Below are 72,089 nucleotides of genomic sequence, written 5' to 3'. Positions count from 1 at the left end.
AGGTGTATGAATGTATGAAATTTCTGTGGCACAGGTATCATGTCCAGATGTACCATAAAGCCTCTTGGAGTAATGCCCTAAACCCAACAGGAAGTTGGCCATTTTTAATTTTACAGTCATTTTTGGATGATTTACACACTCCGTACTTTAACTCCTCCTCCTAGGGATTAAGTCCGATCGTCTTCAAATTACTGCTGTGCCTTCTAAAGGCATTGACGATAAAAAGTTGTGCTGTCTGTGAGTTTTCGTCAATGGGCGTGTCCGTGGCGTGGCATCCAAAATCGATGATTCGCCCTGAAACAGGAAGTTGTTATAACTTCAGTGTGCATGCTCAGATCAGCACCAAACTGTACATGTAGGATGAGAGTCCCACCCTGAACACATCCATATGCCAACAAACACACAATGTCATAGCACCTCCTGCTGGCAACAGGAAGTATCAAGTTTTACGCTGTAATGTACTACTCCCAACATATTTGCCTCACCTGCTTCAAAACAGTCTCAGAAGAGCCTTAAGACATTGATGATGCTATGTTTTGAATCTTGTGAGTTTTCGGATAATGGCGTGTCCTTGGCGTGGTATCAAAATTAGATACTTCGCCATGACACAGGAAGTTGTTGTAACTTTGCTGTACATGCTCATATCTCTACCAAATTTCACACATTTGATAACGGTCACGCCCTCAACACATCTACAGGTCAAAATTCACTCAACCTCATAGCGCCACCTGCTGGAATCAGGAAGTGTGTCTTCAAAGATGCAGCCCCTGCTCACTGAATCACCAAGATGCACAAAAAAGCCTCTTGGAGCCATACCTGAAATCAGACAGGAGGTCAGCCATTTTGATTTGAATGTGCAATTACAGCCCATTTAAGACCTTTTACAAGGTCCGCACTTTAACAAAGTCCTCCTAGGGAATTAATCAGATCGACTCTGATCTACTGTGCATTCTAAAGGCACTGACTATGAAAAGTTGTGCTATCTGTGAGTGTTCATCAATGGGCGTGTCTGTGGTGTGGCTTCAAAGATCAACGGTTCGAAGTTATTATAACTTTAGTATACATGCTCCGATCTGTACCAAACTTTACATTATCGATAACAGTCCCGTCCTGAACACATCTAAATAAAAATATCCACTCAACGTCATAGTGCCACCCACCGGTAACAGGAAGTAAGCCGTTTCTGACAAAACGTGGCCGCCTCACCCCTCGACAAGCTACACGTGCGAGGGCCCGCCCAACACTGCTTGCAGCTTTAATTATCTTTTCTTTTACTGGACACAAAGTTACAGCCTAATGTCAAAGCAGCACTACATTTAAATTCTTCACTATAGAGTACCACTATATTGTACCCACTATGTACTAAAAGTTAGTAGCCTATAGAAAAAGTGCAACTTTGGAACAGTGCCAATTCCAAATTGAACAGATAAGTGTTGAACAAATAAGTAATAAAGTGTTTTATTTACAGTGAGCTTTTCAAAATACTTTGTATGACAAATGCTAAAATCGCAGATTAATTAGTTAATTGACAGAAAATAAGCCAACACTAATAATGGATTAGTTGTTTAAATCATTTATCAAGCAAACATACCAAACTTTCTAGTTCCACCATCTCAAATCTGAGAATGTTTCTCGTTTTAGACTTTTGGTTGAACAAAACAAGTAATTTAAATAAGTCACATTTTGTTCTGGGAAATTGAGATGGGCATTTTTCATTTTGTTTTGACATTTTATAGACCGAATGATTAATCAAATTACACTGAACAAAATTATAAACGCAACACTTTTGTTTTTTCCCCCATTCATAATGAGCTGAACTAATCTATGTACACAAAAGGCCTATATCTCTCAAATATTGTTCACAAATCTGTCAAAATCTGTGTTAGTCAGCACTCCTTAATAATCTGTCCACCTCATATGTGTGGCATATCAAGATGCTGATCAGACAGCATGTGTATTGCACATGTGTGCCTTAAGTGCAATTTATACTTCTGCGTCAAATCGACGGCGTAGCCTCTGCGTAGCCCCCTACCCTACGCCGTCACCTACGCCCTAGCCTGAGGTGCACCTCCTCAAAAATGTAACGACACGTTGAGTTGACGCGGACCGTAAGATCTGTGATTAGTCTGCTGGGAAACCTAGCAATGCCTCTGAGCCAACAGGAAGTGCCCGTGCTTAGAAGTAACTTTTACTAGCGGCCAAAACGACGGCTGTAACACAGTGGATGAATATACTTGACCATCACAACCCAGGCGAAATGACTCGTTTCATTATCAGAATGTGGTCCACTCGGTCAATAACATTTGAAAAGGCTACACCAGCCGCACGTTTACAATTTTACCTCCATTCACCTTAGCGAAGGGCTAAACCGGAAGTTAGCTCAGCCGGCAAAAGTCAAAACAGTGGACGCTGTAGCGCTACCACCAATTAGCGTTTGGGGGTGTCATTTCAGATTGGTGGACACACGGACGCACAAGTATAAATGCCTGGCCACGGCGTAGCTACGCACGTAGACCCTATGCAGGAGTATAAATCAAGCTTTAGGCTGGCCACAATAAAAGGCCATTTAAAAATGTGCAGTTTCAGTTTACTGGGGCGGTCCAGGGGGTCCGGAAACCAGTCAGCGTGACCACCATTTGCGTCACACAGTGCAACACGTCTCCTTCGCATAGAGTTGATCAGGTTGTTGATTGTGGTCTGTGGAATTTTGGTCCACTACTCTTCAAGGCTGTGCAAAGTTGCAGTCAGGTTGAGACCCCGATGAAGACAACGAGCATGCAGATGAGCTTCCCTGAGACAGTTCCTGTGCAGAAATTCTTTGGTTATGCAAACCGATTGTAGCAGCAGCTGTCCGGGTGGCTGGTCTCAGATGATCTTGGAGGTGAAGATGCTTGATGATGGAGGTCCTGGGCTGGTGTGGTATCACGTGGTCTGTGGTTGTGAGGCCGGTTGGATGTACTGCCAAATTCTCTGAAACGCCTTTGGAGATGGCTTGTGGTAGAGAAATGAACATTCAATTCATGGGCAATAGCTCTGGTGGACATTCCTGCCGTCAGCATGCCAATTGCACGCTCCTTCAAAACTTGCAACATCTGTGGCATTGTGCTGTGTGATGGAACTTCACATTTTCAGGTGGCCTTTTATTGTGGCCAGCCTATGTTGTCTAATCAGCATGTTGATATGCCACACCTGCATGGTTGATGTGTGCTCACTAACACAGATTTTGACAGATTTGTGACTTTTGAGTACATAAATAGGGTCTTACATCTTTGAGTTCAGCTCATGATGGATGGGGGCAAAAACAATAGTGTTGCGTCTATAATTTTGCTCAGTGTACATCTAGACAGGTTAATTGATAATGAAAGTAATCATTAGTTGTAATGCTAGAATAATTATATTGAGTAAAGGCTGTCATGCTTTATTTGTTTTTGAAATTGAAATGTAATAAAGAAGCAATTTTAACAATTGCAAATGACAGTGTCCGTGTCCTTTGGGAGATCTAATTGTTTAATTAGATTTCAAGTCTTTGAATATGCCACAAAAGTGCAACATTCAGCTGTAAAAATGCTGTTGAAGTCAACACTGACTGTTTCTGCATGAGTGTAAATAACTAAACTCACTTGCAAATGTAAGCAACTCACAAATGATGTACTGACACGAAACAGGCAGCTATGCCAAACCTAAAATTAGTTTAAAATTGATTGGATGTTATAATTACTTTAGGTTCAGGACTTTAGAGAGACTTCAGATGCTTGAGTAAAACTGAGTGGAGGAGCACAGCTACCATAATTTGTACCATATGCGGAATAGTGGCCTCTTTGAAAACTACAGTGTAAATTATGCACAATCCTCTGCTCATCTTTCAAGTTCATGGAGGAATATGCTCAACTACACACACACACACACACACACACACACACACACACACACCCCTTTCCTCTTTCCCAGAGCTTCTCTTCCTTTATCTAATCTGTGTTTTATTGAATATGGTAATTATAATGAAAGGCCTATCTTGCACTTGGTTTAATTTGTTTTTGTGCCTTTTTTCTGCTCTCTTGCTCTCTCCCTCTGGTGTGAGTGTGAGTGTGTGTGTGTGTGTGTGTGTGTGTGTGTGTGTGTGTGTTTGTGTGCGTGTGTGCGTGCGTGAGAGAGTCACGGCATGTGTGCTAATGAGTGTGTGTGTGTTCTTGTTTGAGACAGTAGTCCCTGCTCTGACACACTGCGTTACAGTGGGACCTTTGTATTAGGGAAATAAGACATGGCTGCCGATGTCACCAGGGTTTAACTGTGGCTCAAGGGAAGAAGATGCACACATACACATACACGCACACACAGCATGCAGACAACCCAAGACATCAACAAAATTCTTCCAGCATCAGGCCTATAGGGTGTTCAGAGGATTAAATACAACATGTAACCTTGGAGACCCGCCTCTGGTTGGCTGAAACATTTTCACTCTCAGTGCTCCTGTGGGGTTGTTTGTAGTTTGTGCTCTCGTGTTTTGTCGATAAAACCTAGAAACCTTGATTATGCTTAAAAGGCTGAACCAGGCAGCTCCAATTCTGCCACCCAGGTAAGGACACATTTGACGTACCTTGTCCTTTTATTCTCTCCTCCTCCTTATTCACTCATCAGGACCTTTTAAAGGTGGAGTGAAATTAAATACAGAGATGGAAAAGGTTATTTATTCATTTATTGTAAACTCGATAAAAAAAACAGTGGTGAGCTCAGAAAATAAAAACATAGACAAAGTCACAGAAATATGCTCTTTTAGGCCATTTTCCCTCACTTTTACAGGGATACCAAGAGAATCAATTCCTTCTTTCTGGCCCTTATTTTTGTACCAACCAATGATTCTAATAAAAACCTATCGTTAAAGAGCTTCTCGGGGATCCAGACTTTCAAGATGGTAGCCTTCCCACCCTATTCCTGGTTGCTATATATTTGAAGTGGCAATACAGTTAGAGGACACAGCGGGAGATGTGTAGTTACTGCATTGGGGAGTCTTTTGATTTAATGACTCCATTTGACTGGGGTCTGGGGAGCCTTGTTTGAAAGCATTACATTTAATGTTGAGCTGCTTCCACTCAGTCACCTCTGATTCTAGTCAGTTTTAAGTTGTAGAAAGTTATCATTTTTCACAATGTTCACTGTTACTGCAAGTCCAGACCGTCCTCCCCTAAAATACTTCCATGTACAGGTCGTCTGTGCAAGCAGATTATTATGATCCATTACATTTATTGTTAGGCAGCAACTAGGGCTGGACCATATCTCCATGTAACTATACAGTGCACTTATTCACCCGGACAATTATTATTGTCACACAGCCGCTTACACTGTGGGCAAGTGAAGACATCATGATTTGATGGCGCTGTTTGCAAAGTGGAGGAAGGGAGAGAAAATAGTGAGGGACGATGAAGAGACAGGCTAGAGAAAAAGACTGAATGTCCAAAGTATGGGATCATTTCAAGCTAAAAGAAAACAACAGCCCTGCACAGTGTGTCTACTGTCAAACGGAACTAGCCTACCACAACAGCACAACGGCAGTGCTTCATGATCTGAGCAGAAAGCACCCAGTCTATACATGGAGTCCATGGAGCGGAACCAAAACAAGGTAACTGTAACATTAATGTCAAGGATTTTTTTGGAGTACATTACATTTATTCATTTAGCTGACACTTCTTTCCAAAGCGACTTACAATTGCTATACATGTCAGAGGTTGCAACCCTCTGGTGCAACTAGGGGTTAAGTGTCTTGCTCAGGGACACATTAGTAAATGTGTCACAGTGGGCAGTTGAACCCGGGTCTCTCCCACCAAAGGTGGTAAATTTATCCACCTTATCACCACCTCAATACGTAATAAAACAATAAATCATGATTGTTAGCTGAGATGAAGGCTAGCAAAGGTAAGGTACAATTCTTAGTTAATAAAAAAAAGTAAATGTATACACATGCGTTGTTATTATTCTCCAACTGGGTAGTCCATGAGTTTGGGTTGTAACTTTACAGTGGCACCAAGCAAAAGTATTTATTTTACGATACCTCAATGAATTGATGAAATAATCTCCAGGTTACTCGATTACTAAAATAATCATTAGCTGCAGCCCTAGCAACAACCTTTAGTGGCCATAGTAATTATGACGGGAAAGCAAAGGAGTTAGGTTAAGTGGTATAAAGAGTGACAAAATCTGTGTAGGAGGCAGGGGTGGATGGATGGATCAAACACAGACTTTCACCCAGGAGATCATTTATGTCAGCACTGATTTATTTTACCTCAAATAACAGCATGTGACATAACTTAACATACATACAGTCACTTATGTATCTTTTCCTAAATCTAACAAAGTAATAGTTGACCAAACTGCAAAAGTCATGGATGTAACTTAACTTAGCCATGATGATGAAGGTCTGGTACACCTGTCCCTGCTGCTCTCCAAAGGTCAAATATGTTGTGTTGGGAGTCATGGGCAAATGTGTTGTGGAAGCCACACTGTATGGCTGTGTATGTGAAACCTGTGAACTGTGTAATTTTGTGTTTGTGTGTGAAAGAGAGAAGGTTTAAGAGAGGGTGAGGCAATGTAATAAAGCAGTAAATGGCTGTAGCCTTCTGTATGAAATGACTGGTTCTGCACTGTAGATGAAATACTGCACAATGCACTCTTTGTGTTCCTCTGTAAATTCATTTTTTTAAATTTCTCTCTTGCAGGTCATGGTAGATGTCAACCCATGAGTGAATGGGGCCTGGCCTTGCAGACCGTTCTCATCTCAGAGTGTCCGATACCAACGCTTTCAGAAAAATTGACAAAGCATAGTTATTTGATGGGGACGCTCCAGGTGCGTCTCTATGAACGCTCCCGGACAAGTCTCCATGAGATGCTCTGGGGCGTCTCCTACAGACTGGAAGTCCTAGCTAGCTACGTTCATGTTAAAGGTGTTGACAGCCCCCCGAAGCCCCCTACCCTTACCTAACCATCAGAAATGTTAGTGCCTAAACCTAAGTTACTGACTTTATGCATAGCTGCTGCGATGTAGCAGATGGTGGTGTTTCATACAGACGCTGAAGGGTTCCTTTAGTGTAAAATAATTACGCTTTGTCATGCTGTCTGAAAGCATTGGTAATGACGCTCTGAGATGAGAACGCATTGGGCCTTGCGTGTATGTGTGTGTATGAGGTAAAAAGAGTATTTTGAAAATGAAGTCATAAAATTATGAGGAAAAATGTTGTAATATTTGGAGAATAAAGTATAGAGTGGTGTCTTTCCTCTGACCAGTAGCTCTGTGTCGCTGCTGTCTCTACATCCCCCTCGCTCGAGACACCTTTGCTCTGTTTGGGACTGTCTCTCTTCTACAGGATGCTTCCCACCGGCTGTGAGCTTGACTTTGTCGGAGGTGGTAAAATTAATATTTGTGCAAATATGTGGTGAGATTTAGGCCTTTAGATCAGAAGTGTTTTCAGTTAGTTTTCGTTTTACACCTTCAATGAAGAGAAGCACACTTGTCTGATCCTGTACAGTCTGGATGAGACAAGTGCATAGGGTTCTGTGTCTGTCAGACGGTCTGAAGGGGATACTACCATAGCAACAGAGCAAAAACGTAGGCCTATGCACATCAGAAGAATGTAAAGAAGAAGAAGAATAGATTTTGAATGTGCAGAAAGTTTTGAACATGAGCAGAAAACTTTATTATTAAACATTATTAATGTCCAGGAGTTATTTAAAGAATTAAAATTAATTCATGTAGCATTGATGCTAAGAGGTGCCACATGCACATTTAAAGTGGTAGGGACACAAGACAGAAAAGGGGGGGAAGACAAGATAATGCCTACGTGTGTTCATGGGGATGATATTAATTGAGAAAAGTTCATCTGCAGGAGAATACATATTTGAAAGCTATACAGAATGCCTGAGAGCCTAAATACATTATATTCCATTATATTTTGAATTGACAACTGTCGCATGAATTTTGTGTTTCCCTTTATATAGATAAAGACATTTCCACAACAAATTGATGCAGAAAAGGCAGAAATTGGTATAGAAAATTTCCCCAGAATGCAGAAAATTAAGTGACACCTAGACCCCTGCAGAGTATGTGCCTTCACCAATGTTGAAATGAAACGCCCTTGATGCCAGAACTTGCCCGACACTACTTCAGCAGCAGTGCTGTTCTAAGTTTTGTCTTTGCAAATGGATTACAGATTATAGACAATGATGTATTGGCATACAATAGATCAGTTTGTGCACTCTTAATGTTGAAGAAATATTGTGAGCCAGATTCAGGTGTAATGAAGAAGTTTCGAAGGCTGATGAAGACTAATGAGGCCCTGCTGCCATGCATGCCCACACCAAATCTGAAGAATATTTCCTGTCTGGGGATATTTGTACTTCGTAGACCTACAGAGATTCACTGAGTGTCCATTGAAGGTTATTGTTCACCCCTCTACACATGTGTGAAGAGTGTGTCCTTAAAGTCACATGCAAACTTTCTACATAGTGCCAGTTAGTCTGTCTGATGTTTAGATTCCACTGCTACGTCATATTGGAATCTATTGCTATCCATGAGTTGCACTCTAATCTGTGGAGCCAGTAAGTTCTTGTAAGATTCAACCTTGTAAGATTCCCAGAGAATACCGATATCTGCTAGCCTGACACCTGAGCTACTGTCTCAACCTTATCAGTATAACTGTCGTCTCCCTAACGAGGACAGTTACAGAAGAGCTAGAACTAGAACTGGAAGGTCAGTGAACACACATTTGTGTGGGGTTAGCTAATGACTCCAAGCTAGACCTGTCTTACCTTTCAATGTTACATCAATTAAGCCCCCTGAGAAATACTTAACACTTAACCTACAAGCATGTTTACTATGTGTTTTCAAATGTTTGTTTCCTGTGTAATTTTCCGTTCATACATGCAGCATTACTTGCCTGCTACAGACAGGCCCTGCCCTTTTTTTCTCTGGGGGCAGATCTGGCTTTTTTGTCTTCACATGCAACATTGGATGAAAGTGCCACAGGGATGTCACACAAGGGATTTCCCATTATGACTTGTGACTTATGGCTTTAGATTTCAATTCCTCCCTCTTCCATGTATATATTTTCAGTATGTACCTCTGTATACAAACATCCCATTTTACTTTCAAAGACTGTTGTTTAATCCAAATGTATTTCCTCACCAACATAAATGCTCAGTAAATAAGACCTAAACAAACATTTCACTGAGCAAAGACCCAGCTTTGATCTCCCATTGGCATTAGTTAACATTACATTGCTAGTCAGAAATAAAAAAGAACTGCTTCTTTGGTCTGATGACATCTCAGGAAGGAAAGAAAGAGCCCTGAGCCAAAAGGCTAGGAGTCCATGAGGAATTGCACATTACTGTCTGTCATTGTCATTGCCCTGTCTGGATTAACAGTATTTAAAGAGTGGGATGCTATCCACAAAAGCGAATGACTGCAAGATAAGAAAGAAACAATTTCCTAATACCACAGTCGAAGATTATGCAGAAAGCATCTCAAAAAATCAAATGTCATTACAAGGAAGCCTTTCTGACTTAAAAAAATATTGAACTGAATTACAATACATACACTATTTCCTGAAACCACTCTGAGCTTTTGTAGAGCTGTTGAGGTGGCGCACAGAGTTTAATGGAACAGTTCAATGTTTTGGGAGATACGCTTATTGGCAGTAGGTAGCGTGTAGACAGTGAAAGAGAGGTGCTCCTGCGCCTACTGCAAGGCCTCAAGAAGTCAATGCGCAAGAATGTTGCTTGCCAAAAAAGTTGTTACCAGCTGTAACTCCCCATGAAACCACTGCTTGTTGTGTTTAGTGAGGTGTTGGTGGGGATATTTTTGAGCCAGGCTAGCTGTTCCCCCAGCTTCATATCTTTATGCTAAGCTACGCTAATTGCCTCCTGCCTCCAGCTCCATTACTGATGCACAGTCATAAGAGTGGTAAAGATCTGCACTCATCTGACTTGGCAAGAAGTAGTCTGGCTAACTCACACTGATGCATAACTTTCAACATACTGAGTAAAACAGCATGGCAAGAGCTCTCCAAGCTAAGTAAATATTAAGAATATAAATATACCTGGACTTAGATTTCCTGAGAAGAAAGAAGACAAGGAAGAAGAATTTAAGATTCAGCCCCTCTTAAGTAGAAAGCAGCCTGCAAAGTATGTTTTTTATATCCGGTTTTCTGCGATATATTTCAAGTGCATAGCTTGTGTTAACTAGTGTGTAGCAAACTGTGAATTCAAGCCATACATACATGCATTTTATTTATTGTATCCTTTTATTTTTCTCTCTTTCCACCCAGTTCTCACGGGTTGATATGATATGCTATAGAAATAAAACCCCATTTTTTAAACAAGACCTTATGCTTCGTGTTGACTACTGGAGGGAGCTACATATAATAACCCACAACAAGCAGCAATTGTGTAAAGTAATATGCCTGCTCTGTGCCTTTCAAAATAAATGTAAAGTCAGTTTTGACAGTTTGCAAGAGATGGAGATGGCCTCATGTTACTATGGACAGACTAACAGCTAGTAAAAGTGAGCATTGAATGACTCAGCCTTTTATTGCAATGCTCACAGGTAAGCAGCTTGAGTGATATTGTGTTAGGTGTGCACACAAATACTTTGATCAGCTGTGAGGCATATATTTTGGTCTTGGGTTGGATTAGTTTTGACAGGGCCATATCATCAATAGTGCAGTTATGTTTTTGATGATTGAGTTACAAGTAAGTAGTCTGGCTAATGCACACTGACACTGAACTTTAAATACACTGAGCATGAAAAAAGTTGCAGAACCAAGTTCAGAGTCAGTGCATACGTTCTCTTTGATCTTGTCAGCATATCACGCTGATAATGAAGGGGCTGTGTGCCCGCTGGTTAGACATTAGAACCCAAGTCTATCACTTATAAGACAAACATCAGAGGCACGGATAGTTCATATGTCATATACAGTATGAGCATTTTTGGTAGAAAATTCAAGGAATACTTAATCCATTTTTGCGTTACATCAATACAACTCAAGTAAGCAGGTGATTAGCCTAGCTTAGCAAAGTATAAGAAAATACGGGAGACATACTGGAAGTAATTAACAACCTGCGGTTAGCTGCAGTGACTTCCTGACTATAACCTATAACCTCAATTATCTCACAGTGGAGATCTAGGAAGTCACTGCACCCAGCCAGATAATAGTTCCTGCATGTAAGTCCTTGTGAAACCACTCTTTGTCATATACTGCTTATTTTCTCTCATTTTGCCATCCTGAGAAGGGGCTCTGCACTGCAGCATAATTAAGAAACTCGCAAACTTTCCTCTGATGTTACAACCTCATCACAGAATTTTGATTGCAATCAACATAAAACATAACATTTGTTTTTCTTCTCATATACATGGAAATGTGGGGCCACTAGTGTCAGGAGGGAAGGAGCAGACATACACAAAAATCAAGAGTGCTAATTGGCTGTAAAATCTCATTTTTGGCCACATGGAAGTGGCATCATCTGGGAACCTGAAGATTAATTTGATGAATGCAGCTCAGCAAAGTGTGTCAAGTTTTTGTAGTTCTCTAAATCTGTATTAAACAGTGTGTTTTTGTTAAGTGCCTATTATCATTTTGAAAGTTTAGATTGTATGAGGGCTTAGAGCATTATGATGAATGTATCTGATGGCCATTGCAGTATTTGGGTTGATACCATTTGTTATCAGATGTGGTGCAACATTTAACCATTTTTGACCACTTGAGAATGGATAAAAAAGGTTTTAAAAAATCCCTTCATAATACCACATTAAGACACCAAGAGGAAGGATACCATAAACCCATGCTGTGATTTGGTATCAAAAGCATTTGTAGATTTTGATAAGAATTAAATCTTTCAGCAATTGCATGGCCAGCACTTCTGATCTGGAAATTGCACTAGGTCTCTAGTTTGTGGCTGTAAAGTTTCATGAGGCTGTGATAATCCTCATGTGTCTGTGAAGGGAAGACTTGTGGGTACCCACAGAACCCATTTTTATTCAAATATCTTGAGTTCAAGGCACCCCTTTGATGGCCAATTCCAGTTTTTCAACATTGGAGCATATTTCCATTCCTGACAAGCTAGCATGATTGGTTGGATGCCTTAGGTTATCTAGTTTTATATGATACCACTATATATTCACTTTAACTTTAAACCTGAGCCTGCTACAGCGTCTGATATAGTAGTGTATAGTATTATAGTAATGTTGGCCGAGGACGTATAGGCGTCTGCTTGGAGTTTAAGAAAGGTGACAACTCATGCCATCATGTGTAATGTCAAACTTTGAAGGTGTTACACAACATGTGCACAGGTTGCATACTGGTATGTGTGTATGTGTGTGTGTATATCAGCACATGTGTGTCTGGAGGCCTCTGTCCTCGCTTGCCCATCTCCCCAGGCAGAAGACCCCTGTCTCGCCTGCCATTTCTCAGTTTGACAGCTTAGAGCTAGACAGTGGAACGAGAGAGGAGGGAGGAAGGGGAGAGGCAAGGCCTGAATTTGAGGAAGGTGGAAAGAAAAGAGAGAGAGGGCAACAAGATAGACATACAGAGGGAGTGGCTATCACTAGATCGCCCCCACTCCATCTCCCCCTCTTTGGGGACCAGGTGTTCTCCTTCTGAGGGGGCATGACTGGAAAGAGAAAAAAAAAGCCTAGCCTCATGTTTCACTTGGCATCTCTGCTGCACCTGCATCTGCAGGGTTGGAAGGTGGGGAGGAGGGCAGACACAAGGCACCAGATAAGGCTGGTCTCTAGAGGCTACTAGTTTTGTTGTTACACCACCCCACAGCAGACCTCTATACCCCCACCGACAGTCTCTCCCTCTGCCTGACACATTTCCTTGAAATGAATGCTAGGTTTTGAGTCAGCATCTCGCGCTTCTCTTTCCTCACACTGAATTCTTTCACTTTTTTTCTAGCTGGTCATGTATTTTCTGTTTTCAGCTTTTACTGTTACTGTTTTTAGCTGTTATTGTGACAGCTGGGAAAGAGGCAAACATTCTCTGTTTTTTTGTGGCCTGTATTTACTTTAAGCTTGCACACTTTTTTTCCCTTTTTCTTATTATGCAGCGGTGTGTTCCGTCATGTAGCTAACCTCACTGTTTTCATGTTATTGATTTTGAATTCAGTTTTAACAACCTTTAAAGTTGTTGTCCAATGCAGCCATGAAGGCTGATTTCTTGTTCCAACAGTGTACCTGCACTAACCCAGACCTCTATATTGCTCTGCATGCAGGCAGCTATTGCTCTCAGTGATGTTTGTTCTTTTATAGTAGTCATTTGCAGTTAGCCTGTTTGTCTCTGTCAGCCATGCTGCGTTAGCCTAGCGCTGGAGGCTGAGGTCTGTCCTCCATTGGGTTGTTCCCCCCTTGAGGTCAGGTTGTGAGTCAGAGGCCTGATTCCGTCTCCCCAGGTTATCAACTCACTACTTCCTGTCCAGAATATAGAATGAGAGGGGATGGTGGCTGAGGGCAATACCTTTGGGGCCCTATGACTGTGTGTGCATGAGCATGTGTGTGTGTGTGTGTGTGTGTGTGTGTGTGTGTGTGTGTGGTGTTACTGGAAAAGCAGAGTAACTGTGATGAAGATCTTTTGTTTTTGCCCTGGTTTGACGGAGCCCAGATGACTGACATATCCTGTGTTTGTATTTAGACTTGTCATTTTACATATAGTTTGTGATTGTACTCTCCACTGGCATTTGTCTTCGGATCAAAACAAAACTTACTTTTTGTTGTGGCAGCACATTATCTTCAGTTACAAAGAAAATGTGTATTGCCTTGGACAGGGAAACCAGGAACTAGTCTTAAAGCAGTAATACTTGCATCAAAGGACTTGTCTCTGTACTGGTTTTATTAGATCTTAGCGCTGCACATGATACCATTGACCATCATATCCTATTACAGAGACTGGAATATTTAATTGGCATTAAAGGAACCGCTCTAAGCTGGTTTAAGTCCTATTTATCAGATCAATCTCAGTTTGCACATGTTAACGTTGAAACCTCTATGCATGCCAAAGTTAGTCATGGCGTTCCACAAGGATCTGTGCACGGACCAATCCTGTTCACTTTCTATATGCTTCCTTTAGGCAATATTATCATGAAATACTCCATAAACTTTCATTTTTATGCAGATGATACTCAATTACATCTATCAATCAAGCTAGATGAAACTAATCAGTTAGCTAATCTCCAAATATGCCTTCAGGATGTTAAAACCTGGATGACCTGTAATTCTCTAATGTTAAACTCTAAAAACTGAAGTTATTGTACTGGAGCCCAAGCACCTCCGTGGCACATTATCTAAAGATATAGTTACTCTGGATGGCATCTCCTTGTCCTCCAGTACCACTGTGAGGAGTCTTGGAGTTATCTTTGATTAGGACATGTCGTTTAAGTCTCAAATTAAGCAAATTTCAAGGACCAGCTTTTTTCACCTAGGTAATATTACAAAAATCAGGAACATCCTGTCTAAAAATGATGCAGAAAAACTAGTCCATGCATTTATTACTTCAAGGCTGGATTACTGCAATTCCTTATTATCAGGCTGCTCAAAAAAGTCCATTACAACGCTTCAGCTGAACCAGAATGCTGCAGCACACGTCCTGACATGAACCAGGAAGAGAGACCATATTTCTCCTGTTTTAGCTTCTCTGCATTGACTTCCTATAAAATCCAGAATTTAATTTAAAATACTTCTTTTCATCTACAAAGCTCTTAATGGTCAGACACCATCTTATCTTAAAGAGCTCATAGTACCTTACTACCCCACCAGAGCACTGCGCTTCCAGAATGCAGGGTTACTTGTGGTTCCTAGAGTCTCCAAAAGTAGAATGGGAGCCAGAGCATTCAGCTATCAAGCTCCTCTCCTGTGGAACCAGATTCGAGTTTGGGTTCAGGAGGCAGACACCGTCTCCACATTTAAGAGTAGGCTTAAGACTTTCCTCTTTAATAAAGCTTATAGTTAGTGCTGGCTCAGATGCTGCTATAGGCCTAGACTGCCGGGGGACTTCCCATGATGCACCATGCTCCTTTATTCTCCTCTTTCTCTCCCTCTGTATGCAACATCATCCCATTAATGCATGTTACTAACTCGACTTCTTCCCTTTCCCGTAGTCTTGTGCTTTCTCGTCCCTCTCCTGTCTCCTCCTATCACTTTCTTCAGGTGCTTCTGGCTCTGAAGCTGTGGAGTCTGGATCTGTGGTTGCGAGTCACCTGCTGCCTACATGTTCCTGCTTGACACCCTCTCATTTATTGTTATTATTAATGTTATTGTTATTATTATCATTATCATTACCTTTAAGATTATTATCATTAACATTACTATAAATAACTGTACCTAATAACTGTATTACTCATACTGTCTGTACTTCTGTGTGGATATTGTGTAGGCTGCGACCGCCTACCCCACCCACCCTTCCCTCTTTATGGCTATCTCTCTCTATCTCTTGCGCTTTTTGGTCTCTCTCTCTCTTTACCTCACCCCCAACCGGATGAGGCAGATGGCTGCCCACCCTGAGTCATGGCTCTGCTTGAGGTTTTCCTTGCCTGTGTCGCCTAATGCTTGCTCTTGGTTTAAATTGTTGGGTTTCTGTAAATAATATCACAGAGTTCAGTCTAGACCTGTGGCCTGTACTACGAAGGGAGTTCAACCTACTCAGAGTTAACTCTGGGTTATCAGGCAAACTCAGGGTTGACAAACTCTGACCGCCTACACTGGAGTTAAACAGTACTGCGAAGGTGGATAAGATGTTGGTTAGTTGAGTCCGTGTTAACCCAGTCTTAACTTATTGGAGTTGGTGCGCGTTCGCATAAAAGGGGTGTGTTCGGCCGTGCAGGCAGAGTTTTTTCGCAACGGCGCATGCTCCATATTTCTCCAGAGGAATGCACATTGGTAGTGTCAGGAAATTATGAATGTAAAGACATATTAACGGCTAAATCTAATATCATGGCTGACGACAAAGCCAGGGCGGCTTGTTGGCATCGCAATGAGTAAATTTGTAGCCTAATTATCTTCACAGTGTCCTTATTGTAGTTGAAATCTCTATTATGTATTTTATGGGCTCTTCTTTTATGTGTAATATGATTAAGATGTAAAGGTACAACTGCACATAAGGTCCACTGTAATAGAAAAATTTGAGCCAGCGGAGGGGGGTAATAATCCAAGACAGAATTTAATTTCCCAGATTAATCTACAAGTAAAAAACTTATAACTTAATATTCTCTAACATTATAGTCACACATTTATGAGAGAAACTTCACTTTGCAAGGCTGCAACATCACACACACTCGTCTGCTGTGTATTATGCATGTATTGGAAAGTTATATTAAACTTTGCAATTGGATTTAGCAGTGAGGAAATACTCCTGAGTTTAGCCCACAATCACTATCATGGACTAGAGACTTTGCCTTGGATTGGGCCTATTCAGAAGAAAACAGAGTGATTTCTTATGACATTAATTTCAGGGAATTTCTGATTTACCCCTTAATTAATTAAGATTCCTCTCTAAAATCACAGAGGCTGCAGGGCTCGCTGTCGGAACGTAATGCTGTTGTGTTCAGAACTTCATTGCAACCGCAGTGGAGCAAATCAGCATGAAATCTAAACATATTTTATGAAGCGGTGTGTATTAATATCCTACTTCTCATCATTAACACCAAGTACAGATGTGGTGTGAAGTTCGCGTATACAGGGTAACCTCGAGTTAACCTCGAACAAAACCTGCTCGGAGCAGTTTAGAGATGCAGCGTAAATTGCCATGCCAACAGACCTCGGATAACACCTATCCACCTTTCGTAGTACGGGTTAACCGGGAAGTTACACCCGATGTCACGAAATTAATTCTTAAGTTACCTGGATAAGCCAGTTACCCCGCTTCGTAGTACAGGCCACTGCTCTATATGAAAAGCGCTATGGGATGTGTGTTTTGGCGCTATATAAATAAAATTGAATTGAAAATTGAATTGAATTATTTGATATTTCTGGCCACCTGAGAGGCAGTCACACATCTTTTCACTTTACAAAGTAATGTTAGCAGTGTATATTTACTTATCTAGTAGAGATGAAGAAACGTTAATTTGGTGTTGCTTTTGTTTACACCTGATGAATGTAAGTGCAAGCTCTGGATTGGTCTCCGCCAACTATTCAGTAAAAAGCTCCATTGTTCACAAGCTGGTGGCTAACTTTGCCTGCTGTTGGTGCTGGGCAGGTGCTGTGAAGTGTATTTTACAGATGGAATTTGTTTCTGCCTGCTGCAGCTGGATACGAGGTTGATGATAGCTGTGAGAGTGAACCAAAGAAGTACAGTTGCGTGGCGTAAAACCACAACAATTATTAATGATAATTATCTGATCTACGAGGAACAGCATTCACAGTGCATAGTTCCCCTTCGAGGGAACTCAAACTGCGTCGGTGACGCAGGGCTGAAATCATGAATGAAACTACTCCAATCCTATTGCTACTCTGGCATGTGGTAGCTTTCTACTCAGATCAAAGCTACCACAAGAGAGAGAGGGGCCATAGAACTCATTTCCCTGCCAGTCAGGGAGTCCGGGTTCTACAGCCGGTACTTCATAGTTCCCAAGAAGGACGGAGGATTGCGTCCGATTTTAGATCTGCGGTCCCTGAACCAATCTCTGAGGAGATTCAGGTTCAGGATGCTCACCATCCCCGCCATCATCAGTCACATCCAATCCGAGGATTGGTTTGTCACGATAGATCTACGAGACGCATATTTCCACATCTCCATCCGTCCCTCTCACAGGAAGTTCCTGAGGTTCGCCTTCGGGGGCGCGGTGGGCTAAAATCTCTGCTGTCCCTCAGAGCGACATACGTCCCTGGAACCCAGAATCAGGGAGCAGACCTGCTGTCGAGACAGGAGCTGAGGCCCAGGGAATGGAGACTCCACCCCCAGGTGGTGGAGTTATTATGCGAAAGGTTTGGCCCCATAGACGTCGACTTGTTTGCGTCTCGAGAGACTACACACTGTCCCCTGTGGTTCTCCCTCTCGCCCCCAGCCCCACTAGGGCTGGATGCCATGGTGCAGACGTGGCCGAGGCTGCGCCTGTATGCTTTTCCCCCAGTCGCTCTGCTCCTGGGGGTTCTGGAGCAGGTCCGTCAGGACGGTGTCAGTCTAATGCTGGTAGCCCCGTTTTGGCTGGCCCGAGTGTGGTTCTCGGACATAATATCGCTCCTCGAGGGCCCGCCATGGCAGGTCCCCCTGAGGAGGGACTTGCTGTCTCAGGCGGAGGGCCAGGTCTTTCACCCCTGCCCCGCCCTGTGGAGACTGTGGGTTTGGCCCCTGAGGGGGCCCAGTTCCTGGAGGCAGGCCTGACGGCGGGGACAGTTGAGACGCTGCTCAGCTCCAGAGCCCCGTCCACGAGAAGGACGTACGGCCTGAAGTGGAATGTGTTTGCCACCTGGTGTAGAAAACGGGCGGTGGACCCAGTTACCTGCCCGGTGACTATGGTACTGGAATTCCTCCAGGACCGTTTCTCTGCTGGCCTTTCCCCATCCACACTCAAGGTGTATGTGGCTGCCGTGGCGGCGTTCCACACCCCTCTGAGGGATGGGCCTCTGGGGAGGCTTCCACTGGTCGTGCGCTTCCTCCGTGGAGCCCGGAGGATGAGACCCGTGACTCGTTCCAGGGTTCCCACTTGGGACCTGGCGGTGGTTCTCGAAGCGCTGGCTGAGGCCCCCTTCGAACCCCTGGAGTCAGCTGAGGCCAAGCACCTGACCCTTAAGATGGCCTTTCTCCTCGCTATCACCTCTCTGAGGAGGGTGGGGGATCTCCAGGCACTTTCGGTTTCTCCTCAATGCCTGGAGTTTGCCCCGGGGAGGGTCAGAGCCATCCTGCACCCCTGTCCGGGCTATGTCCCTAAGGTTCCGTCCAGGTTGGCACAATACTCTCCAGTATTTACACTCTGAGGTCCTCCCGGTGGAGGAAAGCAGACCAGTTGCTGGTGTGTTTCGGGTCCCCCAAGGCTGGGCTCCCCACTTCTAAACACACGATCAGCAACTGGATTGTTCAGACTATTTCCCTGGCCTATCACAGGCGCGGGTTACCTTCACCTATGGCCGTAAGGGCGCACTCTACTCGAGGCATGGCGGCCTCTAGGGCCCTCCTCGTAGGGGCTTCGCTCCAGGATTTGTGTGAGGCAGCTGGCTGGGCCACTCCTCACACTTTCATCTGGTTTTACAGTCTGGACCTTCCTTCTGCACCTGGCACCCATACGCGAGACACTGCGTCGGTCGGCCACACCTCGCCCCGCCTGGAGTGCCTTGCTTCATAACAAAGAACTAATGTGTCCGGTGTGCCGGCGTGCTTATATACGCCTCCAGTTACGCCGTCACAGCAACGCCAATAGGATAGGAGTAGTTTCATTCATGATTTCAGCCCTGCCACGCCCAGAGGCGTTCCCATAGTGTCGTCACCGACGCAGTGTCTCGTTCCCCTTCTCGGGGAACAAGGGTTACATACGTAACCCGAGACGTTTTATCCATTGGTAATATGCAGTTAAGACATGGATTTGTTTAGCTTTAACATCAACATATAATCAATGCAAAATATATCATTCTAGACTTAATTCAGTTAGACTAATAGAGCAAATATGTGACGGAAGTAACTGTACACTCAGTAGTTTGGAGGTCATCATAGGAAATTGAAAAAAATACCCTTAACTGTCAAAATCATCTTAATAAGACTTGAGAAAAAAAACACTAGACAACATGAATGAAAATAGAGTGTGTCTGATTTTGACACTCTTCACTTTCTATCAAGTCAAACCACAGATTAATTAACCATGGTGTAGTAAATCAAAAATGTAATTAAAAATGTTTTGTTCTGGAAACATTCACGTTCAGAGGAGTTAATTTCCGGAAGTGATAAAACTGAAAAACAATCTTTCAACTTATGATGCCACATGGTGCATTAAAATGACTAAACCAATACCTTTTTAGAAGGTAGGTTTATTTATCACTTTACAACACAGGGTTGGATAACTAGATTAAGTTGTAGTTCCCTTTATGTTACTCACAAAAACAAATGTTACAAGGTTTGGATCGCTTCTACCGCTGTTTGGAGAGAAGCGATTTCAGCAAAGTGAACTAAAAATGATTCATGCTGACATGTCATTGCTCTTTTATAACGGCTTGACATTGTGACATCATCCAGACAACCATTTGGCCCAGGTGACAAACACAATGTCAAACTTACCATACCTGAGGTGAAATGAATAAAATGAACGGTTGTTGGATGGAGTTTGGCGGGTGGAAAGATAGCAGGTATTCCGTTAAATGCACACAGAGTACGTCCAGGTCAACAGGGCAGCGAGGCTATGTCTCGGGTCAATAGGTTGTTGCAAATCTAGCCGGCCAGCAGATAAGGAAAGAGATGGGAGGAAAAATGGGCATCGAAGCGCACACTTTAATAGCTGTCTGCTCTGGCCTGATGAGGTGGCTGGGGAATAGAGCCCAAGGATGCCTGTGTGTGTAAAAGTGTATGTGTGTGCATGTTGACTGATGGGGTGGCGAGGGATAAGAAGGCAAAGGAGGAAAGAGAACAGTATGTGAGTCCAGTTTGTACACGTGTGTCTGCATGGGCGTGCCATGTAGTGCATGTGGGAATGGCGGAGTGCGTATGTCTGATGAGGTGGCCATGGTGAAAGGTGATAGGGCCGGGCTGTGTAAATAATGGCTGATGGAGTCTCTTGAAAGTCTATTTAGCCAGAGTAATGAAGTGCGTCTGCCAGGGGAAGAATATGAGGGACAGGCTCAGAGGCTCGGACAGACAGTTTAGGTCACCTCACTCAACCTTGTATGGAGAGAAGAGGAGAGATGGACAAGATGATTCAGTTGTAATGACTCGTATTCTCTCTGTCTGCCTTGGCGGCGCCTTTAAGGACAACTAGATCAGGAGAACTCACAGCCATTGCTAGAATGTCAGTCTCCACCTGTCTGGCTTGCCCTTGGTGTCAAGATGTTTGTCTATTTTTTCTTTCTAAGTAGCACTAGAGCTGTCAGTCAAACCTCAAATTTTTTAATATTTCAACTGTGGAGTTTTGTTCTTAATCCTTCAAACATATCCCATGGTATATGACCATATCTTGCTCCATATAAAGCATTTTATCATCACAGAGTGTGGAGTGAAATGTGTGTTCGTAAACTGTGAATTTGACACTGAATGCTTGTGCAAATTCTTAGACTTTTGACGGCTGTAGCGAAGGATTAGCGCAGGTCGTAAGGTCGGTGGTTTGCCTCTACTGCCAGTGATGCATGTAGTCGTCGGGAGAGAGTGACGTTAAGCAACGGTTTTATGTTTTATAAATTTATCAGTGATGCATTGTGCTATTTGCATTATTGTGTTAAATTTAAAAAATGGGTTCAAACATACTTATACCGTATTGTATATACGAAACCGTCAGGTCACTGTATCCTCTCTTTGCTCCTCTTTTAAAAGGCAGACTTTTTACCCTGCCTTTAAGTGCAGCTGTAAAGACGTTGTCTTGTTAACTTACTTGTTGATGAGACAATTCCTCATTGAAACAAGAGCTCTTTTAAGCAAAGTTCTTTTACGTTGAGGCCCTTACCAGTTTTCCATGCTCTGTAAAATGTTGGTATCGGTACCGAAAGTCACATATCAACATTCACAGCTCGTAGTAAAGTTAACAAGAGTGTAGTCGTAATAGTGGGGTAATGTCATTGTAATTATACATGTAATCATAGGGCAGAAACACCAGTGTCATACTTGGAGAGGTAAGGACACATACAATAATAACACGGAAATAGCGGGGTAACAATGAAATAATTGTCTCACAGCAATCAGGTCATGTCAGTGTAATTCTGTCAAAAATAATGGTATCATATCACTGTAAAATCATATTAGAGTAATACCACAGTATTACCATATTGTTACCAAGCTGAACCAATAGGTGACCTCTTTCTTTTTTATTTTTTTCCCTTCCCCCATTTTCCAGTCTCATACATAAACATATGCTGGATTGTTTCCAGGCGAGATTTTAATCAGGACCCCAAAGACCATTCATTCATGGAGGGAACCACCGGATCACACATGCGCCGGTCACATGAATCCCTGCTCATAAAAGAAGACTATCTTGTGATAGACATAAACAGACCATCTCTGTTTTTAGGCTGTCAAGTGATAGACTGCCCTGTCTCCCCTATGACCCCAGCATTTGCAGCAGTACAGCTTTCTTCTTCTTCTTCTTCTTGTGTCTGTGATCATATGCCAGACCAAGTACAGATCACACTGGAGTGTAGAGGTGGGACTGGGATGTGGTGGGATGGCATCAGTGATTTTTTAAGGAAACGGACAGAAGGCTGGAGTTACAGCCACCAGAATTTATTTTGATGAGCTATTGAGGTCAGGGAATGAGGAAAGTAGAGCAAAACCATGGTGATTACATCTTGAAAGTCCATGAGATTCTTTTGGGATAGCTGGATGTCTTTTCATGAATATTCATGTGCTAATGTACTGGATTTTAAGCAATAAACAGGTTCCTGTTTGTACTTAATGTTTCCACTGACTGTAACTAAGGAGCTGCTTTAATACAAGTTTACCAAATATTTTTTGCATGGCTTTAGGAATGGCAATGTCAGTGAGTGATTAATTTGTCCATCGCTTTGATCCAGACAGAAATATCTCAACAGTAACTGGATAGATGCCATAATATTAGTGTAGACTTTCATGAATCCTACTGACTTCAGTGATAGCAACCTTTCCTTTGGTTCTACCAGCAAGCTGAAATTTTGAATAGATTGCCATCAAATTTGGTGGACGCATTCCTGTTGAGAAATCATAGTGGTTTGGTAATTATTTGACGTGTCCTTTAGCACCAGCTGGTCAAAGCTTTCACTTATCCTGTGAACTTTTTGAGACATTCATGGGTCCCAGATGATGAATGCGCTGACTGATTTTTTTTTATGTCTCAGCTACTGTATGGATTGCCATACCATTTGGTACAAACAATTGTGACTTTTATCTAGCGTCACCATCAGGTCACCATATTAATTTGTTCACTACTTTGGTTTATTTTTCATGCTAATTAGAAAATGTTAGCATGCTAACAGGCTAAACTAAGATGGTAAACATGGTAAACTTATCTTTGTAATGTACCTACTTAGCATTAACATTGTACTTGTTAGCATGTTAGCATGCTGACATCCGTATTTAGCTCAAAGCACACCTGCACAATGAAGGTACAGCATCACAGAGCTGATATTATTCCAAGGTGAACGCGACAAAACACACATTAGAGAACTTCAATGACACTGTTTATTTATCACCACTTGACCTGTGTGTGTGTGTGTGTGTGTGTGTGTGTGTGTGTGTGTGTGTGTGTGTCTCACCACGTATTGTCTGTTTATGACCATATTTATCTGTGTATGCCTCTCTTGTATGATTGTAAAACCTTTGATATCTAGCTCGATTGTGATAGTCCCCCTTCCTGTACATGAACACATATTCTGCTAGTAAAAATACACAACAGGCCATAACAACTCAACTGGTGTCTTTGCTACACACAACAAGGTCCAGCGCCTGTAAACGGTGAAAAGTAACAATCAAATAAGAACATCAACTTAATCCTTGGTTGCCGTGGAGGGGTTTGCTTTGTAGGCTGAAGCACTCCTCCCCATTTTAATCCATACAAGACTTGATTTTGTAGCACTTGGTATTATTAGATTGAATGACATTATGAGGTGTAGAAACTAACCAATGGTTACACAGTTTTCAGAAAAAAGTATATTGTATATATATAGTTATATATAGATTTATATTCATTTATAAGCTTTTTAAAATAGCACAGTAAACACTTTGCACACATGATAAAAACCACTGAGTGTGTCTGATTGTTATGTATAGGCCAATGGCGTCAAGGGAACCACATCCTGGTAAAGGGTCATTTCACTTTCTGCAGTCAGCTCAGGAAGGAACTTGAGAACAGTTAGTCACTAGTTTAGAAATGAGAACATTCATTTGTGATATTTTATTGATAAGCTGAATAAGGAGGTTGTCTTAGCTCCATATTCTATGGGGTGTGTTTATTAAAATCTCCTTCCTGAATTGGCTAAACTTGAAAGAGGACTGAACCCATCTCCGGACCGCATGTTCCTGTCTATAACGGTAAGTTGGAATATGTTAGAGTCTGCACACTTTAACCACACAGAAAGAACAACAGAAACAAAAAAGAGAAGTTATATAAAGACAGTCAAGTCAAAAGACCGGAGATACAGAATTTATATTACTGCACATTATCCCTGCTTCTCCCCATTTCCTTCTTTTTTTTCTGCCATTGTATACCTGTACAACACCGGCTCTTTATCTGTGTCTAATTGTCTGTCTCTCGCTCTGGCTTTCAGTCCCCCCCCCACCCCCACCCCCACCGACACACAGTCTCTGTACAGTTGGCTTAGTGGTGACCATAGAAATAGCTAAAGGGTTCCGTGTGACATTGGTTGAAGTTTGTACAGAAACATTAGTTTTTTTTCTTCATGTAAACAGGCACACACTAGAGGCTAACTCCTCAGTCAAAAAAAAAGTCACCTCTGTGAGTTAATCGGCCCCTCTTCTTCTTGTTCTTGTTTTGTATTCCTCTGTTCATTTCAGTTTCTCTCTTCGGTCTGCTGATGACTTTAGAATTTTCACATGTCGAGTGTTGTGGCCCTGGTCTCAGTCCTGCTGAGAGGAATAAGGCCTTGGATTGCTCCTCAGATATTTAGAGGTTTACAGCTACTACAGAATTTATTTCTCCTCTCCTTCCTTAGCGACCACTGCCAAGGCTTTGTTACAGTTCGCCACCCAAGATAATGAAGATTAACAAAGGTTGCTGTTGTCCAGGTTTCTGTTTGTTTAGTTTTATTTCGCTGTCTCCAGCATCAGTGTTGGTGGTCTAGTACAGAAATTCACGCTGTCTCCGACAGGTCCACGTGAAATGAGCTAGCAAATCCTTTTGCGGGCTGAAAAGACAGAGAACACACTCGTTAAGACAAATGGCATCCTTTCCCTTGAGACTTTTTAGTGACACAATCAGCCCGAAATACCGTCTCTTGAAGGATACGTGCCACAAAGGACTCTCTGTGAAGTTATTTATATACCCTAAATGCTGGTCCTTGCAGTATAATGGTACAACTAATTTGGGAATTGGGTAAAACATCTCTATCAGCAAAGATAAATGTTCAAAAATCTGGCTACATAATGCATGCATAGAAAATACACAGAGCACTAATTGCTTCATTAATTATCTATAAATGGATCATTAAACATTTATAAACCCTTTATCAAGGCAACCCTGGTGATCAGAGCATTGCCGTGGCCAGTAGTAGCATACGGTGCTATTTTTACAGTAGAACATGATGCCTATTGGTTAATAGAGCCTCAGCCTCTGGGACTATTCTCATTTTTTACAGACTGATGAACAACAAAACCTTTGCCGTGGCAGCTTGGGGTCAATTTATTTCAACAGACCGGGAAAAAATGGGAGAATGGTAAATCAAAAAAGTAAAATGAAATATAATAAAGTTGTGAGTTTTGGACTGAGTATGGAGTGCATTTATCCTAGCCTGCGAGGCAGACAAGATGAGCAGACGCGCAAGCAGCTATATTTGGAGCAAAGCACCTAAAGGCTAAATACAAATTATTTTTCACAGAGACCTGATGTGCAAGAGGAAGATTGCTTGGCTCTGTTTACTAAGTTGCAAACAAGGAAAAAATAAAAAGCAGTTTATGGTGCTCATCGTTTACCTGAGAGACAGCCCACAGTCAGCATGCAGTATCATGGAAGATGGTGGTTAACATGGTGGTGACTTTGACTGGAAATGACTTCTATACTCAATGTGTATATCAAATCCATTCTCTACTCTTAGAGCTGATAGAATATTCATGTAATGTGGAGCTTGGAAAGCTATTGAAAGCAGCAAGACGTGTCCTGCCATCCTTTTCTAAAGAATCCCCATTTTTAGAAATGTAAGCTGGAAACTCAATTTTATTTCAATGGATATCAATATGTTGCCAAATTAAACCTTGCTCATATTGTAATAGTTTCCTTCCTTTCTTCAACAAAAACTTGTGTGCGTGACTTTTCCAACTGAAGAATCTTGACCTCAGGGTTGACAGCCCATCTCACCCACCCTTCTTTATGTCAGGTATTGATCCACAAGCAAGCAAGTATGGATACTCGAGACTTCCTTTTTAGAAGAAAATGGACTTCAATCCTTCTGAAAAGAAGAAGCGTGGGTTGTGTGTTTCACCTTTCCAGCTATTCAGTAGGGAAGTCATCGTGCTCGAGCAAAACTGTGATGTTAAGCAAATGGAAAAAGATGTCCTTTACAATATGGGATGACCTATCTTATATTTCCTCTCTATGCACTCAAATGGTGCTTTAAACTATATACAGCATTTCGTTTTAGGTGTGTGAAGAATAGAAACGTCAAGTGTGTTTGTTTTTTGAGACCTTTACTTGTATGAGCATCAGATAAAAAGGCTGATTGGGAAGGATTTTGAGGGGAAATTTAGAGAAATTGAAAAAGAAAGAAAAAGGGGCCACAGCAGTTTAGCGTCAGTCCAATTCAAAATTTTGTTTATTCAAAATGAGTCACATGATTACAGATTACAGTATTTAGGGTTAGGATGGGGTTAGACTGAATTTTTCAAAGTGGGTTTTGGAGAAGGGGAGTTAGCAATGCTAGATTACATTTTACAGTTGACAAAAGAAATTATAATAATAATAAAAACATAAAAACAAAAGTGCAACAAAACATAAAGCCGTATTTTTAAACTCCTTAAAAATAGAAGTAATAAAAGTTGATGAACAACATAAAAAGTCCAGATCAAAATCAAGAGGCAGATTCATTGTCCCCTCCTTTAGTATCTGTACTGGACCTGACCAAAGTCATAGGGTCCCAGGGAACTTTCATACTGATACTCACAGAGAAAGGTGGGTTTGTACGGTAGGGTCCCCCTATCATACTCTTTCCTCTCTAGCGTGCTGGAGCTGTATTGCTGCTGTTGCTGATGGAGGTGATGGTGAAGGCTGTGGTGTGACTGTGACCTCTGACTGTCCTTGCCAAAGGTGGAGAATGACCTATCGTTGGACGAGGCGGTGGACGAGGTCATGGTGAGTTGGTCGGACAGGTTGACGGAGGAGGGTACCTCTGTGTCGGGCAGTGTGGCGTCCATGCCGGGGACGTGCAAGTTGCTGCGGTAGTCCGGCCCCTGACGCCCCTCGGACGGCACGAAGGAAGGCATCCAGCAGCGGTCGGAGTGGCCCAGGGCCTTGCACTCCTCTGTGCAGTTGGAGAACAGGTCAGCACCTGCAGTGAGAATACAGGTCGAGGGATGGAAGGAAAGTGGAAGCGGGGTAAGGTTTGGAGAGATGGAAAGGTGGATGGACGATTACAGATACATGAGGGGCCATGAGAGGAGAAAGCAGTATGGAAATTTGAAGTGGAAACACAAGATGGAGGGGGAGATGAGAGAAAGAGACCAGAAGAGAGAACATGAGTTAGCAATCATTTGCCAGTGTCGCAAGCAGAAAAAGTGCAGCAAAAGCTATTCATCAAAGAGACAAGGCCAACATTGATGAAGCGAATTGTTTGTTTTCCTCCTCACCTCATTCATTCCGAATGAAATGTGCAATCACAGTGATGTGGTGTTGCGAAAACATTTCACCTCCTCTCCACATCAACATCCTCAGACTCACAATTGATTCCCAAACACCACCAGACAGAAAATGTGAATCCATATTCCGTCATCCTTACACAAAAAAACTACAATTATCTTAAGAAATGCACCACAAAAACCAACAAAATATTCACTTGCTGCTTAATTACACTCTGATGTCAATCATCCCTATACAAACCGACAAAGTGTGTAATTGACACAGAGCTAGTGCCAAAAAAAACATCAACATAAAAAAAGATTAAATTAACATCTGAAATGATATAATAGAATAACACACACACACTCACGCACACCCACGACCGGCATGAAAGAGGTACCAGTTATGTTAATTACACTCTCTTAGAGAGAATAAAGAGAGGAGGACGGGGGGACGGGGGGAGAGGAGTACGAGTGAGATTATGAAAGGGAAGAGAAAGGAACAAGACACATGAACAGAGTCATCATAATAATGAGACTCTGCAATCGGTCTATAGTCGTGTGTAAATTGGATTTTTAGTATTCCCAGTTTTCCAGCGAAGTCAAAACAATGTGGGAAAGCGTTGGAATGGCGGGATAAAAGCAGGAGACGAGCAGTTTAGGGTGAGAGTAGGAAAGCGATTCGTCAAAAAAGAGAGGCAGAAAAAGGGAGATGGAGAAACAAAGACGGCGGGCAATCTGTAATCTGTAATTCCCCTAGGCTGAGAGGGCTTCAGATCAAAGAGTCCACTTACACAAATCTATTCTACCGATCCATTCGGCTGATAATGCCACTGTTCCTATTACTAAAAGCAGGATGGCACACACACTCACACAAACAATGTAATGTAAGCATGTACATATCAATAGATATTAGGCTGCAGAGAAAGATAAGCCTATGCTGAGTCTATATACACAGAGACAAAGAGGTAATCTTCCAGGGTGATGGGAAAATACTGTATATCACTTTTAATAATCAGAATAGATCAATACAACCACCCTGATGAAGAAACATGATAACTTACTATTCTCTGACATAATGCAAGATGCTAAAGATCTGTGTTTTTTTTCTATTGAAGCTTCACCTTTGCCTGCAGTTTTAAGGAAAGAAAAATACTTTCCCATGTCTTGGTTGGTTCAGGTTGAGATTCTTCTTAAAGTCTCTCTAAACAGTGTGTGACTGACACCATAGTCCAGATGAGACTATGTTATTAGCGTGCGCTCAAAGCAATAAGCTCAACGAGCAGCACTGAGTGGTGCAGCGAGTGCTTTGATGACATTTTTTTCCCCCCTGGGTTATGCCTCTCGGGCTGCATGTATACATACCTGCTTACCCTATCATCTCTATCAAGGAAACTAAGCATGCTTTTAAGTAGGATTAGTTTCAGTAAAGAAAACAATAACGTGGCATTTAAATTTTTTCTACATTTCTTTGCTACAATTATTATGGAAAGTCAATTATTTCCACATCATTTATTAAATGTAAGTCTAACTAAAGATTAAATCATTCTTTAATCCAACTTTTCTCTACAACTGCTTTTACCCCCCCCCCCCCCCCCCCACACACACACACACACAGCTCCTGTAACCAAAAATACACCTGTGAAACTAGGCATCGAAGACCAGAAGGAAAGAAAACAGGCAAAAAAAATTAAAGGTGATAACTCGCCCATTCAAAGATCACAAAATCTGAAAAGCCTTCTAAATATAATTCAGTGCCAGAATAGCTATTAAACATAGAAGCAAATCACATGCTCACACGTTTAAAGCCACACATAGCTGGCTTTAAATTAATTAACTATAATATTGAAATTTACTTTAGCCATACACGTCATCCAGTGCACGTGTAAATAACATTCATTATTAACAAGAAGCACTGTCCACACATTGTCTAAGAACTACCACTGTGGCTGATTCTATGTTTTGTGTTTGCGTGCATTGTGTGGATGTAATCGTGCTGCTAATTCAGGCCTCACGGGGAGCAAGACAGGCGACAGAGACTGTGCAGTGGCACGAGGCTCACAGACCAGGGACAGCCAGGGCCAAACAGACGGGGGGAGTCACATATTTCACAGGCGGAGACAGCAGGCAGGAGAAGCAGCAAGACTGCAGGAACCATACGGAGGGAGAGGGGAGACCTGAACAATCGCAGATGGAAAGAGCAATGGCCAGAAAGGAAAGGGGGGAGACCCGGGCCTCGCAGATGGAGATGGGAGAGGGGTCACACAGAGGTGGGCAGAGACGGAGAACACTTTGATTTAACAACCAGATATTTAAAAAAAAATCCCAAGCTAAACATTAGCTTTTATGTACTTTAACCCTATTTTATGGAAATGTTTTCAGAATTTCAGTGGTTTTTTTCTCCAGCCACCCATTTTCTAAACCTTCTTATCTAACTATTCAGGGTCATGAGGGGCTGGAGCCCATCCAAGTTTAATAACTAAATAAATAAAATGTACAGAATATAAGAAAAATAAATTAAGGATTAACAGGACAGCCTTGGAGCTGCTATTAAATTGTTCTGAGTAAAACGGCAGAAAAACAGGGATTCAGGGAAAATAGCTGCATGTAAGGGCTGACAGCAACTTTCTTAGTATTTTATTATTATTATATTGTGTTTGGTTCAGCAAGTTTTGTCTGTTCAGTCTGTTGTCTCATCTGCCTGGCCCACAGAATCAGCACCAGCCAGTGCTTTTGCTGCCAAAGGGTTCATTTGTTTTTATCACCACCTAGCATGTGTAGGTTGTGGGTCAATTGCAGCTCTGTACTCAAGAGAAGAAACCATGATCCGGTGGGGTACAAAATGAGCAATCCAAAATTTCCAACAAGAACAGTGCAGGACAGCTACTCTGGAAGACTTGTATAAATGCTTATTCAGATTCTGAGTGGTGTTTACTTGCATTGCGTTTATGTTGTCTTTAAAGGTTAGGGGCATATATATGGTGTTTCTGGTCATTTCCACCTTGCAGTAAAACTGTAGCCTTTTAATGGACTTTTTGTAAATTAATTTTCTCCTCGGAAACACATGGGTGTTGACCTCAGGCCCTCCAGTCATCTCTGTGCTGTTGTTGTGCAGATAAAGTGGTTGGTAGCCACAATTCATATGCTTCTAAAGCAGGAAGACTGAAGCGCATGTGCAAAACCACATGCACATGCAACTATGCAAAACGCACGTACACATGCAGACAGATAGAGGTGCAGAGTTAATGTCGAAGGATTAAGAGAAATGCCAGTTTGTTCCGTGTTTCTCATATCACAGTATATTATTAAGCAGGCACAAGGACGTATTGTACTCTGGAGATGATGTGTAAATATAGTCTGCAGCAGTCACTGTTTACCTTACATCAGGCTTGGAGAAACTCTTGTCACTAGCTTCCAAACTACTCAGTGATTTTTACCTGCTGTCTCACTCTTAAAAAAACAGCGACATCAACACATATGTTTGCAAACACACACGCGCTTAAAAATACTCTCTTAACGCGGAGATATGTAAATGTACATAAGTAAACAGACAGACAGGCCATGACAACACATGACACCCAGTGGCTGTTTATCCCAGTGAAGCACCTTTTCTTCCTCGGGCAGGAAGCAAAACAACAACTGAAACAGTGACTGGCAATGACAGGCCCTGCCAGCAGCCCCGTCTCTCATCGTGACCTCATCAGGCAGGAAGAACACACGCACGCACACACGCACGCACGCGCACACACACACATGGAGACATAAGCGATGCTACATAATGCAAACACAATCCACGTGCTAATAAGCAATCAGTACTTCTGTTCTTTTTTTTGTTTGGGTTTTTTATGAGTGTTTCCGAAATCCCACGTCGGTGCGATCTGACTAATTGCTCTGTCTGACATACATCCAGCAAGTGGGAGCGGGGAAATTAAGGAAAACAAATCCTGGGGAAACACAAGCCCCATGTTTGAATTCACTTTGGGGGTATATATCTGCTGCACTCAGGTTTGCAGTCGTTCCCTCCCTGCACTCATTCATCTGTCTATCTCCCTCTCTTTCTCTCTCCCTTTCTATTAGTCCCTCTGTGTCTCATTCCCTCTTCCTGTGTCTGTCTCTTGTTATTTCCCTTCATATTTAATCCTCTTTGCCCGTTTATTCCACTCTCTTCATCTCTTTTTCTCTCTAAAAAAAAAAAGAACACTCCTCGTCCCCAGGTAGAGGGTGTCTTCTATCCATACCTCTGTTTTTCATCTTGTCCTCCACTGTTCCGGAGAGAATGCAGACACAAAACGTCAATATTTGGACAGCAGCTCGGGACGGCAGGGGAGTAGCGTAGCTTCCTTACACGAGTTGGCCAGTGAGGCTGTGATGTGTAAACCAGAGACCTCCCAGGGCCAAAACAGAGGAAGACGCTTCCTGCCATATCCAGTAATGACAGACAGAGAAATTGTTCAGTCTCTGAGAGGCAGCTACCATTTTCGATGTAGCAACTGGGCTGGTAGAGAGAGCCAAGATGGCCGCTTGCCCTAACAGTGTCAGTTTGATTAATATCGCCCCTTATATATTGTTAGAGTAAAGGTTCTGGATGACCACTGATCATTGATCTCTGGTTTGTATGCCTTTCATCACTTAGGCTGCCCTTTGAATGCACTGAGCCATATATCCTTGACCAGACTATGTCTTAGGCACAAGCATGTATACACTGAGACCTCCTGACTGCAACGTTTAAGGGTCATTCTGGTTTATTACAACTATTTTCTTAGTTTTGGACATCATTTCTATTAGTTATTATAACATTGTACTCATCAGAGTTATTGTAAACACAGTGACATTGCGACAACAAAGTCCGATGCAGCTAGAAATGGAGAAAGTGTATAAGCTAACGGGTTAGCCTTTAGTCATCTAAACTTTTTTATATCCTCTAAATAAACTCACCTCTTTGTTTTTTGAAATTAATACACTCAGGAACGGTGCGGAACTCTCAGGAACGGTGCGCGCAGATGGAGTTGCTAAGTAGCTAATTTTCAGCAGACAGGATTGGGAACCAGTAATCTAAATCATTTTAGTTGGAATTAAAACTGAAAGTGAGTTCCCCGGAAACATTGATAACAGTTCCTTATTTCAAGGGGAAACTGTGCAATTATACACTATTGTTTTCTCTTCCAAATACGTTTAGCTAATGTGGGTGTGAATTCTCCTTTAAACCTGTTGCCAGAATGCATGCTTCAGTGACGCAAATGTGCATAAAAAGTGATTAAGTTTATGTTCTGTATCATATTAGAGAATGGTGTAACACATATCTTGATATCATAGTTTGTCTTTTTATTAAGGACGCTTAGCATCACAGAATGGCTGGAGCAGATGTTCAGTGACGTTAAATCTCTGGACAGAAAGGATGATGTGTGTGTTACTCACGGCTAAAGCATGTGAATGACTGCCAGGACTTAACTGAGCTTTCCATTAGTCTTCCTTATATTCAGCGTCAATAATAAATTTCCAAGGACACTTTCTTTCCCTTTTTGATGTCATGTTTTCAGCAGATATGAGGCATATTCATATCTATATGAAGAATGCTTGTGTCCTCCTTTTTATCTGTTTGGGAACACTTAATTTGCTATTCAATTCATTCAGAAAGCAAAGCCATACCAAGAGGACAGTCATCATGACACTTGACAAGAGTATATTCCAATGTATTGATAATGATTTCATTAAATGTTCTTATTATTGTTTTAACTAATTCCCACACAGAACTTAAGTTGAAATTAATACACTCCTTTATCTACCTTAAATGTGTTATAACAAGATAATAATTCAGTTTGAGATAAGGAAGACATGTAACAATCAAAATAGTCTAGTCAATACAGAGATAGTTAATCAAAAATATTGATCTGATCCTTTGTCCGCTAGTCAGCTTAGAAGAAGTGCTGACATCCCTACCTGTTACTGGCTAAATGTTTTTTTTTTAATGAGGCCATGTTTTTATCCTATTTGCTGATGATAGATTTGTAGTTTTTCACGTCACATTGAAATGCTTTCGTTTTGGTTGTTATTCTTTGCATGTTGCTTTTGAAGGCTTGCATGTGGACATTTAATTTCTGTGTATTTTAACATTTAGAGGTTGTACATTTTACGCTCCTTATAGAATCATTGTGTGATTCTTTAAGTTCAGTACTTTTTAGAGCAAAAGTGCTAAACACGTGCTTGTTCCAGGGTTTTAAATGATAAGGATTTGCTGCTTTTCTTTGTCTGACATGATAGTAAAGTGAATTTCCTTGGGTTTTGGACTGTTGGTTGGACAAAACAAGCAATTTTGAGATGATACTTTTGGCTCTAAGAAGCATTTTAAACTATTTTCTTACACATAATAGACAAAATGATAGATCAAGAAAATAATCTGCAGATGTATCGATGATTAAAATAATCATTAGTTGTAGTCTGATATTTTCAAAAACACAGGACAATATGTCAGTATCCTTTGTTATCCATTTGACAACAGAACTAAAGATGTTTTTTCACCTTTTTTGTGCTTTTTTTGATCATGTTATCACTATTTAAGTAAAGTCATTGTCAATTGTCAGCATTCAGCATTTATAGCATATACTTATTTTCCTTCACATTCAGCAAGGTCTTAATTTTTTTTATTATGTGACCTCAACATTCTTTTTGGTCTCATGGATCATAGACTCGGGGATCACCTCTAGTTTTGTCAGTATAGGGCCTGAGAGGAGGGTGTTTCAAAACCATTTGTGCTAAATTCCTCTGACAGCTCACAGACATGGGAAACTGCAACACGGTGCCCGCCACTAATTCATAATCAGCCATCTAATATACCGTTGCCACAGTGATTTAATTGTCCCATTTGTCACGGCTGTTGTTCTCACCAAAACAAACGCCATGATAACGATCATTTCCAGTCTCCCGCCTGTCACGCAGCCTTCCACAGCTGATCGAAGGTTTCTGAGAAGCCACGTTTTTTCACTGATGAATATTCCATCCTCTCTTATCTGTCACCTTTTTTTTTGTTTGCTTGCTCACTCTTGCCACCATCTCCTATTAGAATGACGAGGGATATAATGAGGAAAACAGTGTCCTAATTTATTCGAACGACCTAAAAAAAGCATAAGGGTGCGTAGAGGTAAAAGGTGTGGTCGTCAATCAATAGTGCTTTGGCTCCTGACGCAGCAGTGCCTCATTTCAGACATGCTGCTTCTAGAAAAGCCATTTGCCCACTTTTTAAAGGTATCCGCTGATATCCCAGCCTCACAGGCAGTGTCCCTTTGATTTAAAACCACGTCAAGAGACTTATTTTCTAAAGTGTCAGACAAGCGGCCGAGCGGGAAGCTACGGCAGGTGTAGTTGATGATATGCCAGCTGGAAATGGTTTTCCCTTGATTTGAAATATTCCGAGGTGCGCCAAAAGGGAGAGTGTGTCACGCGGTCCCGTGAGGAAACCTTGCCTCTAACCCTCCTTTGATAATTGCTATGCAAAGGTTCCAGAAATGAATTACTGATCAGCCGAGTGTTGCAGAGAGCCAACGTGTGGGGGGAGACAGAATGAAGGATGAGACCATGCCACAAACCCTAGCGGAGAATATGTGTGTGTCACACACACACACACACACACGCTTAGAATGCAACTATATCTACTGTCAGTGCATGCTAAACATATGTGTGTGTATAATGTGCACACAGATATGCAAAACCGAAGAACATGCACTCTGCATAAAACTCTTATAGGCGAGTGCGCACAATAACATACACAAACATAGCATACAACCCATGAAACATCTGACAATATTCTTACCCCTATATATTTACACAGTAAAAAAAAAATCTCACATATACATAGAGACAAATGCCTATATAGATGCAATACCTGGCAGAGAGCAAAGCACCAGCTACCACTCTCTCTTCTCAAACTGAATCTCATTTAAGCTTCCCAGAGCACCGACTCATGGGAAAAGTCCTTTTCAATACAGACATCATCACCTAGCCTCATTTTCTCCTACTCAAAACACACACACACACGCGCACACACACACAAGTGAATTACATACAGGTATATACCTACATATTAAATTTCACAATGGTATACCTTTACACCCACACACATTCACACAGTCTGGTTTTGTTATTTACAGAAGTCTATGAAACTCAAGTGTCCCTCTCTCCAAAATACCAGTCGTGTGATATTACCTCCCATGGAGTGGTAAGCTGTTCCCTTCTAAATCCAACATGAGGAACAAATGTTGGTTTCCTCGTATGAAATACGGAGTACAGCACCAACTGGGTACACTCCCAGGACAGTGCCAAATGAGCATGCTCGGAGCCAAATAAAGCTGAGGAAACATGTTATTGGTTCATAAATGTTGTCCTGTAACCAGCAAGAAGGAATTCAAGGCAGTACTCCACATAAAATAAGTTTTAAAATACAGTCGCGGGCCAGAACATAATGTCAGAGCTGATTGCTTCCTGGGGTTAGCTGACTAGATCAATAGGTTAAGATGAATATCACATATTCATACTGCGGCGTCTCTTCCTTTCCTTCTCCTTGTATGGTTCTGTCTCTGATCTGCTGAGTAGAAATGCAAAAATGTTTAAAAAGAACAGCCAAACTGTGCTTTTCCAGATATTCATAGATCACACTCGGGTGGAAGATGTCAGAATGTATGTTTCAACATCCATGTTAATATTTATTTCACCAAACAATTTATTCTTGATAAGTAGAGCGGCCTCTTGGATTTGTTCCAATTTTGCATTCCAGGCTTGCACAGTTTGACCTTCCCAGCCTGTTTCATCAGCGAGGGCAGGCAGTGACACTACCACTGCTGCATATTGGCTCTCTATTCTGGCTGGGTTCATTAATAATGTCAAACACTGTGGAGCCTGATGAGGACCATTCACTATCCTACAACACCTATCTAATCTGCTCTATTTGTATTCCCAGCACTGATATGATATTTGGCAGGCTCTGGTCTAGACAGGGGTCTTACGCGAGCTGTGTGGAACAATCCCTCAGAAGGAAAGGGCAATTCAATATGAAATGAGATTTTGTATTGCTCCACTTTTTGTCTTGACTCCAGTTTGATCAATAACCAGGTACTAACCTAATAGAATTTTAGTGAGAACAAGGGGGGCTTAAGACCTAAATCCTTGTCTAAAAAAATCCACTGCACTGTAAAAGAGAAATGAGAGTCGGTAAATAAACCTGAAGTGAGTGTGGATGGGGAAATGTTCCCTCATTCGAACATTTTACCTTCGCCTTAACTTTTGGAAGATACAATAAGAATGCAAAAGCTGCTAATGTGCTGATCAGCTGAATCTATAAGCAACAAAGACAGCACAACCTAGCAACTACGAGGCTGATTAAATGCATCTCATTATATCAATTTAAGCTTCCATGCCTTTTCTTTTCACTTGAGTGAACCTATTGATTTGTGGCACTAATGCACTATAGGCCTCACACTGCCTCGCTGCGAGTCGCTGTCCTTTTCAGCACCACTCAGTGGAACAGCAGTGTAGTTAGAAAGAGAGAAGGGGAACAGCGGCAAGAGGCAGAGGAAGAAAAGAGATTTCCCCAAATGTTCCTCCCTTTCACCCGGGTGTGAAATACAATCAACACCTCTGGGGCCTGATCATGCCAGCCAGCCAGCCAGCAACACCGGAGCCCGGGCCTTCGCACACTCTCAAATTAAGGAAATTAAAAGTCACTGGTCCGCACCAACAATCCAGTATTATCCCATTCACAATTGCAAACACACACTATGGAAAGAGAGGAGGGAGGGTTTTGTTTGTGTGAGCATTGAATTTGTGTGATTATGTGATGTGGGGGGGAACTCACCGGCCGAATGACCCCGGTTGGTGGCATCGTGGTCGCTGTCGCCCTGTTCGCTGTCGCCATGACCACTGTCTTTGGAGCTGACGATGTCTGCTTCCTGGAATGCCGAGCTGGGAGAGGCGTTGAAGTGAGAGAGCAGACAGTCGTGTCAGAGAAGGGGAAGAAAGAGGAAGGGAAAAATTATGCAGGGGGTCAGAGAAAGAGGTCGAGGTACAACAAGGTGGGAACATGAAGGGAGGAGAGGAGGAGGATTACATGAGGGGTAGAGAGAAAGAGGAAGGAGAATCGGAAATCAACACTACATTAATACAGTCACGGTGGCCGTCAAGAGTCTAAATTGGATGTTACACATGGCATGTAATGAAATCCAGCATTAGAGCTTTAATAGGCGCTGCTCTGTCAGTTATGGGACTGATGCCAAATTGAAGATGAACGTTATGGATGCACTGGGAACCATGTAGCCTCTCAAAGCCACAATTAACGATGCGGAATATACAGGATCCACACAAATGGGTGTAATATTCAATTTTATTGATATGTGAATAGGCTGTGGTTCCATGAGGCCTATTGGATGTTAGAGGTCCCCTGATGGCGAATGGTATGTGGCTCACTAGGTTTGGCACAGTGGTAATAATACAGTGTGTGAGTGAAGGTGCTGAGGTGTGTGTGTGTTCTTCTCACTACCTGTTGACACGTCTGGGTCTGTCCACAAGATAGCCGAGTTCTGCTCGTTGGTGTTTTGTCTGGAAAACCCACAGAAACACACATTTGATCACTTTTAATGGCAAATAGACACATTCATAAGACATAATAAGGAGCTTTATACTAGATGAGTGGAACATAGCTGACCACATATGCACACATTGGTTGTCAACATGTAACTGTGTTAGAAGAAGCTGTGGCAGCACCAGGCAGAGTTACTGGCGGTGCGGCGCATCCACTTTGTGAGAGAGTGGGCGAGAGGAGACGAGAGCAGGAGGAGTGGGTTAGGGAGGCGATTGAATGCGTAAATGATTGAGCCGCCCGATGCTGAAACTGAACAACCTTTGTTCACGGTGCTGGCATGCTGGGTCGTGCACGGAATACTTAACGCACAGCAAAGGCAAGGCTGTGACTGGCTGTCTGGCTCCGCTCCAGCCACATCGCAATCAACAAAAAGCCCCAACTCCACAGCTCCCCGAGGAGAACGCACAGGCTGAGCACAAAACAGGGCCGTTACTCATCTCTTCCTGTCTTTTAGTGATATTTGCCATGACATTTTTTTTAACCTAATAAGAATATATCAACTAAAACGTGATGGGCTTAAGGAGGACAAGTTAATGAAGGCTGCTAACCAAACTGTCGTGCACTCAAAGAAATACTCTCTTGACGGGATTTATTCTCTGTATTAACGCTGTTATGTTTCCCTTTCACTGTACTTATCACAAATCTGCATTATCTGAACTCACTTTGATAAGAGCCACACCTTAACCCAAATATTAAAAAGCCGCGGATTTTGAATTCACTTCTTAACAGACATTACATATCCGTGCGCGCTTGTGTAAATACATGAGTCAGATTAAACTATTTTCACCAAACCAAATGAATAAATTAAATTAAAAACAAACATGTCTTCCAACTTCTTGGCCTGACCGCACAAAAAAATGAATCATGCTATTCCCAAATTCAAAACATAAAAGCTGATCTGACAGCAGTCTGGTGCGAAAAAAAACTCAGAGGCCACATGAGATTTAAAAATTGACATATCCAGTCACCATTAGGCATGGCAGTGATTAAAGGCCATTGAGCAGAACAGCCACGTCAATAGCAGATACCGCTTCCATCCTCTCGGAGACTTTTGCAGCGCGTGACCTGAATGCATAACATACTTTGACATGAAGCAGACACAGCTGTTGATTTCTGGAGGATCTTTAAAATTAGGTTAACCCTTTAAATCACGGTGTTGGGCACTTTAACTACATCTGATAGGGAGTTAAGTGGAGCCCTGGGCGACACAAGCTGATCCAGGCTTACCTCATTAGAGAGAATACTGCCATTGGATATGATGTCCGGTTGTTGGTCACTGTAACCCGTGACTATGGCGCCGCAGGGGTTGGTGTGATCCGTGTCAGTGCTGCGGGAGGGGCTGCACGGTTTGAGGAACATCAGATCCGTTTTTGCGGACTCCGGTGTAAGACACACCTGGTAGCAGTAGGAGTTCTGGTTCTGGTGGTGATGGGAGCCGAAGCCCCCTCCCACGCCGCCCACACCAGACTCCTCAACGGGCACCTGCCCCACGGGCCCGACCCCTGACGTCACGTTGGTGCTCTGAACTAACATGATGTCGGATTTACTCAGCTTCTTCTGTTTCCGGCCGCGAGCCTGTCTGCTACAGCACGAGCCGCAGCACAGGCAGCAATCACCGGCCAGTAGGCACGTGTACAGGTTGAGCTTCTTGTCTTTTTGGCAGCGCACGGCAAGCACGATCATAGCCAAGAGGAAGACGAAGGACACGGAGCCCAAAGCGATGATGAGAATGAGGGTGAGGTCGAGGGAGGTCTCCTTTGCCTTGGAGGCCGAGCCGCGGTCCCCGCTGCGGCCTTCGACCACGCTGTCCACTAATATTACGCTCACACTCGCCGAGGAGGAGAGAGGGGGCTGCCCGTGGTCCCTCACTTCGATCAGCAGGTCGTAGAAGCCCTGCGGGTCCCGCTTGGGAGAGATCCTGCGGGCTGTCCTCAGCTCCCCCGTCCTCCAGTCCATTCGGAACATCCCCATCTCGTTGCCCCGTAGGATGCTGTAGGACAGCCGTGCGTTCTCGCCATCATCCGCATCCATGGCCACAATGCGCGTCACAAGGTAGCCGGGCTCTGCCGAGCGCGGTAGGTGCTCTCTGGCTGTGCCGTTTTTACCGATGGGGGCTATTACAGTGGGAGCGTTGTCATTTTGGTCAACAATGATCACATTTACAGTGGCATTAGAGAAGAGCTCAGCAGCACCAGAGTCTTTAGCCTTGACCATGAAGCTAAACTCCTTCAGCTGCTCGTAATCAAACGAGCGCAGCGCGTAAAGGTAGCCGGTGTCCTGGTTTATGGACACATATGTAGCCACAGACATGTCCTGTATGTTACACTCCAATATGGAGTAAGTAATAAGAGCATTCTGTCCTATATCAGGGTCCAACGCGCTCACGGCGTGGATGAAAGCACCGGGCACATTATTCTCAGTCACATACACATCATAAACAGCCTGCGTAAAACGGGGCGCATTGTCATTCTCATCGGAGACATGCACTTTAATGGACTTGCTGGTGGCCAGCGAAGGCTGACCCTTATCTTTGGCCACCACAGTGATGGTGTAGGAATCAGTGTTCTCTCTGTCCAGCGGTCCGTCTGTCACGATGGTGTAGTAGTTTTTAAAAGACGATTTCAGCTTGAAAGGAACGTCTCCCAATATTTCGCAGCTCATATGTCCATTCTCACCAGAGTCCCTGTCTGAGACGCTAAAAAGTGCGATCACCGTGCCCGGGGCGTCCTGCTCGCTTACGGACTCAGTCACAGTGCTGAAACCGATCTCTGGTGTGTTGTCATTCACGTCCATGAGTTTGACCAGCACTTTACAGTGCGCGGGGACCGCATTAGCCCCCATGTCTTTAGCCTGGACATAAATCTGGTGCGTGTTGCTCTCTTCATAGTCCACCTCACCCGCCACCTCTATCCTGCCTGTTCTGGCATCAATGTTGAATAAGTCCTTTACCCGCGGGGCGTTATGACTGCTGAAAGAATAAACTATTTCCCCGTTTTGTCCCTCGTCAACATCCGTGGCGTTGAGCTGAATGACCAGAGTGCCCACGGGAGAGTTTTCTCGCAGGTTAACAGAGTACACAGACTGGTCAAAGGTGGGCGCGTTATCATTAGAGTCCAGAACTTTAACGACTAGGAGAGCCGTCCCGGTCCTCTGCGGGATGCCCCCATCCACAGCCGTCAGAACATAGCGGTGCACCGCCTGCTGCTCCCTGTCCAGCGGCTTCTCCAGCACCAGCTCTGCGAACTTGTTCCCGTCACTCTGTGTCTGCACGTCAAGGTAAAAATAGTTATTATTTGTTATGGCATATGTGCTGAGCGCGTTTGTGCCCACGTCAGGGTCGAAGGCATTCTCCACCGGGAAACGGGTCCCGGGGATGGCGCTCTCCGAAATCTCCACGGAAATATCTGTTTCGGGAAAGCTGGGAGGATTGTCGTTGATATCCATCACCTCAATCTCCACGCGGAAGAGCTCCAGCGGGTTCTCCAGAAACACCTCCAGGTGCAATAGGCACGGGATGGTCTGCTTACAGATTTCTTCCCGGTCAATTTTCTCCTTCACCACGAGCGCACCGTTCTCTAAGTTCACCTCCAGATAAGGTGTTCGCGAACTAGGCACCGTCTGAAAGCGGCGAGCGGAAAGTTTGGTAATGTCCAGCCCCAAATCCTCTGCAATATTCCCAACCACAGAGCCAGGTTCCTGCTCCTCTGGCACGGAGTAGTGTAGCTGGGAGACAGCTCCATTCAGGATGGAGATCAGGAAAATTAACCAAATCATCTCCTCTCCCTCTCACAAATTGCACTTCGAGACGAAAAAAAAAGTGTTATTCCTTTTTCTTACAAGAAATGAGCATTTCCCATTTCCTCTGTCCGTAAAAAGGCAGTGAAATAAACAGCAACAAGGCTGTCCGATTCTGAAATTCCTCTCCTCTGCCTCGGGTCAGTGGAACATTGTGTCGTTTCAGCTGTGAGAAGCACAGCCATTTGATCCGAGCTTCTCTGTTTTAATCAATTCTGCACCGGTCTGTGAGTTTTGGCGTCAGCGCAAACATTGCAGGCTGGAGCCAGGACGCAGAGCCAACACTCCCTGTGCACAGAACAGACTGCCCCTTCTTCACATAAAGTCACACAACAACATAGGAAATTCCACACAAGCAGGAAAAAGACAGCAAAAAAACAACTCCTATTTACGCACCGCCTAAATCTATAACAAATGCAACTTCTAAATAAAGACTGGCGAATAACAGGACTTTCTCTCTATCTCTCTCTGTGAGGATGTAATCACTGCGCCTAAGCGCTCAAAGCGGATGATGTTCTCAGCTCGGCTTCTGCAAGGCGAGTGCGAGCAGCGGGGTTGGTTTTGCGCACAGCTCCTTCCCCCACCAGCCAATGGTATTCTCAAACACCGGGTGTAATGGCACCTGATTGGGGCTCTGCAACGCCAGCCAGAGCACACATCGGGCCCTCACAACAAAACCAGTTAAGTGCCGCTGCGCTCCTCTCCTCTCCTCTCCTTTTCTCCCCTCTCTCCTCCAGGCCCAGCCTCAGTTGTAGCAGGGAAATTAAATGTTTTACACATCCAGTGAATTAAGAAAGTCGAATAATAGTGGATGACAGTTGGCATCGGCGGGGCTGTGTGTCGATTATATTGCAGCTGCCTTGGGAATGCTGGTATTTCTGAAATATTATATTGGAAAAAACTACAATTATTTGTAATGTTTTTCCCCCCTGTTACAAATGGCTCTCAAGTTTTTAAATAAAGTACCTCAACCATGATTAGATTACCCTTGACGCTAATATATCAACAGTTTGGTATTAGCTCTAATACTAATGCATGAGTCAGAATGTAGGAAGGATGCCCACAACCAAAGACCACCATGTAAAGAGCCTGCGCAAGTAAAGATAGCTAGTGACGCAATACCCCACAGTGCCATGGCCACTCTCTCTCTTTCTCTCTCCCTCTCTCAGAGATGAACACACATCTAAGCACAATGGGGGTGGGGACATAAAACATTTTAAATAAAGTAAAATCTCCAGTGTCGTTTGGTTGTTTGGTAGTGAGCAGTATGTTGCAGGGTTCCATCTGAGCAGGATCACACATGACTTACTTTAATTCAGTGTAATGAAGCACCATACTTTAGTCCTACCGTGTTGCTAATAGCCTGGAGCCTATTAGTTCCCCTATCTTCCCATTTTTATCATTAACCCCCTCACATGCTGGTCGTAACTGTAATGCAGTTGCATCATGTGCTAATTTAATTCATAAAACATAAATTAAATATGCAAATGGAATAGTTGCGAGGGAGACACAAGTAGTGGGGGTCTAACTACTTGCGAACCATTTGGAGGATGATGACAAAAAGATGAAAAAGAGCGTAATTGAAGCTAATTAGCATAAGTCGAATGTAATAGACGGAGCGCAACAGTATCGGCCGTAATGCAAAGCGACGTGCCCATTGTGCAGTGGATTAAACAGCGAGTGATACGCGATTCTGCATCTCGCCATACAAGTCAGGAGAAACAAAGAGGAGACGTTAGATGAATTTCCACTCATGTCTGAGCCGGAGTTGTGTGACTGAATCGAGCTGACACTGAAGTCGGATCTCAGAGCAGAGCGCACAGCATCTCCTCTCTCTCTGTCTCTGTCAGGGTGTTGCAGAGACCAACGTCGCCCCCTCGCGTCAGCCCGCTTTCTTTTTAATAATTCCTGAAGAGGAAGAGGGACCACTAGAACCTACACACTGGTGTCCACTAATTTTGTGCTGGAGCGGTAGAAACAGCTGAAGCAATGCAGCATATTCAGTTGTTGAACTTTATTTAGTATTCGTTTTGACCCCCCCCCCCCCCTATTGCTTCTGAATATTTCTTCCACCACTGTACAAGTCAGCAAGACATGTACAAAAGAAAAAAAAGAAATACAACAGAAATAAAACATTAAACTTTGATTCAAAATATATACATTTTTATAAAATATAATATTATAATATAAATATTGAGTATAAATGTTCAATTATTATTATTACTTCATTATTTTATACTTATTGTTTTTCTTTTGACATGGCATGCTGATTTTCTACAAAGTATCCAAAATATTCAGATCCTCCACCTAAATAAAAATAGTAATACTACAGTGTAAAATATTAATTACAAGCAAAAGTCCTGTGTTCACTTACAGCAAGTAAAAGATATTATTAACAATTAACGATCCATATTTTAAAAGCTGATCCTACGTTTTGTTTAGAAATTCTTAATGTGCAATGTAACTATAAGTATGTAGCAGGAAAATGTAGTAGAAACAAAAGTACAATATTCTCCTCTGAAATGCAGTGGAGTAGAAGTATAAAATGCAAAAAAATGTAGGTACTCAAGTAAAGTAGGGGAGACACTTTTTGCTTCAGTAACTATAACTCACTGAATTTTTTAGCTAGAGTTCTCAGATTTTTATACAAAGTACCCACAGATGCTGAGTTAGCCTTACTCAAAGGTACTGTGGGGGAAGTGCAGGTGTCCCTTTCGTCATGTACTGACGTCATCGTTGAGCTGAAGTGCAAATATGAACGCCTAATTAAGTTGGAGAATAAGTGTGAGGACCTCGAATCCAGATCACGCTGCCAAAACATAAGAATCGTTGGTGTTTCTGAAGACACAGTTGTTAACACTACAGCGGTTGCTGCCCCGCTAAAGGACGTACTGAAGTTGGATAAAGAGCCACTATTAGACCAAACACACAGATCAGCCCAGCCGAGGCCAGACCAGATGAGCGACCTCGTCCCATTATCGCCAGATTCCATTACTATACTGATTGTGCAGATGTTTTGCGACGCACAAGAGAGGGCTAATGGTTTGGTGCGGGGAATGTGAGGATTAGCATTTTCTCCGATCACACTGCCAAGGTAGCCCGAGCCAGGGCTGCATTCAACGAAGTTAGGAAGCACCTGTGAGGCGTTGAGGGGGTCCGCTACGGTCTTTTCTACTTCCCAACTGCGGATAAGCTATGGAGGTGTGGAAAAGGACTTTGTTTCAGCGCACGATGCTGAAGCTTACGTCAAGAAGATGAACATTGGGTAATATTTACAAGTGGCATCTTACAGTTACATCATACCTTTTTGCCTTCAGTTTACATTCGAATATTGTTTACATCCCGTGTTCATATATTTAACGTTAGGCCTACTTATTTGTTAACTTGAGATTCTTTCATCTCTCCTTATCATTTCTTTGGTGAATTAAAATCGAGGTGTAATAACACTCTACTTTAGCCCAATGTTATGTTTATAATAGGTTTAGTTATGATGAGCGAAGTGTTTATATTTTCTCTTTACAATATAAATTAGGCCGACTTTGCAAACGCACTTGACTCATATCTTATTATTGTTAGGTCGACCCATTATGGGGTATATCAGTATTAGCTGAGACTTAATGCCAATTGACTCTGTGGGAGTGTCTCTTAGGTTTAGCTCAAGTGATTCTCGGAGTTGTCACTGTTGTGGCGACAGTTTTTCCCTGTTTTGCACTGCTGTCTCCCTTGTGGAGACTTTTTGGTGTGTGTGGGTACATTGGGTTATGTATGTGTATGGGTGGGAATTTGGGGACGTCACTCACCCTGGCTTTCTGGTTTTCTTATTTACTCTAAATGTGTTCTGCTAACGTTAATTTGAATCCTAATGCGGGCAAGCCAATTCATTTTCTTACTTGGAATATACGAGGTATGAGCAATCCTGTTAAAAGATCCAGGGTTTTTACCCATCTGAAGCAGCTTAGTGCTGACATTGTGTTTTTGCAGGAAACCCATCTTAGACTTAAGGACCATCACAGACTCTAGCCTCCAGATTATCTCGTACTCCTCCTACTCCAATGAAAAACATAAAACAAGGCTATCAGAACTTTTGTTAGCTATCGGTAATCTTGATCAAAAATGTGCATCTGACCCCTCCCCAGAGCTATTTAAGAATCTGATCTCCAGACAGAGTTCGATCTAATTTCATCTAAAAGCACAGAGCGAATGTTATTATTAACTTGTGGTACTTTTTATGAACACGGTGATAAAGCAAATCGGTTATTGGCACACCAGTTACGGCAATCCACCTCACGTCACATACCCCAAATTAAGAATTCTTCTGGTATACCTGTCACAGATCCTAAGGAAATGAATGCGTCATTTAAGTCATTCTACTCTGCTTTGTACAAATCAGAATTTCCGAAAAATACCACCAAGATGAATCAGTTACTGGATAACCTTGAAAATCCTACTATTGATTGTGATCGTGTGAAGGAATTGGATGCTCCGCTTTACTTGGAAGAATTATTGCTTTCTATCAAAGCAATGCAGTCAAATAAAGCCCCTGGTCCCGATTGATTTACAGTAGAGTTTTTTTAAGAAATTCTGTGATAAATTGGCCCCTTTACTTTTGCAGATGTATAATGAATCTTTGGAAAACGGTTTGCTACCTACCACACTTACTCAAGCATCAATATCTCTTCTCTTGAAGCCTGACAAGGATCCTAACCTCTGTGGCTCTTATAGACCTCTTTCCTTACTAAATGTTGATGTAAAGGTATTGGCTAAGACTATTGCTCTTCGTTTGGAAAAGGTTTTGCCTAGTAATATTTCTGAAGAACAGAATGGCTTTATTAAAGGATGCCATTTATTTTATAATACTCTATAGTATATAGTATTATAGCACTCTATTAAACATTATTTATTCGGCGCAAACGACAGATTTACCTGAGCTTGTAATATCATTAGTTGCTAATTTTATGACGATTTATTGTTATATGTATCCGACCCAGTATCCTGTCTTCCTACCATTTTGTCCACTCTTAAAACATTTAGTTCTTTCTCTGGATATAAAATTAATTTACAAAAGAGCGAATGTTATCCCATCAATTCAGCGGGTTTGTTACTTCAACAAACTGACTTGCCCTTTAATATCAGTCACTCTGGCTTCAAGTATCTCGGTATTAGTGTGACATGGACATTTTCCGGTCTTCTGTCTGCTAACTTTTCCCCACTTTTAGCCAAAATTAAATCTGATCTCCAGAGATGGAATAATCTACCTCTTTTCCTTATTGGGAAGATCAATGTTATTAAAATGTGTTGTGGTGGCAGCCCGGCTGACAGTGAGTGTCCTGGTTTTTTACTCCTTTTTATCAGTTATTCTGCTTTTTCCTTGGTTTTCTGTTCCCTGCCTGCCCCCCTTTGTTTTCCCTCCTGTGTGTGCTCTCTCTCCCTCTGCTCCTGAACCCAGCCAATGACCCGCACCTGCACCTCATCAGCCACCTCGTCAGCCTGCCACACCTGCCAGTAGTCAACCTCATCCCTGCCTGTATTGCAACCCCGGTTCTCCACACCACTCTTGCTTGATCGTCATTGCTCCATACCCGGTGCCACCTCTGCGTTCAGGCTCTCATGTTTCTTGTTTTCTCTCATTTTCCCTGTACTTTGTCGCTCCAGTCACTAACCCTGTCTGTCTGTTTTCCCTCCCAGGTTCACTCACCCTTGTCATCCGTTCTGTCGGCTGGGCTCATCCTCCGGACCTCTCCTCTTCGGGCTTCCCCCACGGCGTCCTCCCAGTTCTGCCCTGCGTCCTCCCTTCCTCGGCCCCAGTGTTCCCCGGCTCCCTGGTCCCAGTCCCGTCGGTTTCCCTGTGCCAGTGTTTCCCCGGCATCCTCCTCTCCCTCCACTCCAGTCCCTCAACCCCCTTTTTCCCTAAATAAACCTCCTTCGCTCTGAGCGCTGTGTTTGGGTCCTCCCACACCACCCACGTAACAGAACGATCAAGACAACTATGGCCCCAGCAACCGCCCTCCAGGAACAAGCTAGTCAGCTTTGCCGGACTACTGCCCTTCCTGGCTCCCCCCAGTCCGCCCTCGGGCTCCCCTGCTCTGTCCTTGAACTGTCCGCCGGACCTCTCTGGCTCCCCCGGTCCGCCCTCGGGCTGCCCTGGTCCGTCCTCGGGCTACCCCCCCTGAACTCCCTGGCTCCCCTGGTCCGCCCGAACCCTCTGGTCCCCCAGCTCTGCCCTCGGAACGTCCCCCCAAACCCTCTGGCACCCCGGCCGTACTCCCTGGCCCCCCAGCTCTGCCCTCTGGCTCCCCGCCTGAACTCCCTAGTGGGAAGGCCGCCGGGAAGCGTCCGTTGAGGAGGGGGCCCTGTTGTGGTGGCAGCCAAAAGAGATGTGTGTATATTCTTATTGAGAGTCACAGTCAGTGCTTGAAGTGGGCCGGTATTCACTGGTACGCAGTACCAGCACTTCCATATTTTATTCTTTGGCGTACCGGGACTTTTTCTTGTGCACAGGCACTTCTCACAAGCTGCCCATAGGCTTTTCTACCCATTTCCACCGGCGGAGACAGAGTATGGAAAAGGTAGAGTGACAATGCACACGTCAACATGTGTACAATGTGTGAATGGGGAGTACTGGTCACAGTGCTGACAAGTTAATGCTGGTAACCCTGGAGTGCGGGTTTGGTGGACCCAGACTGCATAGGGCAATCTGGAAAATATTGAAATCAAGAAAGTACCTAGTTTTATGTATCGTGGATGGTTGTAACACTTTTTAAAGAAGTGTTAATACCCACCCCACCCCTGTCAGCCAATGTTTAGCTAGCTGTATTACCATAGTGGTTTGAAATTAGAAAGGAAAAAATAGATAAAAAATAGATACTAAACAAAATACAGTCTTGGTCAAAAAATTTACATTCATATCTCAAAATCAGTTTTTTCTCTCTGAATATGCCTGTTTCCAGACTTGATAACCACCATACCTGATTGGGGAGGAAGTAGGTAAATCCTGCAATGATCACCTAACTCCTATCTTATCTCTATTTGGTGGAATTGGTGTTGTTACAACTCTCTCCTTGTTACAACCATACCTGGTCTCCCCTACATCAAAATTTTACTTAAGTACGGTACTTGAGTAAATGTACTTAGTTACATTCCTTAAATATATATGCGCTGCCACATTGTCGCCTTCATGTTCCTGTGACCAGGGCTTTAGCCAGGATTTTAGAATTACAAGGGTTCATGAATCCAGATTCCCCCAATGCCAGCCAACCTGCCTAAGAAATGTGAGACTAGATGTCAAAATCTCATACATTAAAATTATTGGAACTATTTTTATTGAGAAGAAATGTTTTAGTGAAAACATTTGCCTCTTATACTTGTTTTAGGGAAATAATGGATTTTCACAGTTTATATGTGTGGTTATAAAGGCCCTGCACATACCCACATGTGTGTTTAATCACAGTGACTGACTAGACCTACACTCATTGATCTTTGGTGGAGCTATGCTGGAATTTACAATTTACAATTTGTAAGAACAGCCTTTTTTCACAGCAGACATTTTGAGTAGTAATAGTAGGAAAAGCACAGTAAGTAAGTAAATAAGTAAGTAATAGCACCTTTCACAGATTAAAATTTGCTGCACAATAAAGTGCAATACAATACATCAAAGTGAGATACAATATATAAATCAAATGAATACATAAGAAAAACATAAATCAGATAGCCATAAAACCCTTGTCTTACTAAAAGCCTGTTTGAATACTAGAGTCTTCAACTGCTTTTTAAAAGAATCGACAGAATTTATAGAACATAGTAATGGCGGCAATGCATTCCATAACCTAGGTGCCACTGCTTGAGATGATTGATCCCCTCTGGTCTGTAAGTGAGTGTGGGGAACCACTAAGAGACTCTGATCTGATGACCTCAGACTGCTGGTGGGAGTATGAAGCTGTATCAAGACAGACATGTAGGGAGGAACTTGACCGTGCAGGGCTCTAAAAGTAAGGACCAGGACTTTAAACTGGATTCTATAGTGGACTGGTAACCAGTGAAGCCAAAACAGGTGTAATGTGTGCCCTTTCATTAATGTGAGTTAGAAGCCTGAAGTTCTGAACAGTATGGAGACAGTAAAGCTTCTTCTTATTCAAACAAGTAAACTGTTACAGTAATCTAATGAGCGGAAATAAAAGCATGAACGACCATCTCCAATTCTGCCTTTGACTCTAGTGCTCTTAGTTTGGCTATACTGTATTTCTGAGTTGAAAGAAGCAGTTTCTAACTAATCTAATAATACTAAGTTAACTAATTTAGAGTGGTACTCCATCAGTAGAGCTAAATAACATCCGCATACAGATGATAACATACGTCGCTGAACTGCCTAATTATATGTCCTTGAGGGAATATATACAGAAGGAACACAATATGTCCCAAGACAGAACCCTGTGGTACCCCTGCACGGCAACACTTAACACTAAAATGTTTGCCGGAAAGGTAAGATGAAAATCATTTTAAGACTGATCCAGACATCCCGACCAGATTATGAAGTCTGTAAATGATAATATTATGATCAAAAGTATCAAATGCAGATGAAACATCCAATAGGACCAAAACTGTATATTCCTTAGAGTCAGCTGACATCATAATGTCACTAGAGGGTTTAAATACTGCACTTTCTGTGGTGTGCTTTTTTGTGTAAACTGGACTGGAATTTATTAGTAACATTAACAGTGTCTCAGTGACAGTGTGTCAGAGAGCCAGCACTGTGAATATCCGAAGCAGCTGGAATTCAGCCAGCATTCATTTTGTTATCTACACCTGTGCTTTTCATACTGTGACATGTTAAAATGGCATCTGTGAAAAAGGCATATAAGAAGAATAAAGGAGTAATATTTCCCAGGTAGCATGACAGACATGTTAATCAACAGCAGTCTCTACAAAGGCTTGAGAGGACAGCTAATCAACAAAATATGTGAAAACATCAGTGTGGGTGTCCAATGGGGGTTCAGGGCTTTGCAGGACTTTCAAGACTTGAGTTGTTCAGTTATGTAAAAAAAGATGTGTAAGCACTAAGCAGTTCATCACTGACACTAATAGTAGCAAATAACCAACTGTAGTCCTATCACATTGTTTATTTATACTTGACAACACTTTAAGAAAGAATTTGACATTTTGGGAAATACCCTCATGCACTCAGGCATCTTGCCGAGAGTTAGATGAGACGGTCGATACCACTCTCATATCTGTCTGTTGAAAAGAGAGTGGTACTCATCCTCTCATGTAATTCTCCACATGAACGAGAATAAGTGTGTTTCCTCAAATGTTGAACTATTCCTTTAAAGGGACTTTACATTAGTGCAATACTACTTTCCGTGATGAATTTACTGTATATAAATTCATTGTAGCAAAATATATATTCAACACAATGATTTTGGTTAACTACATTTGGCTCCACATCATTCCTGGTTTTGTCTCATGAGCAAGAACAACATCGGTGGTCATTCTCCTTTCACTTTTAGCGCATTTATAATTTAGTGGCTTCAAAATGACAAATGGGACATAATTTTTGACAAATGATATCATAACCGGCAATGATGTGAGGGGCTAACAGACTAACGCTGGTCTGTAGGTAAAAGCTCGGCAGGTCATTAAAATTTCATAATAAGAACAAAAAGGCAATTAAGATATCATTAAGGGGGTTAGCACCCAAAGGATATACCTCAAGCCTATTACAGTGCCCTTCGATAGGCCTGTACCCAGCCGCTGCTTTAAAACTGCACTTCAGAGACCGCAGTAGAACTGAGTTGTGACCCAATGACAGACAAGTAAATGGAAGGTATAGTCCCTTTCAATATGTCAATAGGAGTCTGCCTTGTTGGGATTTAAGCACACAGTCACTAGTCAGAAAAATTAGTCCACGACTGCTTTAATTGTACTCAGTAATGGTAATCAGTACAGAGAAAAAAGAACCTTGTTAATTTCTATGATTTTAACTCATTGGATTACTGAAGGCCTAGGGTCATAAATGCTGGGGAAACTGTAAAAGAGAAGAGAATAGGTCAATGAACAAACAATGTAAATGCGGACACCAGAGTAAATCCTTCTCATTGTTGCAAGGCTGAGAAGAAAACTGATCAATGCAGAGCCAATGCAATTTACTGTTAATAACTGTCCCTCTCCTACTTGATTCAGCCATCTCATTGGGCCATAAAGCCAAATGTACAAAGTGTTTGTTGTGCTTTTAATACACAACAAACAGTTGTGTATTAAAACCACAATATGTTCACCCTTTAACCCCAAATGAGTGTGGTCAGCCTCATTTGCACCATTTGGGCTCCTGTAATTGCTTTAGCCTAGAAAGCACAGTCGGCTGTGAGCCGGACGAGACCATGTACAAAATGGATGGCTGTGCCCTCAGTCCAAAGTAACTGTATGTGTGATCAGTGTCTGTCCCAGACAGCTGCAGGGTGACTCCCTGCCCTGATGGCCATTACTCAGTCTGATGGATGGAGGGGTAGTGGAGGGAGTGGTGGGGAGAAAAAGCAAGGGGTGGGAGGAAGGAAAGAAGGGAGAGAGATGGGGCTCAAAGGAAGGAGTGGACAGTAGATTAGGGCAGGATGAGCGAGAGAGCGTGAGGGAACAGCGGTATGGATGGAGTAACCGGGGCCTCAGGAGGTTGAGGTGTTAAAGTGAGATGAGGGGAGGTGAAGGAAAAGGGGGTGGAATGATGGCAATCTGAGATCCAGGCATGACAGCAGTGGATGGTGCTGATAAGAAATGGAAGAAGAGGAAGAGCGAGAAGGGAAGAAGATGAAGCTGATGCTACTTTAGGTAATTGGTTTATTTTCACAGAGAGAATCCATCACCATTTCTCTAAATACATCAGTAACTGTCAGCAAGATCATTTTCAACTCTTGCATCTTGGCATGATGCTAAAAAACATTTGAAAAAACAGACCATAAAGAAAGATGGCGTCGTTTAAAGCAATGATGGACACAAACTGTATGCTATATAAGCAATGCAAATGACATACAGAATAAAACAACTTCATGCAAAGATTTACAGTGTAAAGCAGGAGTTTTAGCACTATAAAGTTATATTAAAAAAACATCACTGAATGAAACAAGACACAAAAAACAAAATTCATCCAAAATGTAAATGCAGCATTTATTTTTTTTGTTCCTCCAATTCACTTGTGATAAGATCGCAATAAGCCCCATCACATATAGTAACATATACATGCCAATGTAACAACAATTGCAGTCACCCTACTGTTTACATCTCACAGCAGCCAGCGATCTTTGATGAAGCTCATACTGTATATTGGACTGGAGCTCTTTGGACTGAGCTAGTAATGGAATAATGACTCCTCTCAAATGCAAGGCTAGCATCTCCACAACATATTTAAACTAGCTCATGAACATCCGGTCCTGTTATGAACACAGCACTGACATATAAATGTATGAAGTTAATATACTAAATATTTTCTTATTTAAATATCCAGCAGACAGAAAATAGTATTCATCTGGAGTCGTGTTTCTAGCCACTTGATGAAGGTAAGTCCTCCCGATTTAGCTAGTTTTGTTTTTGGCCTCCACCAACTTCTGAGAGAAATATGTCTCTTTAGCTGCTCAGTGCTATGCTATGTTCACCGGCTAGTTGCTAAGTGAGTCTGTCTTCTGTTTGTGGCTGATGGAGGTCTGCTTCCATGTTTGAAGTCCCGTTTGATCACATGAGTTTCTGTGAGATCCGAAGTCCCCAGACCCACCACTCTGAAATTGTTTAGTATAAGTGCCAAGTATGTGGTCCTGCATCTTGACTGAATTGTCTAGTGTGTGCTCTCTTATGGTGCTTTCAGACCAACAACGAAGTGTTCGGGGCGGTGAGTTTACATACAAAGTCAATGCAAAGACGCGTAGAGCCGCGTTTTCCTGTTGGTGCGGCATGAAGCGACGTGAAGGGGGCGGGGCCAGTAACGCGAAGGAATTCGCGTGAGTTGAATATTTTCAAAAATGCTCACACTGATATCGTAGGCTTCGGAGCGTTGTGTGGAGAGGGCCAGGCAGACGGCCTGCCCCACTTGTTTCTGATTGCTCGATGCAAGACAGACAACGATCCACGCTCAACAGCACTCGCTCAACAGTACGCGGTTTCAGATCGCTCGATGCAAGACAGACAACGATCCACGCTCAACAGCTCGCTGTTTCAGATTGCTCAATGCAAGATAGACAACGATCCATGCTCAACAGCACTTGCTCAACAGCACTCGCTCAACAGCACGCGGTTTCAGATCGCTCGATGCAAGACAGACAACGATCCACGCTCAACAGCACTCGCTCAACAGCACGCGGTTTCAGATCGCTCGATGCAAGATAGACAACGATCCGAGCTCAACAGCACAGGCTCAACAGCTCGCTGTTTCAGATTGCTCAATGCAAGACAGTCAACGATCACACATCCGCTCATCTTCTGTTCCCTCCATCCTCTCTTCCCTCATCCGTTCATCCCCTCTTCCCCGCTCCCCTCATCCCTTCCTATCTATCTATGTTCACTGGAGCTTCTCAGCAGCTAGCTTCCGTGCACATCCGGTTCCAGTATTGTTGTTAGTGTCGTTAGCTCTGTCGGACTACGACTTCATATTTATATAAAAAACGGACAAAACTGGACATTACTTAGTGAAAAGAAAGCGTGGAGGTTGAACTACCTGGTGAGTTCAGAAATCATGATCATCAGAATCATCATCTGATCGATCCAAACTCCATTCAGAAAACAAACATTTTAGAAGTTGTTGTCCTGCTGTCTTGCTGACAGACCTGACAAAGCACGAATTCATATGTTTAACAAATCTGCATCATGTTGTATTTATTTCGGCATCAGTTTAATCCGTTTACTGCTATTTAATCACAGCAATGGGTTCATACAGTTGTAGTAATGGCAAGTTGTGTTTATTCACGTTATCGCGTTAAAATCGCCTTCTCGCGTTGTGTGTGAACACTTTCGCAGTTGGTCTGAAAGCACCATTAGGACTAAAATATTAAAAATCGGTTAATTCTGTTATCTCTGTGATATCCCACAAAAAAAATCAGTTTGAAAATCCTTGAGGGAGCAGCAGGCGTACCATAACAAGTTAGTTTGTTATGTTTTTGAAACAGGCAAGCCATTACTGTTAAAATTCTGTTTCTGTTTCTTTCCTACGTCTTGGAGGGTAGCTGTGTGCTATGTAGGAGGTAGCCAATCCTATGGTTGTGTGGAGCTCAGTTAGCTGAGCTCCAGGAGGCTATTATAGGAAGTTACTTTTAAAAGTAACATTATCACTACACTACACTGTTCGTCACTTCAAGCAACTTCTTTCACGTTACATACTGTAATCTGATTCATTATTAACGTAGAATTAGTTGATTAGTGCAGCTTTAAATTTGCTTCGGATTGATGCAAAGATTTTGCCACTTATTTGTGATGCATTTAAACAGAGCAGCTGATGTTTAACTTAGAAACAATAAAACACCAAGACTAGGTGACGCTGATGAGGATGATGATGATGATGATGATGGTCATGATGATGACAGTTAATTAGTAACTGATGGGTAGACGGACATAAAACCTCAAGTGCCACATACTTGTACTAATGATGATGATGATGATGACAGAGAAGATGGAGGAGGAAAGTTAAGATCATCCCTAAAGCAGTCAACGAGAAATATGCAGTTATGATATCATTGCTATTAAATACCTGCAGGCAAAACAGTATATGATCACCATTTCCCTACCATCCACAAATTCCATAGACTGCCATGGAGCATGAGCTATTCTGAGAAAAACACTTCTTCTCAGCCATATTCTGTTAATACCGTCACTCTAAAAACAGCTCAATAAGCAATCTGTATCTGTCTCTGCTTGGCCCTTGGCTCTGATGTGCTCTGCTCGGGGTCTGTTTGGTTATGCAGTGATTGCCTCCTTCCCTGCCCTCCTCACTCACTGCCTCCGAGCCTCGCAGTTTCGGCGTACACAAAAGTGCATTTCTGAGTCTCCCCAGACAGTAGACCAATCTATGTGCTCATATTCATCTTTGCTGGAACTGATCTGTTCTCTGTCTAATGCACTGGCCTTTCCCCGGAGGTTAGGTGAGGCCCCCATCACATTCCTCCCACTCTCTCTATCTCTCTGTCTCTCTCATTCTCAGTCAGAGAAAATGAAAGATTTAATCCAGTGAAGACGGCATGGACACTTAAACAAATATAGCGGTCAATATCCGTGTAGGTATGCTGTACACGCGCATGCTGCACCTGTGGGCTCAAAGTGACTACTTGGGATTGATTGACAGCAAGACAGGGAGGTCCCCCTCATTGTCATATGATGTCAGGGGAAAATGCTTGAAATATTCAGACAGGGGGGATTGGTTTCTATCAAATCCCTTTTAAAAACGATGATTCGGCCAAATGACTCACGAGGCCATCTGCCCCACCCCACAACCCCCCAACAGAAAATAGATGTTTATGTTCAATATCCTTGCTTTTTTCCGACTCCAACTCTACTCATCTCCTAACCCAGCCTCTTTCACTTCTGAAATTGTTTTGTTATGTGGTTGGCATAATAAGTTATGATCGATCTCTTGTGAGTGTGTTTGTGTGTGTGTGTGTGCGTGTTTGCTATGATGTCTACGTCTCGAGGCTGTCCATATAATATCTGCTAAGCACTCCATCTTATCTGGAAGACAAGGAGATAGAACAATAAATATAACGTGATACTCTTGCCGCTGTGATTATTGAAGGATTCATGGTCTAATGGATGTGCAAACCGCAGTGATAGAGCATTTAAGTCAGCAGTAGGGTTTCTTTTGTGTGTTTTTCATATTCAGAGCGTCAGCCAAAATACAAACGCCTTTAGCTTCAAACTGCTATGCTGAATGTTTTCACTTTCCTTTGGGCTTTTTTTGAATGTCTGAGCACATCTTTGTTTATTCAAGCAGTGTTGCATTCGAAGTTCGTGACATTGGATTGGTTCTGCAAGAATGTGCAGTATGTAATGCAGTATATCCCCAAACCTCATAATCACCAAGGTACAGCTTGCTTCTATGCTGTATTAAAGCCTCAAAACTCCTGGCAGTCAATTAGGGGCCGTTGTGTGTGTCAACGAAGCGAGGAAAGTTTGCTTGCTGATATTATGGCTAATTAGCTCAACTCAGCTCCCCCAAGACCGAGAGGGAGAGACAGAGGTATTGTTGTGGTTTCACTGGCATTACAGGCAGAATCTCTTAAGTTGTCACCGCATAAGCCTCTCAACAACATTTCTTCAACTGAAAAAGAGGAGATCGTTTGTGTAGTTGAGATTTGGATGTCTTTGTGGAGACAGAAGCAAGCCGAGATGATTGGAATTCAATAGTTTCCCCGCGTACTTTATCTGTTCCAGGATTTGTAAGAAACAGTAAATACAGAAGATTAGAATTTAGCATTGAATTTCCTGGAGCTGTCATGGGTTTATTGAAAGGTCTGTCAGTTGCCGAGCTAACTTCATAAACCCAGGCAGTGCGTTTAAATATCCCGATTATTGTCTGATATCTACCGGAAACTGACTTATTAGACATGATGTCAATGCGAAACCTTGTCTCCTTAAAAGAAATGAGTTTAAAACAGCTAATCTTCTGCTTCAAAAACTGGTGTATTGCTCATGTATACACTTGACCAGTTTTCTAGTGGGTGATTTTAAATGTCAAAGTATCGCTGGTGCAGCACTGTGGTGGGATGAAAGGAAAGATCTGCTGTGTGGCTGTAGCAGTGAGTCCATCTTTCATGCAAAAAGAATCTTATGTCATCTGAACATAAAATAAATGTAACTAAATATGTAGATATGTTCCCCAGCAGAGTCAAACCGATACATATTCACAGTTAAGGAAAACTATGCACTCTCTAATGACAAAACCTGTCATCTCTGCCCTGTCAGCTCAAACACTCCCACCACCAAGAATCTATACAAGCTGCAGTGTCATATATCACTAAATGGGTTTCTTATTTTAGTTGAATGTGGCCAATCTTCTTTTAAAAATTATAATAGGGTGTAGTGAAGAAATATGATAATAATTGAATAATAATTAAATAATTTAATATAAACTGGGATTTTTCAGTAATCATTAAATATGTTCTTCACTTTACTGCCTTAACCTGATTTCTCCCATTTAGTTTCTTGTATGTACGTAAATGGATTCAGTCTCATATTGAATTATTCTTGATTTACGTCCCATGCCAACATTCAGAGCCACTGCACTGTGATGTTAATATTGCACAGCAACAAGAAACAGAGTGGAAAACGGGTTTGTCATTTATGTCTTGTCTCAATGAGGTCAGTATTATCTTCTAGTATATTTAACTATTAACACAATCTTTCCGTAATCTAAACCAAGCAAATTTAGGTGATTGGACTTACTTTTCCTTAACTATAGTGTATTTGCATCCTAATGTCGTAGGAATAATGTACTGGAAACACTGGCGGTGACCATTCAACAATCCATGCTAGCGGCTCTGTGAGGCTGTAGTCACAGCAGTGATTTGTGCTAAATGTTCACAGTGATGATGCTGACATGTTGATGTTTAGTAAGTATAACGTTTACTATGTTCGTCACCTGAGTTAAACAAGTTAAGATGCTAATGTAACCGTCTGCCCCCGAGAACGTACTGCGTGGTCCTGACTCAAACCAGCAACCTCGGGTACGAGAGGCGGACACACAGACGATGAAAAGCCGATGAAAAGCTAAAACCCATAGGCCCTGTTGTCGGTCGCCAGTGCGTCTCCTCGGGTGTCGAGGAGTGAGGTTTGCTCACTGCACAGCCTCGCTGGCTTTCGTCACACTAACATTTTGTAATTGGCAAAAGTACAGCTGAGGCTGAGGGGAATGTCTTTAGTTTTGCAGGATTTGCATTAACAAAAGAAAAAATTTAAACCTGACGATGGAGCTAGATGAAAAGTTAAGACATCAACAACATTGTACAATTCATCATGAGGGGGGACATGACATTTCATGGGAATCTGTCTAACAGGGTGGAGACTTTTCACTTGACACCTCAAACGTCAACCTCATGTTGCTAGAGAAAAAGTCACCAAAGTTGGTAGGATTCTTCTTTTGGGGACTACAAATGTCTGTACCAAATTTCATGACAATCCTTTCAATAGTACTTCAACGCTCTGTTTGGCAAGCAGGTTACAATGTTCCATTCAAACTAAATTACTTTTCACGTTATTTGCAGGTCAGGTTGTAAAATAATTACGAATACTACTGAAATAGCCCAATGGATAGTTAGATTGGATCAAAATACATTTTGTACATTGGAGGATTTTTGGTTTGAATCAATCCAAGATGTTGTAGCTATCACAATAGTCTTCCTCATAGTCTCTCAGTTCATGCCTTTGGTAGTTAATACATTTGTAAAGACTGGCAACAGTCTTCCTCATAATCTCCCTGTTCACGTCTATATTACAGACAGTCAATTAGTATAGATTGGTGGCAGTGAATAAACTTTGATTAAGAATAAAGCCAAGAGAGCTGTTGGATCCCAAGTGATTCTGTTTACCGCCAGCCACTTTTCTTTTGGATTCTGATACCCTCTCTCCTTATCAAAATAACACTGCAGGAGAGATTCTGATTGAAGGAAGCTCCAGTCTTTTCTCTTGGTACATCTGATAAAGTGAGCAAGAGGAAAAAAAGGGGGGAAATAATACAGGGAGGGATTCATGAATTGATATTGAAAATCATTATTTTTACACAGGATTGCTGAAGATGTTAAATGTGTCGTCTGCAATATTAATCCAAAGTCTCAAATTTTCTGTAGGCTGATATCAGATCAGTGCTGGTGCAAATGGCCTCAGCGTGGCTCAGAGAGCGGAGCGAGTGAGCGAGGGGTGGGGGTAGGGGGGTCTTACTCTGAAAGAGTGAACAGAAAATGATGAAACGGGGTTGACACACTGTAGTTTTGGTTGGCTGAGTGGGATGAAGGGAGGGTAAGGGATGGAGTACAAAGACACAGGTAGACAGAGGGCTGTTATGTGTGGGAAGGATAAGGAAGGGAACACAAAAACACTCACACTCTGTGGCTATAGTTAATAACAACTCTGGAGCAGGGATGGCATTAGGGCAGTGAGTAAGCATCTTTTTCAATTAAACAGAATTCTGCCCTGCTGGTGTTACCATTAACAGACCACAGCAATCACTTTTTCCCCTCAGTGCTCCCCAGTCCTTCTCAACACGGTGTGAGTGCACACACCTCAGTGTGCCTGGGCGCGTGGGTGTGTGTGTGTGATTACCACAACAGTAACAATCAACAAGAGGGCAATCCATCAGCTGTCAGTCCCGCTGTGAAGTTTTAATTAATTACATGGAGGGAGACAAGGTCAACACTGCACACCACAGTGGACTGCTGGCCTTGCCTCTCTACAGGGGATCAATAGGGCTTTACACGCGCCTGTAGACTTCTACACAGAGAGTTATTAAGGAAGTGGGACCAGGCCTATTGTGTCTCCAGCAGCCTTGTCAGAGTGAACGGGTGTAAAGGATGTCAGCTTGGTTTAAGTTCACAGTAGGGGAGATAGTGAATGGGACTTAATGAAGCTAATGGATCTGGGAAGGTGGGAGTGTTGAAGAGGAGACGGACAAGAGAATGAGAGGTACAAGAGGTGGGTTAATGTAGTGTGGCACACGCAGAGAGGCAGTATGTTTGGGGGCGAGTCACTAGGATTCCACTTCAGTGCCAGCGTACAGTATCCAAGCGTGCGGCTTATTTTTGTTTGTTTATCTCCATACAATATCCAAGAGACATTTTGCAGAGTAAAGTTGTTCCCAGGCTGTGTATCATTTCAAAGGACATATCATTGTACAACAAAAGGTCTGGTTGACATCTCTAGTGCACGCCACTTCCGTCCTCATCAGTCAACATGGGAGCATCATTAAGTGAAATGAAGCACTCGTGGAGAGGGATTAAGACCTTCACTTTATTATGAAGTGCAAAGGTGTGAAAACACTTGAGACACAGTACGGCGGTGAGCATCGCAAACACAGAGGGAGAGGGGAGAGCAAGGAAGGATGGGAGCGATGGAAGCAGGTTTGAAGGGGCGATGCATTATTCATTGGAGTAAAGCACACAGCTCATTGATTTAATGGAAATACGATTCTTATCTTTAGAACTCTCAAGACAAAAGCCTTATTTCTCACCATATGTCACTGTCTGATTGGATAATACTCTGACCGACAGACAGAGACAGTAAATGTCATCCCTTTTTTATATGGCCCTGGCCTCTAATGGCATAGCTCATTGTAAAGTCTACTTCATGAGCACTTACTTCAGAGAGTTCACATGTAACTTTGTCTGTTTTTGTACAAGGAATTGCATTTATTATAAATATAAAATTACTGATACCTGTTATTGCTATAACCATCACCATTTGTTAGTATGTATTTTTGCTATATCTATGACAGAAAAAAAATGGATTTCAGGAGTCATTGTGTTATAAAAAGGTATTAAGTGTAGGTGTTACAAAATCACACATAGTGTGTACTGACAGCTCAAATTGGTATGATTTAAACCAATACCCAATCTGTCTGTTCTGCATGAGTGCAGTTGTGAAAGAAGCCACCTGGGCTGTTTTTGAAGGGTTTTCAATCTGACACCAGCTCCAGCAGCTTACTATGTTGGTGAGTGGGCCAAGTCAAGGGACCAAACTACAATAACTAGCTTCCTGTTGTTTTTAACAACACTGACATGCACCTATCTCTTTCACCTCATGTAGTATCTTTGCCTCATGTCTCTGCCTCTGCACTGCCCACCGCTGCAACTCCCCCGTGCCCCCGTAGGGAAGTGTATCTCATAGTAAAGCCCTGTTTTAGATGGAAAGAAAGTTGATACGTTGCAGCATTGTGGCAGATATGAGTATTGTACTTCCACATGCTTCTACTGAATGAGAGAACACCTCAGACAGATTTGGTTAGGTCAAGGATTTGTCCGTAGATCTATTGGGAAATAGGAATGCATGTCGGTTTAAGTGGTTTATTCCAACATGAAGTTTTTAACATGAAGGATTATATTCTGTAACGACGGGTATGGAAATACTGTGTTTTGCTTGTGCCAATATTGACAGATCCAGTTAGATGTTTGGCTCTGGGGGGCTTAGCTAGTCTAAGATGCACTAAAGCGAGAAGAGCCAGGGGGCGATGCTCAAGTGGCTGTCTATTTATTGCAGACAGAAACACACACACACACACACACACACACACACACACACACAACAGATACACTTCATGTCCTTCCTACAGAAACGCACATAAATTGGGCGCACACACTCATCACCAGTCATACACTCACACCAGCTCGCTGAGGCAAATCAAACCTGCGTCTCAACCTCAGTGTTGGGAATTTTTTAACCCCCTAAGGCCTGCAGTGGAGAAATACCTCAATCCTTCTCCTCTTTCCTTTACATAGCCCCAAGGCTTTCACGAAACAAGGCTTAACCCTTCCACAACAAAACACACTTAACTCTGATTCCAATATCTTTTTTCCAGTGGTTACCCAACATGGCCCGAGGCAGTCGATGCAAAAGCAATGGGCTTCTTTTGATTCTTCTGTGGGTTCATCCTCAGGTGGGTGTAATTCTCTGGGTGGCAATGACTTTTGAAAGTGGCGTAAAAGGTGAAGTTATAGGTGGAGAGTAAATGACACTGGGGGAATGGATGATGGGCTCAGGATATGTCAAGTGTGTGGTTAGATTTGGAGGCACAGGGCTCATGATTTGTAGTCTGGATAGATGGAGCTGAAAATCAAAAGATTTGAGTGAAGCGGAATGGAGGGAAGAGGTGAAGGTTTCTGATTTGGTGAGTGCAAAGCCACAGTGCAGGTCAGACACAGCTTTAAATACAGGTGGAAAGACTTTGTAACCTTAAAATAAGCAGCTTATTATAACACAGACACAGGCTCCATCAGAAAAGAAATAAAGCAACACAAGCTTCTTCTTCACTGTTTAAAAATGAAACAATTTCAGCAGAATGTAGCAGTTTGCTACAATTTCAGTGAGAATACTGAAATTTGAAAAAATGAGAGGTCTGTTAGACTGCGGTGCTATCATTTGCTGCCCCAAAAGGTTAGATGAGTATGGACGTGGTTCAGCAGTACATGAGAGAACCTGGTGTTATCAGGTATTATACAAAGGTAATTTCAGACTAGTAATGTCACTAGTTAAAGACACACTTCAATGGTTTTGATAACTCCTGATCTTTTTTATTCTCACCAACTGTGAGATTGTTAACAGGATTTTTCACCTTCTCCTGTTCTCAGAAGTATTGAAGACAATGAGGCGCCGCGCTAGACAAATTGTCAGTTCAAACTGCATGAGAGAGTGCTTAAAAAGGGTTTGTGCGAGGGTAGAGCCTGTTTTCAAGAAAAACATCAACATTTGTGGTTGGTTCAAATTCTTACTATGACCTATGTTTATGTTGCTTGACAAGGAAATCTAGTGGCTGTGTCAATTAGGACTCATATCCAAGTTCTCCAAATGAAATGACAAAATATGTTCTTTGTATCTGCCCTTTAGAATGACACATGGAAGCGTTTCCTGATCTGACGCCACTATCGGCAGGACAAAATCATTTCTCTGTGCCTTACCAAACTGATGGAAACCACTGTTGAAAAAAAAATCTAATGTTTTATAATGTGACAGTGCTATGGTTTAGGTTTGAATGATTTTACAAAGCATGAGCCTTTGATGGAGGAGACTACTGTTCATTCAGACAGTCAAACCCAGACCACAATCTTTCCTTAACTGTGTAGCTACTTTCAAACATGACAACAATATTTCCCTTACCGTAACCAAATCGTTATGTGCCTCAACCTAGCCAAACCAGAGCGCAAAGTTCTAACTCACATTACCTGATTGGCATCAGCTGCTTCATTCATGCTCCACAACCACTGGCTTATTCACCAGATTTAGAATAAAACATAGCAACACATTCATTTAAAAGTGCTGCCTTGAACACTCTGTTGTGTAGGTAAGCGCACTGCACTGTCTTTGTAATAGCGGAGTTTCTGTACAAGCATATATAGAAGCATTAGATCAGAACATTTTCATGAGCATTATTTTGGAGGGAAATGACAAACAGTCTGAGCTGGTGTTGGATAGCTTGGTCACATGTATTAATTGTTTTTGTAAACTTTCCTCTAAAACTCGTTGTATCACAAAATAGAAGAACTCATTTTAATAAAAACACCACTGTCAATATCAGAAGCTTTGTTCAAATCATAATGATTAAAAATCATGCAGTATGAGCTGCGGCTACAGCCAGCTAACTGAGAAGAAACTGTTAACAGACAGAGGTGATGAGTACCTGATTATCTCTTTTATGTCCAGCTCTTTGTTCCTTTTAACCTCAATTAATCTGCACTGCTTTGTATCCTCTGCACTGGCCACTGTTCAGCTAGTAGATAAATATCAAAAGTATCAAAAGTGTCATGCTTTCCAAATAAATTAAAAGTGATACAGATGAAATGCACCATGTACACATCTTTGACACAGTGGATCTGACCACTCTGACTGATTATTTTTGATTGTTTTGTTAGGTAGTTGGCTGAGTAGACTCTATTGCTGAGAAAAGAGGCACATCAGTCCAAGGCAATGTCTGCAACACCAGCTGTGTAAATCAGCATGGCCTGACACTCTGGCTGAAAGGCAGCACTGAAGTCCAGGAGGACTGTATTAATTTGACATAAACCATTACAAATAAAAATAAAAACACTCTCAGAGAAACAAAGACACCAGCCTAACGAGTGTATTTATGTTGTACATCCACTTCCTATCCACACATTGCTACCATTTAGTATGCATTTGATTTCACCACACACATACATTGATTGGAAACAAACAAGGATTAAACAATGCCCTGAAATGATGGGTGTTGAAATGAATCACTTCCTTTGAATGTCTTTATCTCAAAACCTCACAAACAGCAACCATGATGTTGCTCCTCTGAATTAGCTAGCACATCAAGATGAATTAGTGTTGCCACTTCGCGCCTTCTCTTTCCTTTCTTTCTCATCTCATCTCATCTCCCTCTTTCATCAGGGGCAGATGTTGAGGTCCACTTGACAGACAAACAGCATCTCTCATCGAGGCTGTGAAAAGTCTACAGCAGCTTCTTCACTGTCACTTTGAATGTTTCTTTATCACGCTTTATTCCTACCATCATGAGCAGAACACTGCTGTCTTTTCTGCAGAGCCAGAGATGACAGCCTTGGCTGGTTCTTACATGCTTGCTAGAAATGAAAGAAACCATCACAGAGCAGTCAGTGAACTAACAAACTAGACATTAAGGCACTTTATTTGTCATTGTAGGCATAGAAGAGCATTATGTTTGGTAACTCTCAGACACCAGCAGCAACAGAAAGCAAGATGGAAATAAGATAAATAAGCAAGATAAATCAACCTGTTCTCACTCACCCAAGATGGATGATTGGTCAAGCCCCCTTGACGTCACTTTTTAATGCACTGGGTACCCTTTTAGTGTAATTTTTCAGTAGCAGTTCTGAAGTGAAAAGAACGACAAAGTCATCGTAGGAACTTTCACCACCAACACTGGACTTTCACCCAGGAGGCCGGTGTTCCTTTCCCGTATGAAACCAACAGTCATCGCTGACTTCCTAACATTGACTATTAGCTTAAGTCAAGCAACATAACAGACTTTACTTTGTGATGCATGTAGATGTTATTACTTCACAACAGACGGCAGCGCCTAATGAATGTGTAATAGAAATGAACAAACATTTGCAACACGCAAGCTGCAACATTAGATCATTTTTTCTTGTGTTCATTTTGATATGTTCCCCCTATGCTTGTGTAACCGGGCCCAGTGGAGGACTTGGCTCAAATTGCTAAGTAAAGGTTGACAACGCCACCTTGAGACTTCCACCCAAAGAGTTAAAATGTGAACTTAACAGTTTTTACCAACCCTGGGATTCCCACAAGCACAGGCAAGACCACATAAAAGAACAGAGACAAGGTTTTTCCTTTGAGCAACGTAAAATAATTTGTTACAGAGCCAATAAAACAATTGCAAACTAAACATAACTATAAAACTAAGCTAAAAACATAATTAACTACCAATAATACTGAAAACAAAGTATGAGAGGAGAGTTTCGTTTATGCGCGGAAAGCTATTGATAAAGAGTGGCAGTCTAGAGTTCTACAGTGTGGATCGTATAAAAGGGGCTATAAATACACACTTCAACACACCAATATAACAAAATAAAACCCAAATCACACTTAAAAGTACATGCAATGTTATTAAAATAAGCCACCTATTATACGTCACCACCTCTGGACCAAAATAACCTGAGCCACTATCAGGAGATCTCCTTGGTTAAAATGTTATATCAATAGCTTTTTCCGAAATCAAAGCCAAATTAAAAATCACTAAAACAAAACATAATATTCAAAGAAATGAAATCTTCTCGCACACTATAAAACAGGTCATAACAATAAAAAAAAAAACAAGGATTCAATTAAAAATAAGTTTAAAATAATTTAAAAAAAAGGTAGGCTACTTTATTGTGTTAATAACTCAGACTAGATAAAGCAGCAGTGGCAGTCTGTGCTGCATGAATACAAAAAAACAGCGGTTAGTGTTAGTGTCCCTTTAGCTATGCACAAGAGTACCTTTGTGGTTCACACACCTCCGAATCTCTGCAAACATTTATGTGCTTCACGGGCCATCTTTCCCAGAGACCTTGCAGACACCGCACGGACCACACAGAGCGTCAATCTAGGATAACGATTATACACACACCACCTTAGCGCACTACATAACAGAACAACATTGGTCAGTTTGCAGGCTTTACATACCTCGAAAGACGGGACAGAGCAGCGATACACAACAACACCACGCAACAGCAACAGCAACAGCGGAAAAACGAAGCTTGGAGCTGACTTGAAGGGCATTTATTTCGGCGACCATGTATTAGGCCATGTATTACTAATCCTTAATAACATGGTCTAAAGATTTCAGTAGTCATGCTGCTTCTGGAGCCCAGTACTTGAGAGAACATAACCCCACCCGCCTGTCCCCGTGTAAGTTCAGGGAGCTGTTGAGGGTTAGGGCAGCGCCCCGCTGTGGTCCTTGTAGTTCTTCTCAGAGTGGTTGTACCACTGCTAGAGGCCTCATCTTGTGAGAGAGGGGAAACAGGGGCTGGACTTTCCACATGTGGATAATTTATTGGTGCTGTTATGGACAGAGGGGAAACAGGGGATGGACTTTACACATGGGGGTGAGCTTGGCTGAACATGGCAGGTTGGTTCTGTATAGGTGTCTCCAGTAGTATCACTACTCTATTGTCATCTCCATCCTCTTCTCCTGCCTCACTCTCTCCATCTCTTACTGATAGGGGATCCCGTGGGTCAAGCTAAGAGTGTATAGGAGTAGGGCTGCAGCTAACGATGATTTTAGTATTCGAAGCTTCGATAGATTATTTCAACGATTCATCGATGCGTCGTTTAACAAGTACTTTTGCTTGGTGGCGGCCGCGTCCCCCCGTAATGGGATCAGCTGTGCACGTTTATAGGTGGTAGATATTTATTAGTCCTTTCGGAAATTCATAGTGTGTCATACAGCAAACATCAGACCAACAACTAGACAGCCGGTTTACAAACACAAACATCACCCGAGTGCTATACAAGTTATACTAAAGGCTCGTGCAGACTACACGACTTTAAGTGTCGGCAGATGGCCGTGAAACACACGTGAAATGGGAAATGAGCAATCCTGCACAGGAAACAGCTGTTGTTTGTTATTATAAAGATAACAGTTATAAAGACAAAGAATATGGGTGAAGGATGGATTAGCACACGCAGGTAGCAGGGATTGTCTGAGCTACAGAGAGAGCTGGAGGGGAGTTAAAAGGTGCAGCTCCCGACACCCAGTTAACTCGTGACTGTGAACTCATGTGTGGACATTTTCAGCTGAGGACTGCGGCTTATTTTGGCTAGCCTTCAAACTCAACAATCAATCAGGATTTCAGTTAATTGCTAAAGTTGCTGTTACTGTTACCTTGTCTGTGATCTGCTGGCAGAACTCCTTTTTGTTCAGCTGCTGTCATGCTGTTGCCAAGGCGACATAAGTTTCATTTTACGGTGGACGGACTGTGACATTACAGAGTTGTTGTTTTCTTTAGCTTGAAATAATAACATACTTTGGACACTTTCTTCTTTGTCCCTCGCTATTTTCTCTTTCTTCCTCCACTTTGCAAACAGCTCCATTATAATCACGTCGTGTTCACAGCGTAAGCGCGATGTGCGACAGTAATAAATGTCCATGTGAAACACTGTGCTGTATAGTTACATGGAAGCATCGATGCAAAGAATTTGTGTCGAAGCATTTTATTAATCGATTTTATCGATTTAATCGATACATTGTTTCAGCCCTATATAGGAGCGTGGGTTGATTTGATTTGATGATTCAGTGCACTTGTCTAATGTGAGTTGGGTCATGCAATGGTGCTATGGAACAGACTACTCCACCAGGCTCAGGTACTCTTACCACTTGGAAGACTGTGGACTGTGTTCTGGCCAATGACTCTTTTGAGTTGGTGAGAGTGTGCGAATCAGGTTGTGTAGTGTCCGACTGAACCGCTCGCACTGACCATTGCCCTGAGGGTGATAGGGATCGGTACGCGTCTTCTGGATCCCATATAGCTCACACAGCTGTTGGACTAACGCACTTTCAAATTTCCGTCCCTTGTCAGAGTGAAGACGTTCTGGGACCCCATAGTGATAGAACCATTCTTGCACCAACACTCTTGTCACTATAGAGGCTCTCTGGTCTCTAGTTGGTAAAGCCTGGGTGAATTTTGAGAAAACATCAATCATCACTAACACATGTTCCCTGCCATCCTGGATAGTTCCAATAAGGTGAAGTTGATGGCCAGAATCTGGTTCGGTCATGCAGCGAGTAGATGACCCATAGGTGCCCGGATCTGTGGAGGAAGGTGCTAATAGTTGGATCAGCTAGCTGGAGTGCCTGCAGGTCAGCAGAGGTGTGAGAAGGCAAAGCAATTACAGCAGCCTGCACAGTATGTTGAAGCTTACCCTCTCTGGAGGCTAACTGCAAAGTTCCAGGTAAAGCTGTCCCTGGCAGGGCTTGTTCCACGGTTTGAATGTCTCCTGCCACCGGTAATCTTGACAGTGCATCTGCGTTGTTGTTAGTGCAGCCGGGGCGATACAGAACACTGTTATCAAAGGCAGACAGTTCAGCCACCCAGCGCTGTTTAGGAGCCCCGAACTTTGCAGTGTTAAGGTGGCTCAAAGGATTATTGTCAGACCAGACCACACATTTTTGTCACCGCAAATACTCAGCTTTCTGCGAAGAGAGTCATTAACATTTTCTACAAACTGGTCACGTAGAAGGACAGCAGAGTTCGACATTTTACTAGGGGCACTAGCGACAACCTTCTCCATAACACAATATAGAGCATGTGAATATTCTTGTAATGATTCACCCTCCAGCTGTTTTCTGGAAAAGAAATCTTCCTGTAAGGACACATAGGATTTGGAGTACCCATATAAACCCTGCAGTACAGTCAAAGTACGCTCAGGGACCTCTCGCTCACTCCGGGGTCTAGACCTGATCTCATCCTTAGCTCCCCTCTCATCCTTAGCTCCCCTCTCCCAGGTGCTAGGAGTCTAGCTATCATACTAGCCGGTACTTCTTCCACCCACTCATTTACTTTAATGCCATGGGCACCTCTAAACAGAGGACATTTTCTCTCTCTGGAGATAAAATACACTCTTGGAGATGGAGCAGGGTTATGCACAGGGTGTGTGGTTGAAGTACGCTGTTGTGCCTCTGTCCATTCTTACAACAGACTGTCCTTTTCTGCCTCAAGCTGCTGTACAAGAGCCATGACTACTCAGCACCAATTAGACACTGCCAAGAAGACACCAGCAGGGGAACGTCGTCTGGTCTCTCGTGGTGCCAGCTGCTGATTTGCCTTAACACCACTCGACTACCTGTGTATAAAAGAAAATAAAAAAGTCAAGGAATAAATAAAATATCTCAAATTAAAACCAAAGTCAATTTTTGTACACTCGCAAATCGCTTTTGTGAAACGGACCCCAGGGTATGTGGTCAATCAGGAACCAGATTGCATGTTTAATATGACAACTAGTTTTAGAGTTTTGTATTGCTGAGGGAAACAAAAAGTAGGCTATAGGCTTACCAATTCCAATTTATAACTGCATAATGATAAGACATCAAACTGCTGTCATATTATTTACAAGTGATAACATGACTCTGTACCTGGATAACCTCTGCTGCTGCCAAATGACTCACTGACTGAAGTCTGTCTGTGAAGGTTCTCAGTCATCCAGGTCATAGTTATCCAACGAAGGTTGAGGTCAAGGGCTAGTGGACTTGGTGAAAGATACTAGAAGACATTTCGTCTCTCATCTTCAGTTCTGATTGACTGGTCGGGAAACTCAGCTATTTAACCTCTGGGATGATTAGCTAGGATGGTCGATACCACTGGTTCGTTAGTGCTCCTGACTGTGGTAATGACAATTGTCATGGTCGTTACAGCCACCCATGGCCAAGTCTGAATGACCATCGTTGGCATCTTCACCTGAGGCCAAGAGGAAATGCTTGTTTAGTTTCCTGGGAAGTGATGGAAGGACAGCATTGTAAGTGGGTGATAAGTGGTTGCTTAGTTTGTTTAGTTTCCCCAATGTACAGTTCTGTGCATTCCTCACTGCACTGGATCACATACACTAGATTGCTTTTCTTGTGTTTGGGTGTGCTGCCTTTGGGGTGGACCAATATCTGTCTTAGTGTGTTCTTGGGTTTAAAAAGCACAGGAATGTTGTGTTTGTTGAAAATCCTCCTGAGTTTCTCTGATACTCCGGACACATATGGAATCACAATGTTGTTGCGTTTGACCTTCTTCTCCTCATCCCCTGTAGTGAACTGTACATTGGGGAAACTAAACAACTACTACACAAACGCATGGCTCAGCACAGAAGGGCCAACTCCTCAGGTGAAGACTCAGCAGTTTAGTTACATCTGAAGGATAAAGGATTCTTGTTTGAGGATCACCAGGTGCACATTTTAGACAGAGAGGATGGATGGTTTGAAAGAGGTGTCAGGGAAGCCATTTAGTATCTTTTAGTATCTTCAATCAAGTCCTTCTTCCTCGGACCACCACTTACCACCATACTACGTCTTATGACTCATATATTTAGTGAGGTTTGTGGTGTTGCCACACACACACACACACACACACACACACGTACATCAATATTATCTTCACAGCTACAGACATGACATGACTCATTTTACGGTCAGCCATAGTCAGTATTCAATCTTTGCGGGAAATGTAAAGGGTTGCAGTGGCTCCCTTCAAACAAGCACAGAGTGATGACATAGTGCACACATGACTTTGACAGGCGGAAGAAGAAGTAGTTGCTATCAACTGGGTATAATTAGACCATCCTGGTGACAGTATGTTGTTTATGCTAAAATATACTCTCACTCCAAATTACTGAGTTGAGATAGCCTCTTATATAAGAATCGATCCTAGAGCAACATTGGGATCAGAAATATCGATACTTTAGTATCGATTTGCATATCACTAGCGTCAACAAAAAAACACTGGCTAATGTCAGCTGGGCCTACATCATTGGTTACTTAGAAGTGCAGTATATGCAAAGCCAACTCCACATCCATCTGTGCAACACCACGGACAAGCAAAGTGAGTAGAATTTGAGATGTAGTTCAAGGATCCTTGGAGATTGTAATATTCATAACAAAAACAGAGCTGCACTGGTGCTGCATGGTTAGAAAGCTTCAAATCCCAGCCTCCATTGAGGTAACAGGGGGATTACTGGTATTGATCAGTGAGCCTCACATTCATAAATTATGGTCAAAGTCTGCAATGAACTTGTATAAATTATGCAAACTGTGAGGAGGATAGAGAATAGATAGGGACCACGCTGTCTGTCAACTGAATGATCACATGGCAACATTACACGTATACTGCAGTAGATTTTCTGTG

General features: G+C 42.5%; 1 protein-coding gene across 3 annotated transcripts; it reads right to left on the bottom strand.

Moving 5' to 3' along the window:
- Positions 1-23,291: 23,291 nt before the first annotated feature.
- pcdh10a (protocadherin 10a) lies at positions 23,292-42,606 on the bottom strand. 3 transcript variants are annotated; one of them, XM_038714337.1, is made up of 5 exons: positions 39,481-42,606; positions 38,152-38,210; positions 37,471-37,577; positions 26,960-27,343; positions 23,292-24,991 (listed from the first exon to the last, which is right to left on the bottom strand). In XM_038714337.1, the coding sequence occupies exons 1-5, from the start codon at positions 42,025-42,027 to the stop codon at positions 24,972-24,974; spliced, it is 3,117 nt and encodes a 1,038-aa protein (XP_038570265.1). In that variant the 5' UTR covers positions 42,028-42,606; the 3' UTR covers positions 23,292-24,971. The 3 variants fall into 3 exon arrangements, with proteins under 3 accessions (XP_038570265.1, XP_038570266.1, XP_038570264.1); XM_038714338.1 differs by having other exon boundaries at positions 27,183-27,343; XM_038714336.1 differs by lacking the exon at positions 23,292-24,991 and having other exon boundaries at positions 26,222-27,343.
- Positions 42,607-72,089: the final 29,483 nt, after the last annotated feature.

This window comes from Micropterus salmoides, unplaced genomic scaffold (genome assembly GCF_014851395.1).
Source record: "Micropterus salmoides isolate LMB-PRFRI ecotype aquatic unplaced genomic scaffold, ASM1485139v1 Ms_hic_scaffold_12, whole genome shotgun sequence".
Taxonomy (NCBI): domain Eukaryota; kingdom Metazoa; phylum Chordata; class Actinopteri; order Centrarchiformes; family Centrarchidae; genus Micropterus; species Micropterus salmoides.
The sequence above is the reverse complement of the archived record's forward strand: the minus strand, read 5'-3'. Positions and strand labels throughout refer to the sequence as shown.

Bases quoted from the DNA above. Each gene is read 5' to 3' on its own strand.
- pcdh10a (XM_038714336.1), bottom strand. From the start codon at position 42,027: ATGATTTGGTTAATTTTCCTGATCTCCATCCTGAATGGAGCTGTCTCC. The intron at 38,211-39,480 runs GTAAGCCTGGAT...TGGGTTTTCCAG, and splicing joins GCAGTATTCTCTCTAATGAG to ACAAAACACCAACGAGCAGA. The intron at 37,578-38,151 runs GTAGTGAGAAGA...CGCCTCTCCCAG, and splicing joins AGACCCAGACGTGTCAACAG to CTCGGCATTCCAGGAAGCAG.